Source organism: Euleptes europaea, chromosome 17 (genome assembly GCF_029931775.1).
Source record: "Euleptes europaea isolate rEulEur1 chromosome 17, rEulEur1.hap1, whole genome shotgun sequence".
Lineage (NCBI taxonomy): Eukaryota > Metazoa > Chordata > Lepidosauria > Squamata > Sphaerodactylidae > Euleptes > Euleptes europaea.
Window position 1 is genome coordinate 9,370,411 of NC_079328.1, and position 72,089 is coordinate 9,442,499.

Below are 72,089 nucleotides of genomic sequence, written 5' to 3' on the forward strand. Positions count from 1 at the left end.
AAAGGCTCCCCATTTACTGCTCAAGACCTTTGGGTCATGGGAACTTGGAAAGGAAAGGAACAGAAGCCTGTGAGAATAGGATACTTCGTGTCATATTTAGCAATAGATCAAAACAGCTGCAAAGCCATTGGGGAGGCTCCAACCATCCTCCAAGTAGCCTTCCTTCAGCTTAAGCAGCCTTCTGGCAATTTAAGTGGCTCTCCCTGCAATGGAAGTTAAATATCCAGTGGGCTGGACATTTATGGTCCCAGGGAAGAAAAATGCACATACATACACACACACTAATATCTTGGCCTATATTGAATCTATATCAGGATAAATGGTGGCAGCGTGTGAATGAAGCAGTGTTTGAACCCTCAACCTCAATAGCTCTGTGCAGCATCTGAGTGAGGGATGATTATTAAAGGGGAGTAAGCTATCCTGTCTGGTGTTGTCTCTGTTAGAGAGGGGCCCTGGTATGTGTACGGTTGCCAGCCCTGGGTGGAAAAATACCTGGAGATTTTTGGGGGTGGAGCCTGGGGAGGGCTGGGTTTGGGGAGTGGAGTGACTTCAGTAGGGTAAACTGCTATAAAGTCCACCCTCCAAAACAGCCATTTTCTCCAGGGGAACTAATTCTGTTGTCTCGAGATCAGCTGTAATTCTGGGAGATCTCCAGCCCCCCCACCCCCGGGTGGTTAGCAACCCTAGGTATGTAAGATGGTCATGGCTCTCTCTATATTTGAAAAGACAGCTGACAAACAGTGACTGCCCAACTTGCCTATAATCCTGAACCTGTGACAGAAAGTGTGGAGGGTGGTAGGGAGTGAGGGAGAAAGGGCATCAGTCACACCTTCCGTCTAGAAGGCGCTGATATGAAGGTGGTGTGGTTAAGTGTAATCCTGAGCAGATTTATACCCTTCTAAATCCCATTGAAGTAAATGAGCTTAAAAGGGTATAATTCTGTTTAGGATTACACTGGAAAACTCATAAAACCCACTGGTGGAAGTGGTTTTCTGCTTCTGTGCACACAGTCAACTCAGCTGCCAATCTGGATGGACATCAATTAGGGTTGTGCATATCGATATATCCAAACCAAAAATAAACCTGAAATTAGCTGTTTCGGCTTCGTTCAGGTTTCGGGTTTACGGAATGCCAAAACCTGGGAAGCTGCCCAAAGCTGAATAAACGATTCCTGAAAAAAGCTGAATAAATATTCGGCTTTTCGGGTTTCGGCTATTCACCTTCTGCGGAGTCTCCATTTCATGGCCCTTGTTGCATTCAAAGGCAGCTATCTCCTTTCTTCATAATCCTGCCCCCTGGCTGGTTTCCAGGGCAGCTGGAGGGAGGGAGCAGGCGCCTTGGAGTGGCCAATAGGAAGGAAGACTCACTGTAGCTTCCCATGTGGTCAATGGCAGCCATGCATTTTGCAACACTGCAAAGCCAGCTGGTGCAGTCTACCTTGATTTTTGCAATGGAGGACAACCTAGAGAGGGGGAGGGAAGAAGACCAGGAATTCTCGGTGGCCAGTAGGAACCTAGGTAAGGAAGAACTGTGTTCTTTTACCAATCACATAAGGTGTTTTTTGGCTGGAATTATTTTCAAACTTTTCTGTGCTTGGCCAAAGGCAAAGAGACTATAAAAGCAGGTCTGGTTCCCAGACCAGGCCATTCCTCACAGAGGTTTTAGAGAGTTTGGTGGCAAAGCTTGGCTTTAGCTCCTGCTTCCTGATTCTCCCTCTGCGTCCTGGTGCCTCATCCTGACCTACTGGATTACAACCTGCTGCTTGGATTGGATTCCTTCCTGCCTGCTGCCTGGAGGAGAAGACATCAAAGGGTTTGAGATATAATCATTTTCCTTTTAAACCAGTTGTTGTATTTGGGGTTTATTTTCTAAATTTTGCTAGAAGCCAGCAGCCCTTGACCTGTTTGTTGGTGTGGGGGGGGGTTTGCTAGTTTGAGGGGGTGATTTGATTATTTTGGGGGGAGGCACTGCTTCCATTTCTCCACTGTACTGTTCGAATTTTGGGGTTTTCTCTGCTTCAGATCATGCTGGCTTTCACCTGAAAGGAAGAGGGTGGTTTGATTGTTTTTTTGGGGGGGGGCACTGCTTTCATTTCTCCACTGCTTGCTTGCTGTTTCAGTTCCACTGCTTGGATTGTGGGGGTTTCTGCCTCATTGCTGACTTTCACCTGAAAGGAGGGGAGGTTTGATTGATTGTTTGGGGGGGGGGAGGACCTGCTTTGTTGTTGTTGTCATCGTTCTCATTGTTGCCTTTAGAGAGAGGGTTTTTTGTGGTAGTTTGGTGTCTTTTTGTGTTCTCTGGTTGGTGGATTTATTGAGTCTAGCACACTCTCTTGGAAGGTTTGCTGTAGTGTTCAGCCAGCCACTAGTAGCTTTAATAAGGGCCTGTTAGGAACTCATTGGGTTACATTTCCCTCAAATTTAAACCATAGCTGTAGGGCTGTAGTTTCTTACCAATTAGGTTCTGTTAGGCCTTCAAAAGAGCAAAGGATATTGATTTCCAAATACTTAAATAAATAGCTTAACAATTTATTTGTAGGCTTTCTCCTGGGCTCTCTTGAGGCCGGCTGAGGTTAGAGTTACAGTTCCACAGTTAGGGAAGCAGTTCGTTGTAGAAAAAAAAACTCCTGGTTCCTTGGGAATTCAGTGGCAGAGCGCAGTTAGATAAGATTTGATATCTCTTCCTCAGGTACTTCCCATTTGTAAAAAATTTCCTAATTCCATCTCCAGGACAGTGTGATAGGTTAAATTGGACAGGTGTAGACCAGGAACTCATCACCAGGTAGTTGTTTAAAAAACATAAAAACAAATTATTAACTCAAGGTTAGGTTAGGAAAAGATTGTGACGTTTGCAATGTTTCTCTATGGAGGAGGGGGGTGACCCCTTCTGGACCCCATAACATTGGACCCCCTGACCCAATCTTCACCAAACTTAGGGCTTCATGCAAGGAGAGGCCCTTCAAGCTATGCTGTAGATTTGGGGGCTATACCTCCAAAAACGCCCCCACAGGAGCTTTGAAAAAAATCCCCATAGACTAAAATGGGCCCGAACTTTTCAGTAAACCTGGAAATAAGCCGAATGCCGATATTTACCAGTATGTTGTTTTTATTCCCACCCAGCAACACTAAGCATTACACATGTCTGGAAGGGCATCAGGAGCTTCGTGTCGTGCTATCAGTATTTAGGTCTGCATCTTGATTAGGCATCAGTGCACTCAAGTGCATTTCTCACTGATGCTCTGCTACAGTGCAAGAGGCATCAATAGGTGAGGTGATGTGGCTCAGTGGTAGAGCGTCTGCTTGGCATGCAGAAGTTCCCAAATTCAATCCCCGGCATCTCCAGTTAAAAGGACTAAGCAAAGTAGGTGATGTGAAAGGCCTCTGCCTGAGACCCTAGAGAGCTGCTGCCGGTCTGAGTAGACAATACTGACGTTGATGGACCAAGGGGCTGATTCAGTATAAGGCACCTTCATGTGTTCAACAGGGTTCCCAATGAATTCTGAAATGAATCCATTATTTTTGATTTGTAGGCCTGTCTTTCTGCCAACAACAGAACCCAAGGCAGGTAACAAGAAATTCTCTTCTAAATTCATAGAATCACAGTTAAACAATAATAAATAATAGCTCTAATGTTAAAACAAAATCTATCAAACACAGCCAGCAAAACTATCACTAAAGACGCTCTCTTAACAGACCGATATCCAGCAAAAGCCCAGCAACATATAAGCCCTTAGATCTTCTCAAACATTAAGAGAAACCCAAAAGGCCCTAGTACATTGAATTCCTACTAAAATTTTACTGGGAGTAAGCCCCATTGAACAGAGTAGAATTCTGAGTAGACCTGCTTAGGGTTGTTCTCTCCAAGACCTTGGTTTTACAAGGCTTCCTCAGTCCTAGAAGGCTATCCCACAGAAATGGGGTAGCTACCAAAAAAGTCCATCAAGGAACAGCAGCTGATCCTACCTTAGGAGGGGAGGGGAAAAACCCAAAGATGCTTACGCATTATTGTTTTATTAGCCACACTCAATAGTCTAGACATGCCAATTGATAGTTTTGTTTTTAGTGCGGTGTGGTTGTTACAGTGCCACAGCCTAACTACATGACATGAGTTGGACTGGGGGTCCCTCAACCCAACTAGCCATTACACAGGCCATCAGGGGACTCACCTAGAAAGCACTCCATCACTTGGTGCCACTTTGCGTTCAGTGAGGGGCGAGGTGGGGTCTCATGCCATTTTCACCAGTGAAAGCCACATGGGGCCCAGTTTGCTCCTTGGCAACTTGACAGAGTCTGGGGGGTGGCAGGGCCATTAAGGGGGGCACTGCCAGCAGCCATATTGTTTCCTAGACGGGACTGACATCACTTCTGGTTTCCCCCCAGAAGTGATTTCACATCATCTGCCTGATGGCCATGTTTTTGCTTATTTTGCTGGAGGGAGGAGTTTCTCCACTCTCTTCACTGAAAGTGAGGAGGCCAATCCACGTTCATCCAAAATGCTTAAACAACTAAACAATCCCAACATACTGAAGATATTCATTTGGAAACATCGGGTAGAAAGAATGGACCTTAATTTCATCTCTCAACATTGGATCAAAGGAGCCATAAATTAACTAACAGAAGAAAATAAAACTTACTTTTTATTACTGAGAAATGTATCACTCAGTTTTTTTAAAAAAGAGTTACATCTTTGATACAACTAATTTAATACTCCAACAAATATCACAATCCAAATCTTTAATTGTTGGTTTTATATATATAGGGTTGCCAGGTCCCTCTTGGCCACTGGCGGGAGGTGTTTGGGGTGGAGCCTGAGGAGGGTGGGGTTTGGGGAGGGGAGGGACTTCAATGAAATAGAGTCCAATGGCCAAAGCGGCCATGTTCTCCAGGTGAATGGCAATAGAAATGGATTAATGAATAGTTGTGATTTTTTATATTCTAGGTAACTGGTACTACCCATAGGGAGTTCATGAAAATTAGACTATTAAGAAGTAATACCAACGGAATTTTGAAGGTACTTTTATTAAAAGACTTTTATTAAAAGACTTAATAAATATAAAAGCAATTTTGAAAAAAAGCCAAAAATATATATTTGAACTTTAGATTAATGGGCAGATGGGTGATGGTGTTATTGTTTATGATAGGTGTCAGAGGAGGAACTGAAGAAGAACTGAAACTATCGTCTTCCTGTTCTGCCTGATATCTGAAAGAAAACAAAAGGCATATTTAAGACATATATAAGATCATTACTTTGTTGAAGTACTGTATGTTACACAATACTTACCTGTTATAGGAAATAGCAGTCTTTCATTATTGTTGGTGTTTTTTCTACATGTTTTTTTACATGTGTGGATATTGTAGCAATATAGTTGTTACCTTGTATATTGGGGTTTATACTTAAACCAGACTCTGTGTGTGTTTTTGGATTGTAATTTCATTGTACACAGAAGTGCCTATATTTGCTTGAGTACCTGGAGGTTGGCAACCCTATATATACCATATTTTCCGGCGTACAAGACGACTGGGCGTATAAAACGACCCCCCCATTTTTACAGTTAAAATTTAGAGTTTGGGATTGTCCCGAGTCCACGGCCTAGGGTCGGCCCTCAGGACTGCGCCCCAACCCCGCGGCCGCCCCCAGACCTCCTGGAGTGGCCCAACCCGAGTCCGCGGCCTGGGGCCAGCCACTGGTCCTCCTGGGGCGGCTCAACCCCCGGGGACATGGACAGAGCGGAGGCGGCTCCCCAGGGAGATTCTCCAGTCCGGCTCGGAATTCAGCATCCGGCGTATAAGACGACACCCGGCGTATAAGACGACCCCTGACTTTTGAGAAGATTTTCCTGGGTTAAAAAGTAGTCTTATACGCCAGAAAATACAATATATATATATATATATATATATATATGTATACTGTTTTTAAAATTGATTTGTATTATTTTTTTAACTTGTTGACTGCATTGAGGGCCCTAATTGGGTACAAAGATGGCCAAGTATATTTTTGTGGGTATGTACCCATAATGATCAAGATGTGCACCATGAGAAAGCACCCTCTAATGCATTGACTAGTTGTGGCAACTGAAACAAAACTGATTTGACGACATCTACACCAACCTGTAGCCCTCCAAGATGTTGGAGACAGAGCTTTCAGGGTCAGTATTGGCAAATGCTAGAAGGTCACATTCCAGCATTTTGTTGCTCCAGAAAAAGATGAATAAAAGTGTGATGAAATATTATAAAAAACCCTTTGCCTGGCCAGAAGTGTCTGTAGCAAGCATCAACACAAGATTCCAGTTGTGGGTAGAACAACGTACAAAAAACGCCTGGGGATTTTTTCCGAGAACAATGCCTTGCACTCCTTTGGTACCATTATCACAGCATTGGCCACAAATATTAGACACCAGTGATCCACACTTTTCTGAGACCCTTCCCAACTCAGTGCTTGCAAGACCTTTTTCCTGTTGTATCTGAGAATTTCAAAAAAAATTCTCCTTGGTGTCCCTTGATTTGCTGTTAACAGAGGGAGGGTATGTGTGAGATGAGAGTGGGCAATTTGTCCCTTGGCACCTTGTTGATATCTTAGTATCCATCACCATAAAGTAATAAAGTTGCATTTTTCCACTTTACTGTGGTGTGAAGTTTGCAAAGTGAGAAAAAACACACAATTATTTCACAGCAGCTGCCCTCATTATTTCCCAACGGCAGCTCTCCTTGGTCTGCAAATGCTTAGGGGTTTTTTTTTTAATTGGGGGGGTGTCTTAATGGCATCTTCATTTCTTTCTTCAGGTGCCAGCTCCCCCCTCCCCCACATGTTTGTTCATATGCAGTCATGCGCTGGATGGGAAGTGGTGAGCTGCATATGGAGCCAACGGGATGGGCCATCTATAGCTTTCCAGCTGCTCTGGCACCGGCCACAAATATGTTGCTAACTGAGAACCACAGGCTCCCATTTAATTAGATCAGCGCTCACGTTTAAAACTAGGAAGTGGCTCATTGTGTTTGATTTCATTTACTCTCTTATTACAAGTGTGTTAATTTGCAGCACATGATGTGTGGCTGGAAGAACCTTAACTATAATATTTTCTGGTGAGTGCCTAGAAAACAAGGACTAAATGATAGATAACTCTGAATGGCTCGATTATATAAACATTGAGGAGTTTTTTTGGGGGGAATCCTATTAAAACAAAAGAGAAGAGCTTTATAGTGCTTCTGTTAATAAACAGAATAATAGATAGTGAAACATACAGAATCGGTTGCACCATGGCTCTGTTCTGAGATGGTTTCCCTTTCCCCATTTTATCCTTGCAAAAACACCTTGAGGTAGATTTGGCTGAAGAAGTATGACTAGCTCCCCAGCTCCCCAAGCAAGCTTCATGGTAGAGCAGAGATTTGAATCTGGGTCTTGCAGATCCACCTGGACCAACAATCATAGCCACTGCTGGCATAAGCACTAGATCACCGAGAGAGAAAAGGGAGTGGCCAAAGCAGCAAAGTGGACAGATTGATTGGTTTGAAATGTTTATATCCTGCTGTATCTCCTTAGTCAAGATGACGAACAAAGCAAGAAGTGGAAAGGACACCCACAAGATAAAAACAAGACACGGGTTAAAAACTCACAGGTGAAAACCACAGCTAAGCCTGCCAATAGGGCTGTCAATTCGGTTCGGTCCGAACTGAAAACCAACCGAATTCTCCTCGATTCGGCGCTTTTCAGTTCGGACGGATCCGAACTCCAAAATGAGAGTAATCCGGGAGCCCGAACTCTTCATGTTCGGCGTGTTCGGCGAGTAAATTCGGTGAATTCGGTGGTTCGGCGGAGACGCATGCGCAGGAGCTGATCTGGCCGCTTTCTCCCACGGCCAATGGTAGCCCAGCAGATTCTTCTCCTGGCCAACCAGAGCATTGATTTGAAGTTTTGAACTGGCCAAGAGAAAGTTTAAAACGCCTGCCGTCCATCCCTCCCTTCCCCAGTGTTTGCCATTTTGGTGGCGAGATCCAGCCAGCAGATTTGTTGCAGTTGTGAGAGATCCACCCGAGTTCATCAATCGGAACTGGTTTGAGGGTGTTTGGTGGTGTTTTTGTTGTGCGGGTGGTTGGTTTGTTTGGGGTTCCACGGTCTTGCGCGAGGGGTCTCCGTGCGGAGGTGCGAGGACCCTCTCGCCGCCGAGGCTTGCGCGCTCCCATCCCACCCCCTCCACCGTGCTTGGGTGCCACCTGAGTTGATCCAGCACACCTGCCTCTGGGTTGTCTTGGGGTCTTAGAGTTGTGCGGGTGGTCGCTTTGCTTGGGTTCCCCCCCCGGGTTGGCTTGAGAAGGGCGAGGAGGGGTCTCCGTGGGGAGGTGCGAGGACCCTCTCGCCGCCGAGGCTTGCGCGCCCCCATCCCACCCCCTCCACCGTGCTTGGTTGCCACTTGAGTTGATCCAGCACACCTGCCTCTGGGTTGTCTTGGGGTCTTAGAGTTGTGCAGGTGGTCGCTTTGCTTGGGTTCCCCCCCCCCCGGGTTGGCTTGAGAAGGGCGAGGAGGGGTCTCCGTGCGGAGGTGCAAGGACCCTCTCGCCACCGAGGCTTGCGCGCCCCCATCCCACCCCCTCCACCGTGCTTGGTTGCCACCTGAGTTGATCCAGCACACCTGCCTCTGGGTTGTCTTGGGGTCTTAGAGTTGTGCGGGTGGTCGCTTTGCTTGGGTTCCCCCCCCGGGTTGGCTTGAGAAGGGCGAGGAGGGGTCTCCGTGCGGAGGTGCGAGGACCCTCTCGCCGCCGAGGCTTGCGCGCCCCTATCCCACCCCCTCCACCGTGCTTGGTTGCCACCTGAGTTGATCCAGCACACCTGCCTCTGGGTTGTCTTGGGGTCTTAGAGTTGTGCGGGTGGTCGCTTTGCTTGGGTTCCCCCCCCCCGGGTTGGCTTGAGAAGGGCGAGAAGGGGTATCCATGCAGAGGTGCGAGGACCCTCTCGCCGCCGAGGCTTGCGCGCCCCCATCCCACCCCCTCCACCGTGCTTGGGTGCCACTTGAGTTGATCCAGCACACCTGCCTCTGGGTTTTGCCAAGGGGAAAGATGAGTGCCAGGCATCCAGGAAACAGGGGCCCTGGGGGGAAAGCACTGCAGAAGACCAGAGGGGTGGAGGGGAGGGGGAGGGGGAGGGCTTAGGCTCACCCCCGCCCTGTGCGGAGATCAGCTTCGGTGGCACCCTCCAGGGTGCAGCGGCGGATCGACTTTTCAGAGGGTGCCTCCGCAGCTGCCACTCCTGCACAGGTGAAGACAGGTGATGCTGGCACTGGAAGAGGGACTGCTGCTGCTGTCCAGACCGTACCTCCTCCTGTTCCTTCTATTGCTGACGTGGAGGAGCCTGTCACGCAGCAGCGGGAGGAGGAGGAGGGGGGGCTATCTGGGGAGGAATTGGGGATTGAATGCTTTGATACCGATGCATTGAAGTATCTCACCCCCACTCCAAGAAGAGTGGTGGAGGAGTTTGCACGGTCAATGGACAGCCCGACGACTTTGCCTGCTTCTCCAACTCCCAGCAGCAGTTTGGGAACTAGGGAATGTGAGGAGAGGGTGGAGGAGTCGCAAGAGGAAGAGTTTGTGTTGGTGCTGGAGCCATCTCAAACCCTTCCCCCACCGTCCCCTCCCCGCAAGGTCCCTAGACACCACGAGTCTGCCCCGAGCACCTCCAGGCAGGTAGCTCCTGAGGCAACCTCCGCGGACAAGCCGCATGGGAGCCACTTCACATCCTCGGCCTGGAAGCATTTCCAGGTGGCAGAGGATGATCCCCGCATGGCCGAGTGCCAGCTCTGCAGGGCGCGGGTGAGTCGAGGGAAAGATCTCAAGCATCTCTCGACCACCGCACTCCGGAACCATCTCCGGAAGCACCACAACGCGGTGCTGCTCCAGGAGGAGAGACAGGCTGGTACTTCGCTGGCAAAGGGGCCCGCGGCCAGTGCACCGCCATCGTCTGGTGCTCTCCCAGTCGCGCCCCGTGCTGCGACGCCCGTAGAAAAGAGCTGCCAAACCACTCTTTCAGAGATGTTTGGTGTGGGGGATGGCGTCTGTAGGATGCCGAGAGGTGGGGTCAGAGCAGCCACGAAAAAGGGCACTCGTCTGCTCGGCAAAATGATTGCCGTGGACTATATGCCCTATCGTGTTGTAGAGAAGGTTGGCTTCCGGAGACTGATCCAATTCTTTGCGCCCTGGTACAAGTTACCTTCTCGCAATACGATGGCAACATCCATTGTGCCATCGTTGTACGAGGGCGCAAAGGCGCATGTGAGGGCGCAGCTGTCGCGCGCTGCTGGCGGGACTGTGCACTTCACATCCGACATTTGGACAAGTCTGAATGCGGAATCTTTCATCTCCCTCACCGCGCATTGGTGGCAACCCAAGGACCTCGTGGGTGGGGTGGGCAGCGTTAGGCAGGGAGACTGGCGCCGGGCCGGCTATTGCAAGGCCATGCTACACGCGGAGGAGTTCGCGGAGGCGCACACGGCGGCCAACATCGTCGCCGTCCTGAAGCCACACATACAGAATTGGTTAGGCAGGGAACTCACCATGGGATTCATGGTGACGGATGGCGGCGCCAACATCAGGGCGGCGGCAGGGCAATTGGGCGTTGAGGCACGGATCTACTGTGCGGCCCACCTTCTCCACCTCGTGGTGAAAGATGCCCTGGGCCTCGGATCCCAACCGGAATCCAAGCAGGATGAGCCGACTCGTGACTTCCGGAAGCTCATGGTGAAATGCCGGCAGCTTGCGAGTCACTTCTCGCGCAGTCCGAAGGACAACTACGCACTGCGTGAGATGCAGGTCCGAGAAGGCGTGCCCGAGCACCGTGTGAAGGGTGACGTCGACACGCGCTGGAACTCCACTCACGCCATGCTCGAGCGTTTGGTGGAGCAGAAGAGGGCCCTCAGAGCACTGTTTCTCGAATCAGATTCTGTGGGGTCTGATCGGCAGCTCAACCAACGTGAGTGGCAGACTATCGCTCAGACTGTGGAAGTGCTTGAGCCCTTCAAGCATTGCACAGAGATGCTCTCGTCTGACATGGCGACGCTGGCTCTGTTCACCCCCATGGCCCACAGGCTCCATGCGAGGATGAGCGCCTTTCTGCAGCAGTACCAGGAACTGCTGGTGGAGATGATATGACAACCTTGCCCGGCCTAGTGAAGAGGCTTCTGGACTGTGTGTCCAACCGTCTTCTTCCTGTCACCCAGGAGCCGGTCTACATGTTGGCGAGCATGTGCGACTCGCGCATCAAGGGCAGCATTGCCGAGCGTTCCAGCGAGCTTCTGCGCTGGAGAGACGAGCTCTCCGAGCGTGTTGAGCGATTGCGGGCCCAAAGGGGGATTGCCACTGAGGAGGAGAAGGGGGACGACTCCATTGTTGCCCATCCCCCGCCTTCATCATCTCGTGCCGTCCCCCTGCAGGCCACCACCTCGATGGCGATGGAGATGGACGTCATCGGGTGGGCAGTTGGCCCCTCCGAGGCATTGTCTAGGCGCAGGAGACAGGACACGGGAGAAGCGATGGTGAGGGAGTACCTTTCAGAGCCCTACGAGTCGCAGATGACGTGTACGCTGAGCTACTGGGCCGCGAAACAGTCAGTCTGGCCGGACCTCGCTCTCGTGGCCCAGAGGCTCCTATCCTGCCCTCCAACAAGCGTCCAGAGTGAGCGCCTATTTTCACATTTGGGTGAAGTTCTTCGCCCACAACGCGCAAGCCTGGCACCCTGGCACGCTGAGCAGTTGGCATTCCTAAAGGTCAACCTGCCCTTGTTTGGCTTCCCCGACCTGGACACTGAGGAAGCATGAGGTGAGCACAAGCGTGTTGTCACCGCATGTCCTCGTGGACTGTGTCGGTGGGATTTGGGTGAAGCGCTCTTTCCCGATTAAAAAATGGACAGGATAGAGCATCAGTTCCCCTCTCCAGACTTATTTGACCCCTGACTACCCTAAATGAGGTCTAAATCTAGAGTTATGACTCAAACTCAATAAGCTCTCTCACCTGTCTAATCACCTTCTCTGTATGTTTTTTTGCATCCCTGAGGAGCTCTGGTGTTTCTTTCTGCTGGGTGCCATCCTGGAGGCTTCTACTCCACCCAAGCTTCAGGCACAGAAAGGTGAGACTTTATCAGAGTCATGGCCTCCCCCGCCTGATTTCTCCCCCAACAGTCATGTGTCAGGTCAGGAATTCTCTCCACACTTTCGAACAACACGGAGCATAAGGGGGACCCCTTCACGCGCAATGCTCATGACTAGCCATTTTACTTTTTGGGAGTGGGCTGTGGGGGGAAGAACGTCTGTGTAAGAATTAGGCCTGCAGCCACTTCCGGTCTGCTCCCCACCACTGGTCCTGATTCAAGTCCAGAAGCTTTCATCACGCATCGTACCCGATCTGATTTTGCAGGAGGAGAAAAACCTCTCATTACTGAAGGACTAACTTCTGCAGACTTGGGGCTGTTTGGCAGTCAGTTTCCCTTCTTCATGTGCCCTTTTTTTTTTCCTTCACAGGTCAGATTGTCCTTTCTGGCATGAGCCATCCAGGAAGCCTCCACCGTCACTGAGCGCCATCTAATTGAAGTGTGGGCCTGATCTTTTGCGTGAGCTTCCACGCCTCTCATGACCCATTAGTTCCAAAGGAACACATTTCCTGTTTTCCCCCCAGCTCCAAAGGCCCCACAGCATGGTGTGGGCCGTACCCATCAACGTTCAGCATGCTTCTGTGGGTTGGGGGGTGGGTCCCTTAACAGGAAGGCCAGTGATGACACCGTTGGCACGCACACTGAAAAGCTCCTCTGTCTGCACGCTGCTTGTTGATGTGTTGCGCCGGAGAGGGCTGCCCTGGACACAGGCGCAATAAAACCCCTCCCCCCCATTGCTCTGAGGCCTTCCCTTAACGGTTTAAACGTGGGTGTTTGTTGGGCCCCCTGGTCTGATCAACATCTCATGGTGGACTAGTCAATTTTAGCTCTCAATCTTGAAAACCCCACATTGGATTACTGTTATAAATAGAACGCTTTGTACAGCTGCCCGAGCAAAGAGGCTAAACTTTGAGGCTTCTCACCTTTTTTTAAAAAAAGGGACACATTGGGGAAATGTCTGTAACCTAATCTGTCTTAATCAGTAAATGTGTTTAATGCAAAAGATAAAAATTTTCTTTATTAAAACTCAACAATTTAAAAAACCTCATGATAACAGCAGTGTAACCCAAACATGTAGAAAGATAAAAACAATTTTTAACTTTGTGTTCTCCTCAGGTTCCCCGTGGTTCTGGTTAGCGCCGCTCCTCCTCCAGGTGCAACACGCGTTGCTCTAGGTTTTCCACTGCAGAGGGGGGGGGAGAGACAGTAGTGTCGACATGTCAGGTCACAACTTTACTATGTTGAAAGGGGGGGAAGCAATGCCAGTCTCAATCCTTCCGTGGGCAACGCGTTGGCTGACCTGAGCTGCCACCAAAATCCCAGCGCTCCTCAGGTCAAAGCTCGCCATGTAGCTTAAAATTTTCTTGGAAATAGAAACCTTTGAAAGCGTACAGGATCAACTGTTGAGCTATGCTTCTGTTGCAGGTCACGTGCGGGTGAGGGGGGGGATTTGAGATTTGGAGAAGAGAACACAGATAGTGGTAGCCTGGCCTCATCTAAGTGGGTTAAGCAATGTGGGCTTCAATTGTGGTCCCTCTTAATCTAGAAAGATAGATCAAATCACTGAAAGGACTCACCGGAGGCACGCAGTTCTCCCACCACCTCCCAGAGTTCGCAATCTGTCCCATGGCCATGGTCTCTGTAAGAGGAAAAACTTGTTCAGTGAGATTATTCACAGGGGGCAGCCGCGTTAGTCTTCTGGTGGCAGTCAAAAAGGGGAATAGTCCAGTAGCACCTTAAAGCCTTACAGAAATAAGTGATGGGAGGGCATGAGCTTTGGTGAGCCACGGCTCACCGTCTTATCAGAAGAAGTGAGCAGTGGCTCACGAGAGCGCATACCCTCCCATCACTTTTTTTGTAAGGCTCTAAGGTGCTACTGTACTCTTGGCCTTGTAAATGGATCAATACTTTCAATTGACATAAAGACCAGATTATGACATTGCGACATGTAGAAGCGGCCATTCGTGGGGGAAGCATGCTGTGTGGGCAGACGCTCATAGGCTCGCTGTGTCTCCGCTAACTGCAGGGCAGGACACAGTCCGAGACACACACTGTGTATTTAAAGCCGCGGGAGGGTCGGAGGGAGATGGAAAGGTGCACAGAAAGTGGGCCTTTAAGGTATGTGAAATGATGGCAAACGGGGGGATGGCAACATTTCCTATAACGGTTCTACCCAGCGTAACCTCCATACTCACCGCTCGTGGAGCCACTGATGAATGCCCTGGCGCCTCGCCATGGCCATTCGGTTTTCCGCCTCTGTGGGGAGACGGAGAGAGAGAAGGAGCATGGTTACTATAACGCAAGGCCACCCAGAAATTGCACTCAGTGCCACTCTTTGACTTCCTCTCTGGATGTGTGAGTTGGCGTTGTGCTGCTGCCCGCCTTGACGAGTTGTAATGGTGGCTTGCAACCCCTGTTAATTTATCCAATTCCAGACTTAGGCTCAAACTGTTTAGTAATGTGGCATTATCATTGGAAAGTTCAGCAGGTTGGTTAGTCTTATCCTGCCGATTCCTTTGATCTTGATTCAATCATTATGATGCGCTCTAGAAGCATGCCGGTTCATTAAATCGTCGCTCCAAGCAGGGAACATTTTGGGCAGAGACAATCAACACTTCACAACACTGGGGGAGCAGTGGTAAGGGGAGGGAATTTAAGTGGCCGTCCCAATTGAGACCCCACCCACCCTTCAAAATGCCAAACTTTCCATTAAGGGTATGATTTCTGCATCCCGGGTCAGGAGATCAACACTCTACGATGATGGGCAAATGCTCATGATATGAGAAGGGGCATTAAATGCGAGAGATCCCAAGTTGAGGGAGACATTGTACCCCGCCTTGTGCACTAAAATTGGCCAGGAATGTGATGCCGCCTGAATAAAAATTAATAACTCTTTCATATGCTTCCCTGTGGTGTCCTCATACCGGGTCCATGATACAAAGCACTGTTTTGACACATTCACCTTCTTCGGTTCATACCATGCACTCACTTGGAGAGTGCAAACATTTCAGAAGGGAGAAACCAAATCTTTCTAGGTTCTCAGGAAGACCAGAGCTCATCTGACACAATAATCAACGATTCGACATGCATGCAGCACAAAAACCAGTAAGTGGTAACTTTCAGAAAATTATTCCACAAGGCTTGGATGAAGCTGGGAGGAGAAGCTTGGACCTTCTCTGTCCATGATGCGGGGGCAAAAATAAAACCAATTAATTCCTTGCATCATTGGCCAGCTACCACGATGGGAAGAATATAAAATTGTCCTCCCTTCACGGCGCTTCTTGAGTGCCTGTGAATCTGATGCTTAGGAATGCAAGGAGGTAGGAACATGATAGAATCTCCTGTGCAGAGTTGAGGTTGGGATGAGAAGGTGACACAGGGATGGCAAGTGGGCAGGAGGTGTGAGGGCGCAGGATCTGGTTTGAAGAGTGCTTGGGTTATCCATCTTCAAGGCGGTAGCTGGAGATATCACATTGGATCTCCAGCACACTTTGAAAACAACAACTGTGAAAGGTCTTCTCAATGGCACCTTAACCCAAGGAATGCCCATCCACCCCAAACCCCACCCTCCTCATGCTCCACCCCTAATTCTCCAGGGAAACCCTCACCTGCACATGGCAACCCTAACCGTGGTTTTGCAAAGGTGACTGAGGTTCACCAGAATGCAGAGAAGGGGAAGTTAGAGTTGGGAATTCCACAAAAGAAAGTGCCCTGAAAGGGAGAATGAAGGAGGGCGAGGTCATTCAATTGCATTCCATAAGCACCTTGAACTTGAAGACCAACCAGATTTGCAGAGTGTCATGTCTTAAGATCCCCTTGGTCTGAGTGTGGGAGCTTGGACTCTTGTAAGCTTACACCCCGGGATATGTCAAAGGGCTTTCAAATGCAAATCCAAAACTGAGAAGGGAGAGTGACTCAACCTGGAACTACAAGGTCACCTGAAGTTGGAATAAAAGCCTGAGGCAGGACCAGATGTTCCCATTTAACTGTGTAAATGTGCGTTGATGGTCCCTAATGTGTCATTAGTCCAACAAAACAAGCCCATTACTTCAAATCAAAAGATCTAGTTAAAGCGATTGACTCACCCACACGAACGTCCATCTCCGCGTGGGACGCATCGTGAACCTCCACCAGCCGGTCGTAGTGGGGTGGTCTTTTCCCCCCCCCTCCATCTCGTATCTCAGGAGGGAGTTGTAGAGGAGGTTGAACTTTCTAAAACAGGCGGCCGCGCTCCTCCGCGCGTATCCCGAGAGAGAGAGAAGTCGCGCCACCCTCGTAAAGAAGGGGCGTTGGGGGAGGTCGCTGATGGTCACCTTAAAGGCCAGCCCACGTCTGACAATGATCCTCAGCATCTCCTCGACCTCAACGCCCCTCCACTGCAGGGCGCGTCTTGCTCTCGCCGCCATGTTCTTGCACGAGGACCAGTGCTGGGGCGGAGCTACGCGTGGCGTGTTGGGGTGGGGATGGGGAATGATGGGAGTTGCCGGGAGGGAGATTTGAAAGTCTAAAGCACACTGAGAAAACACTTCCTCAGAGGGGGAGGGGGAGAGGGAGGTGGGGGAGCAAAGCTTTCTGTTCTCCCCTTCTTCCTTTCCCAAAACCGTTTCTCAGAGATTGGGGCGCTGGGGTTAGTGACTGACAGCTGGCCTGGCTGAGCTTCAGTTTCACCCCGCCACAAGGACAATTGTTTACGGTCTAACATTATTCTGCTACTGCCACTCCTTGGGGAGGTGTAGGGTACTTCTGCCTCTCCAGTCGCCACAGACAGAACTGTCACGAACACCGGTCTGGACCAGAGGGTTTGGCACATGTCAATTTCATGGCCGGGGCGGGAGCGCTCGGTCTCTGACCGCGGCCTGCGATTTGACAGCTGTCAAACAAGGTTGCTTTCACTTAAGCGGATGGTACCTGGTTTTCTGATTTAAAAAGAAGGTTGGGCTTTGAGTCGGATGTCCGTCTTTTGCGGGGGGGGCATCACCTTACAGTGATGTTTCCGAAGCCCCCACCACCACTTGGGGCGGGCAGCTTCTTCACTCAGTTACTAGGCTGCCCGTAACGTGGACAGCGAGCTGGAGCGCAGCGCTTGCAGCCTGTGATCCATCTTCTCCATCAAACGGCTTAGGCAACCACGGACCTCATTCTGAAAGGCAGGGGAAGTCGCGTTTAATGGTCATGAATCCAGCGTTACTTTCGCCCCCGACCCCCTCCAATCTTTGCAACCGGGGCTTGCCAAAAGCCGCTGGGCGGCGGCCAAAACTCAAAGTGGAAGATATAGACGGGAGAAAACACACAGAAAAAAGGAAGGGGGGCCAATGTATTTCCCTTCCTTAAACCACTTTTAGTCGTGCGATGCTTATCTTTCGCGCCTCACCCCGTATGTGAATTGCGTGTGTGGGCTCTCTGAGTCCAATGTGTTGCATTGCATCATTTGTTCTAACTTGAAAATGCAGCCGAGTCACGGACGGTCTATTCTATGCTTTGCGATGGGCAATGGGAGGGGGGTTCCCGGTTCCATATCTCGCCTCCCTGGGAACCCATCGTTACCAAAATTGGCGGTCCTTTCATTTAGGGTCAAAATAAGCAATGATGAAAGTTTTGGACGTCCCGCTCAAAATATGCCCCTCCCCCCGCTGCCGCCGCTTGAGAGACTCATTGTTTGGACTTTAACTGGCAATATTCGGCCGAATTTTTTTCCGAACTTTGAATTCCCGCCGAATTGAACGGATCCGAAGTGGGGGAGTTCGGACTTCGGCACGTACCGAACCCACAAGGGCCAAATTCGGCCGAATCCGAACTGTACCGATTTTTTTTTTTTTGACAGCCCTACCTGCCAAACCAGTTTGCCTTCCACCAAATGCCCTCTGAAAAAGAATTGTCTTGCAGGCCTTCTTAAATGCAGCACATGAAGGCATATTCCATACCCTCCGGGTGCAGGCCACACATTCTCTGTTGTAGCCTGACAAGCCAGCAGGGGGGAAAGGAATCATGCCAGTTCACAACATCACTTCCAGTGCAAAACCAGCTGTGATGTCGGTCGCCACATCAGTGCAGCATCCTGGGATTCGCCCAAAACAATAGCATTGCCCCAACACAATGACATCACTTCTGGTTTTGTGACCATTGCGTGTCAGCACAACACTGAAGAAATTGTCCCTGGCAATCCTACTCCACATCCACTCAGGACGCACCACAGAAAAAACCTGTAACTGGACTGTTGTCATATGGATAATCCTAGGAGAGGAAAGCATCAGAAGATGTTCCTGCATCAGAGCTCAGTGCAGCGGGTACTTGCATCAGCCAAAGCTTTGTGTACAATTCTCTGGTGCTTACAGAGAGAGCAGGATGAGCCAAAGAGTATCATTGCAATTACTCTCATTATCATTATATCTGTGGTGCCTGAGGATCGAGGGATGGATTTAATGCTCTACCTATACATGATAAGGGAATAAAAGAGAACTACATGGAGAAGGGGAGGCAGCATGGTGTAATGGCTAAGAGCTGCGAACTGTAATCTGGAGAACCAGGTTCAATTTCCCCCTCCTCCACATGAAGCCTGCTGGGGGACCACAGGCCACTCACAGTTCTCTCAGAACTCTCTCAGCCCATGCGGAGGCAGGCGATGGCAACTACCTCCGAATGCCTCTTGCCTTGAAACCCCCACCAGGGGTCACCATAAGTCAGCTGTGACTTGACAGTGCGCACATATGTGGAGAAAGTGGCTAGGACTTTCTTCTTCCTGTTCCCATAATGTTCAGACCTTGGGGATCACACCAATGAATCTGATGGGCAGTAGATTGAGGACAGACAACCGAAGGTACTTCTTCATATAATGCATAACTATTTTATAGATGTCATTGCCATAGGATGTCATAATGGCCACTGAATAGGAGGCTGTAAAAGAGGAACTAGACAAATTCATAGAAAAGAGGTCCATCCGTGGATATTCTCTCTAGTATCAGAGGAGCATGCCTATCATATTAGGTGCTGTGAAACACAGGCAGGATGCTGCTGCAGTCGTCTTGTTCGTTGGCTTCCTAGAGGCACCTGGTTGGCCACTGTGTGAACAGACTGCTGGACTTGATGGGCCTGGGTGTGATCCAGCAGGGCTTTTCTGATGTTCTTATATTTGTCATAAGAACTAAATGAAACCTCCATGTTCTGAAGCAGGATGTCACTGTTTCTCCATAATAATCGGGACTCCAGGTTTTGAAGCGCTGTGGTCTGATTTCAGTTTCACCAGCGTGACAGACTTGTAGCCATGGCATTCTTCACAACTGCGGGGCTTTCTGAGCAACGGGTAACAGATCAGAAACCCAGTGTCTCATAAAATTACAATTCCTGAGCCTTGGATATGGCGCTAGTCAAAGGCAAACTTCTACAAAGTGACAAGAAGCCTCATTATTTGTGTTTTAAAATTCCACTTGTTATGCACAGTGGGTGATAAATTCCAAGCCAAGCAGATGTTCTAATTTTTAAAACCATTAAGTTGTGCGTCTGGTACACAACAGGGAGGAGCTGTCTAGGAGGCCCATAAGGCAGTTCTTGAGATGTGAATCTGACCCAGATGTACACGAGAGGAAATGTTTCATATCTCCTCTCTTAGAGGATATTTTATGAACCTGGTGAATAGCAATTTATATAAATATACATGTAGAACATAAACACACACAATACATATGGAGAGAATAAATAATGGTTAACTGTGAATTAAATGCATTAAATGAGTTTGTTAACATTATAATAAACTACAAGAACAACAGCCTGAGTAGACTGAGTTGCCACCGGACATGTTATATACTGTGGGAGTCTTTCTGATCACGGTGTCTGTCTTTCAGTCTTGTTGCTGATTAGTGGGATGGTGAAAGGGCACAACCATGCTTTCTGCCCATCTGCCATTCACCAATGCACAAGGTGCAATCATCTGAGTGCTCACTTATTTATTTTTTATTTACTTTATTTATATCCCACCTTTCTCCCCAATGAGGACCCAAAGTGGCTTACATAGTTCTCCTCCATTTTTATCCTCACAACAATCCTGTGAGGTAGCTTGAAAGTGAACACCATGGAACTCTGTAGGCCTTACTTCCAAGGTAGGGTTGTGCATATTGATATAACCAAACCGATAATAAACCCGAAATTAGCTGTTTCAGCAATATTCAGTTTTGGGTTGACCAAATCCCAAAACCTGGGAATCTCCCCAAAGCCGAATAGGCAATTCCCGAATAATTATTCGGCTTTTTCGGGTTTGGCTATTTGCCTTTGCTCAGATGCATGGCTCTGTACTTTCTCCCATTTTTCTTTTTTTTCTTTTTTTCTTCTTTTTTGACTGGTTTTGTTAGGACCCCATAGTTGGGGCACTTAGGAGGTAGGGGTAATTGGAGTCAACTTGGTCTGACCAACCAGGCTGATCTGCACTTTAAAGACATGGCTCACTGAAAAATGCCATAGTCAGTTTCTACAGCTGCTGACCACCAGGCTTCTGAAGAAGACTCCTCACTTGCGCGGATGAGCAATCTCCTTCACAAGAGCTGCCTTGGTCATGACTTTGGCTGGCTCTGATATCACCACCACCACCCTGAAAACCTGCTCTCAAACTGAAGGTCGCTCCGAGTAGAGGTTTCGTTTCCCTGCACTGTGATCATCTCTTAAAATCAGATTTTTGATGACTATAATAAAGGACTGTTCATTTGCCACCAAAAGAAATGTTTTCTGTGCCTTATTTTTCTTGCATTTAATCCTTTTCCCTGAGTTTGGAAGCTAATTTGCATGGACATCATGCTATGCGCCCCAGATACAAAGGGAGCCCCCACACTTTGAGGCGCAACACTGAACTTCTGAACCTGAAAAACGATGGACAGCTCTGCTTGCAAATGCCTGGAGGATGGGGGTGACCCCTTTGCTGGCCCATAAAATTGGACCCCCATCCCAAAGTTCACCAAATTTCGGTGACCATCTAAGGAAAGTCCCTTGCAGCCACGCTGCAAATTTGGTGACTCTACCTCCAAAAATGCCCCCACAGGAGCTTTGGGGAAAAAATCTCCATAGACTATAATGGGCCTGAATTTTTTTCAGTAAACCTGAAAATAAGCCAAATGTTCAGCTTATTTTGGGTTTACTGGAAAAAAATCAGGCCCAATAAACCCAAACCTGAAATTTACCGATTTTTTTTTTTTTTTTTTGGCACGACCCTATTTCAAGGCCACCCAGTAAAATCTGTTTCTAAGGCCTGGACCATATATTGCGGCTGACACCAAAAACACCTTCGTACATCCTCCAGGTAATATTTAGCGAAGCAAAACAAAAGACAGGCCCACATTTTCTCCGCACTGCAAACAACGCCTGATCTAGTGGGGTAAGTGTAGAGAAAACTGTCAACATAACAAAATCCCGCCTCACACACTTTCTTTGACTTGAGGGTTACCCCAGTGGAAATCTAGAAAGGCGCGGCTAGCCAAAATGCCACAGAAAGCATGTAACCTCTGCTGCGGAAAAGGGGACGTAGTTGCCCTTCAATCTAGACACCAAATGTCATTTTCCTGTTCCGGAGGGCTACAGCTCCTATCCAGCTTGCAGCACATCATGCCGATCCAGATCTCAAACCACTTCCGAGGCTGACAGTCAAAAAACATTATCTTCCAAGTAGCAAATCAAATCAAATTGTAAGAGTTTGCTAAAGGGTGTTGTAATCAAAGCTCTCCTGCAGCTTTCTGATATCTCACAGAGGCCATAGCTTGCCTTTAAGGACAGTGCCATAAAGTTTCCTTCAATCAAACGTTCTCAGATCGCTCAGCCAACTAATACAAGGTCCCAAAGCCTGACCTGCTGTGCATTAGAGATTATTTTTAATGACTTTCCAATTCCATCCCCACTTGCAGACGTAAGGGGGCAAGAAGGCTCAAAAAGTCGGCAGCTCTGCTCAGCCGCCCCAGGAGGGCATCCCTGAGCTCTTGATGAAATGTTTGCTGCACTTTTTTTAAAATCATGGACACCATTACAGGATTTCCAACAGTTGGGCTGCGATGCCAAAGACATGTATCAAAAATACATAGAATGAGTTGCAAAATATTCATATAAAGAAGGAACACTCTGATATATTACAAGATTGCGGTTGCATCCTAATAGCTTAGAATCTTAGAATCATAGAATTGGGAGGTACCACCAAGGTCAGCTAGTCCATCCCCTTGCACAATGCAGGAAATTCACACCTACCTCCCCCCCCCAGTGACCCCCTACTCCATGCCCAGAAGATGGCCAAAAAAAAACACCTCCAGGATCCCTGGCCAATCTGGCCTGGAGGAAAATTGCTTCCTGACCCCAAAGTGGTGATCCCTGTGCATGTAAGAAGGGGCCACAAGAGCCAAACACTGGCACAACCCTTCCTGCCCTCCCTCTTATGATCTGCCTAAGTTCACAGAATCAGCATTGCTGACAGATGGCCATCCAGCCTCTGCTTAAAAACTTCCAAAGAAGGAGAGCCCACCTCCTCCCGAGGAAGCCTGGTCCACTGAGGACTCTCATTTTGAGGCTTCCCACACTGTCCAGCTTCCTAGGCTGGCCCTCCATCTTGCTGATGGACGTGGGCAGGTTTCCATAAGTTTCTGCAAGAGGAAGGAGGTTGCTCCACTTTGCTCCTTCTTAGGGTTGCAAGCTCCAGGTTGGGAAATGCCTTGAGATTTTGGGGGGAGCCCTACGGAGGGCAAGGTTTGGAGAGGGGAGGGACTACAATGGGGTATAATGCCACAGAGTCCAATTGCCGAAGTGGACATTTTCTCCAGGGGAACTGACCTCTGTCGGCTGGAGATCAGTTGTAATAGTTGGAGATCTCCAGCCACCACCTGGAGGTTGGCAACCCTATTGCTGGGTGGCTCCTTCTCCCCCCTCCAACTGCCCCCACTCTTGCCTCATTGGCTGTTGCAGGGGCTTGGCTAGGGTAGGCTGCCTGCTCTCAGTCCCCACCTCTGCTTTCCCTTGGCTCTTCCAAGACAGGCCTCTTGGCCTGGGGGGGCTGGTGGGCTTGCTTGCCCTTTGCACGGGCCTCTCTGGCCCTGCCCTGGCTTCCACCTTTACTATGGAGGCTGCTGTCTTCCCTGGCTCCAGTGTCAGGCCCTGTCCAGTTCCTCTGCCTGCACCTGAAATCATGGAGCCAGGGAAGAGCCCTGGATAACAGCTCTCTGTCAGCTGGAGCGGGGCCCTTGGGATATGCCTCTCTCGTGATGACTGTGGCAGTGGGGTGTCTGACCCCAAGTCCAGCTTCATCTCCCACCATTCATTTAATTCCCCATTAGTTGTTTCCACAACCGTCCCTTTTGACTTCTCACAATGCTGAGAAAGGAGGAGGAGGAGAAAAGCAAAGGAGGAAATGGAGGAAGGAGAAGTCAGCACTGTTGCCTTTAAAATGATGTACCTATGCTTCGTTTAAACTTTGGGGTAGCTTGTGAGCTTAAGGGCCATAAATTTGGACACGGTAACTTTGATGGCTGCTGTCCAATATACCCAGTCCAGGCTCTGCATTCAGGCTAATCAATGCAAAGGTGTTAAGGTGACAGACAACCACCTGACAGCTACTTGTTAAGTTTGCAAAAACGATTTGCCAAAATAGTTTTGTATTACTAAATAAAATTGAATTGTATGACTCCCTTTAAATGAAAGAATGGAAATACCTGTGGTTTGATATATTAGGGTGCTAATCCTTCTCTCTGTGTGTAAAGTGCCGTCAAGTCGCAGCCAACTTATGGCGACCCCTTTTGGGGTTTTCATGGCAAGAGACTAACAGAGGTGGTTTGCCAGTGCCTTCCTCTGCACAGCAACCCAGGCATTTCTTGGTGGTCTCCCATCCAAATACTAACCAGGGCTGACCCTGCTTAGCTTCTGAGATCTGACAAGATCAGGCTAGCCTGGGCCATCCAGGTCAGGGCCTAATCATTCTAGCAACTTAGAAATGTAATAATTATGATGTTAGTGACTCCACTGTACAACTCTGACTCTACTAATTAGGCACCATTGCCCCACAAGATCCTTCACTCTATTAGAATAGATGGACACTCTACCATCCAATGTGGATAGGGTTGCCAACTCTGTACTGGGAAAGTCCTAGATATTTGGAGATGGAGCCTGGGGAGGGCAGAATTGGGGGGGGGGAGGGACCTCAGCCCCCTGACCTGGATGGCCCAGGCTAGCCTGATCTCGTCAGATCTCAGAAGCTAAGCAGGGTCAGCCCTGGTTAGTACTTGGATGGGGGACCACCAAGGAATATCAGGGTTGCTGTGCAGAGGAAGGCCCTGGCAAACCACCTCTGTTAGTCTCTTGCCATGAAAACCCCAAAAGGGGTCGCCATAAGTTGGCTGCGATTTGACAGCACTTTACACACACACACAGGGACCTCAGCAGGGTATAATGTCATAAAGTCCACCCTCTTTCTCCAAGGGAACTGATCTCTGTGGTCTGGAGATCAGTTGGAATTCTAAGAGATGTCCGGGCTCCACCTGACTGAAAATCCTCTCTGCAGGTACTTTCATTCATTGACCGGTCAGAGGCATTTTCCTGGCCACCTACTGCGATTTACCCTGAGCTTTTGGGACAATTCATAGTAATGGGAGTCCAACCTGTTGTAATAAATTCAGATAGAAGCTGGGGCCCCCACATTCATTTTGAAAAGGATGTGTCTAACTTTGGTTTTATGTGGGGCAGAATGACCATAATATGGCATCGATATTATAAAAAGAAAAAAAACGTACTTGTAATTAAAACCAGTTAAAGGAAAAACACCTCAGCCTTGCTTCTAAGAACATAAGAACAGCACTTCTGGATCAGTCCAGTGGTACATCTAGTCCAGCATGCTGTCTCACACGGAGGCCAACCAGTTCCTCTGGAGGTCCCACAACAGGCACAGAGGCCTTCCCCTGATGTTGCCTCCTGGCACTGTAGGGTTGCCAGGTTCCTCTTCACCACCAGTGGGAGGTTTTTGGTATGGAGCCTGAGGAGGACAGGGTTTGGGGAGGGAAGGGACTTCAATGCCATAGAGTCCAATTGCCAAAGCGGCCATTTTCTCCAGGGGAGCTGATCTCTATCAGTTGGAGATCAGTTGTAACAGCTGGAGATCTCCAGCTAGTACCTGGAGGCTGGCAACCCTATGGCACTGGGATTCAGAGGTTACTACATCTGAACTTGGAGGTTCCCTTCAGTCACTATGGCCAAAAACGCATGGTCCCCTAACCCACTTTATTCCCCATTTCAGCCAGGATCAAATTGACCTGGGCTAGGGGGGGAACTGTATGCATTACCTTGAAAAGCAGGGATGAAACTGTGCCAGTCGATCCATGTAAACAAAGTGCGGGAGACATGAAGTTCCTGTTTAGTTTGGCACACACCCCATGCCCCCGGTGATTGGTCATTTCAAATTGACCAATGAGGGCCTTCCCTGCCCTGGGAAACGACCAATCATCGGGGGCGAGGTTGTTGCAAGTGCAATGCCCAGATATAAGGGCTGGTTTAGAACACTATGTATTCATACGCACACACATGGAAGCTTTGGGAAGTTGGCATCCGGGAGCCATGAACCAACAAATGTTGCTCTCTGTGCTTGGTACGGCCTTTCACCAGTAGAGAGCTCTGAATTACCTTCATGCTTAGGAATGTGTTTTCTAGTTACTAAGATCACAAGACCTAGAACTGGCTTAGAGACAGCCTTCGGCCAAGATCTATAGGTTATGCTAATTAGAGTGAAGTAGACACCTAATGTGCATTGGTGCTTTTGTGTATCAATCTGCTTGTCAGCAGCCATGGGCCTGCCCCATGCGAATGCATAAATGATACTGACTTTCCTTTGTTTCTCGGGTGAGTAACTCTGCATCTTATTTGTGGGTTATTTCACCCCTAGGTCTGTGTTTAGCTAAATAAAGAACTGTTGCTCTTTTTAACCTCCTCCTAGTTGTCTTCATTGAACTCTATAAGACAACCAGGGCACTTCACAAGCTAAACAGGAACTGTGCACGTCTCCCGCACTTTCTGTTTACATGGATGGATTTGCACACAGTTTCGTCCCTGCTTTTCAAGGTAATGCGTACAGTTTCCTCCCAGACCAGGTCAATTTGATCCTGGCTGAAACAGGGAATAAAGTAGGTTAAGGGACCATGCATTTTTGGCCTATGGCTATCAGCCACTGATAGACCTCTCCTCCGTGAATCTGTCTACTCCCCTTTTAAAGCTGTCTTTTCCAGTGGCCATCACTACATCCTCTGGCAGCGAATTCCACATTTTAATAGGGTTGTCAGGTCCCTCTTCGCCACCAGTGGGAGATTTTTGGGGCAGAGCCTAAGGAGGGCAGGGTTTGGGGAGGGACTTCAATGCCATAGAGTCCAATTGCCAGGTGAACTGATCTCTGTCTGCTTGAGATCAGTTGTAATAGCAAGAGATCTCCAACTACTACCTGGAAGTTGGCAACCCTACATTTTAATCATTCACCATGTAAAGAAGTATTTCCTTTTGTCTGTCCTGAATCTACTGCCCATCAGCTTTATTGGATGCCCTCAAGTTCTAGTAGTTCGGGAGAGGGAGAAAAAGTTTTCTTGGTCAACTTTTCCCACACCATGCGTAATTTTTTTAATTCGTATTATGTCATCCCTTAGTTGCCTCTTTTCTAAACCGAAAAACCCCAGACATCAGCCTTTCTTCATAGGGAAGGTGCTCCAATCCCCTAATCGTTTTGCTTGCCCTCTTCTGGTTCCCCCTCCCTGAAGCTCTGCAATATTCTTTTTGAGATATGGTGGTCACAACTGCACATAGTATTCATAAGGAGGCTGCACCAAAGGTCTATACAGGGTAGGGATATCAGTTTTAATTCCAGAAATCCAGGTCCCACCTGTAGGCTGGAAGTGGTGGTGAAGAAACTGGGTTTTAATTGTAGGGATGGTTCATAATTTTTGATCTATATTTATTAAATTCAACAATGATTTCTCTTTGAAGGAAAGATAGAGCAATGGATCATTAATTTTAATTACTCTTAAAGTCTCCAGAACACTCCTTCTAAATCCCTAAGAGATAAAATTGGATTTTGCTACCCAGAGATGCTGAAAGACTTTCTCCTTAAATAGCAAATTATTTTGAGGGAATATAAATGTTGTAATTTTATTTTCTCAAGTAGATGTTTAGAAATCCAAAAGCAAACATGCAGCAGAGTACTAATATTAATAATAGATTAGGTCATAAATGATGTTAAATTTGAAAAGGCAGCTTTAGCCAAGTCCGCATAATAGCTTTCCTAGAAAAGGATTCTTATTCTAATGCAGAGTGAAGTGACTCTTCTTCTCTATCTGAACAAAGGCAGAACGCATTGTTAAAGAAAAGCATGGTTTTAATAAAAGGGAACGCACAAGACAAAAATAAAGAGATATATCTCTGTGTTTTTAGACTCTGGAACTTATGCAAAATGGCATGGCCAATTGGTCCTGACATTATGATTTATTTCTTGTACAGCATTTTCTAATTCCCACAAGGCGATAAGACTGCCCTATGCAAAACTATCACACATAAATAAGCTTGCATATCTGCTCATTTCCTTATTCATCACTTTGCTCCTGAGCTGTAGCCACGTCTTTTAACACATATATAAAATAAATACATTTATGAAGACAATGAGTAATTGACAGTGCTAGATCCTTAGCTGTTGTCCATATATTGCAAAGTCTTATAAAGGGCTGTTTAAGTACTTAGTGCAGTGTAGCTGCTGAACTACTTCAACAAAGCACCTTATATTATTAAACAAGTGAAAAGAATGCCCCTGCTCTTGTTAGTAACAGATATGCACTGGAAATAAGGTTGCCAACCTCCAGGTGGTGGCTGGAGATCTCACGCTAATAGAACCAATCTCCAGGCAACCGAGATCAGTACACATTGAGAAAATGGCTGCTTTGGAAGGTGGAGTCTATGTAGGGTTGCCAACCTCCAGGTAGTAGCTGGAGATCTCCCACTATTAAAACTGATCTCCAGCCGACAGAGATCAGTTCAGTTGGAGAAAATGGTCGCTTTGGCAATTGGACTCTATGCAATTGAAGTCCCTCCATTCCCCAAACCCTGCCTTCCTCAGGCTCCACCCCAAAAATCTCCAGGTATTTCCCAATCTGGAGCTGGAAACCCTAACTCTATGGCATTATACCCCACTGAAGTCCCTCACCTCCCCAAACACCACCCTCCTCAGGATACAAAATCTCCAGGCATTTCCCAACCCGGAGCTGGCAACCCTAGCTGGAAAGTAGTAAAAGAGAAAGCACCTTCTTCCCTTCCTTGCAATTCCTTGCTTTTTTTTTCTCCACTTGATCAGGCCCCCAACATTACACAGCAGCAAACTCAGGTTTGCCACTGATTATACACATTTACAAGACCTAAAGAAATCATGGCTAACAGCTCTCTGATGAGTACCCTTGTATAAAACTCATTCACAAACACTAAGGCTGTCAATTCGGTTCATCCCGAACCGAAAAACAGCCGAATTTTCCCTGATTCAGCAGTTTTTCGGTTCAGATTGAACCAAACTCAAAAAAGGCGGGAAAATGGGGAGCCAAATTCAGTGAGTCTGGGGTGTTCATGAATAAATTCGGCAAATTCGGGCCCTTTAAACAGATCTGCGCCTTCCAGCTGGAAGGTGCAGATCTGTTTAAAGAGCCCCCCGTGCGCCTTCATGGAAGCCCTGTGAAGGCGCGCGGGGGGCTCTTTAAAGACCCCCGCCCCTTCCCAACTCTTTGAAGTGGTGGGCGCTGCCTGGGCAGGCAGCGCCCAGCACTTCAAAGACCAGGCCGAATTTTCCCCCGAACTCCGGATCTCGCGCCGAATTTCGCTGATCTGAAGCGGGGGAGTTCGGACTTCGGCACGTCCTGAATTTAAAAGGGCCAAATTTTGCCGAAGCTGAACTTTACTGAATTTTTTTTTCAACAGCCCTAACAAACACACACTGGCCGCATTCGCACTTTACACAGCTGGGTGTGCATATAAAACAGGCACATGTTTTGTAAAAATCTGAAGGGACTGGGAAGACTCTCAGCTCTAAGCTGCCTTTTGATCAGTGACCGCAGGCTGTAGAAGAACCTCTCTTCACTGCTGGAAGAAAAGGCATCTTGGATGCAGATCCTGCCCCCTAACCAAGATCACCACAGTCCCCTTGTCATCACTGAAGCCCCATACCACTGCCAGAGTCTCCAAAGGCTGCTACCAATCTGGTTTGGTGTCCCTCTAGGCCACTTTAGATTTTGCAGAGCCACCATTGTCCTTAGGGTTGCCAGGTCCTTCTTCGCCACCAGGTTTTTGGGGCAGAGCCTGAGGAGGGCAGGGTTTGGGGAGGGGAGGGACTTCAATGCCATAGAGTCCAGTTGCCAAAGCAGCCATTTTGTCCAGGTGAACTGATCTCTATCGGCTGGAGATCAGTTGTAATAATCTCCAGCTATTACCTGGAGGTTTGGCAAACTAAGGTTAGCCTGCTGTAAGTTAATTAGTGAAAAAAGACAGCAGTATAGTGCATATAACAACAGTGGTATTTATATCTTAACCACTCAAAATAAATGAATGCAACAAATTATATACAGTGTATAAGACAAGGTGGTTTGCCATCATCTTCCTCTGCATGGTGATCCCTGGTATTCCTTGGTGATCTCCCATCCAAGTACTAACCAAGGCCAGCCCTGCTTTAGCTTCTGTGATCTGATGAGATCAGGCTAGCCTGGGCCATCCAGGTCAGGGTGCATTTGGTTATAAGAGCTTGTTAGTAGCTATTTAGTAAATATTATATTTAAAACAACACACACAAAATGCAGTACAGCTAACAGATTTTTGCGCATGCACATCCTTACACCACCTGATTGAGTTCTGCTACCCTCCCATCCTTACTGCATAACTGTTCCACTCATCAGGCAATTGTTTAAATAGACAATTAAATGAGTCACACATCATGTAAACCAGCTATAAATAAATTCTGTTTTAATAAGATCCTACCCTTCAATGGTCATTTATGTAGTCCCGAGTGAAGCTAATTGCTGTCAATTGATTTGAACTGCCAGCATTTTTGCTCATGTGCTGTTTTTCTAAAACCGACATAAACCTGTTCGACGGGCATTTGTGGCTGTTCAACATGAACCAAACTGGCTGACATCTGATCAACACCTTCGAACCAGCAAGTTCAATTGCCAAGCATATTCATGGCAAAATTCACAGCACCCCTAGGATTGACCTGTATCCTACCACTCCACTCGGCCTAGCTTGAAGCATTTCCCTAACCAATAGGAGCCTTCCTGTGACAGAAGACTGGTAAGTAGGGTTGCCTGCCTACAAGTGGTTATGGAAATAAACAGCACTTATGGCATATACTGAATCATAATCAATTTTTAGTTAACCATTGCTTAAATATTTTTTGTCAGACTGTAACAAGCATGTAACATTTGAATGTAATCCTTTCTGATACAGCTCATAAGAACATCAAGATACACTTTAACTATATAAATTTTCAAAGTGCCGGATTGGCTCAAAGTTCTCAAAATTTCAAAGTTCTCCAAGTGTGTGAAGATTCTTCCACGGATGCCAAAAAATAGGTTTCCAAAAGGTAGTCCTATTTCGCAAGGCTTTTTCAATTTCGGCAGTCCCGCGAAGTTAAACTTGAGCCATTTGGAACATTTGTTCTAAAATACATAGTTTTAAGTAAACAATCACCCAGTTCATAAGTCAAAATAGCATAAATAATTCAATCATTATACATAGCAGAAGGGAAAGTTATACATACCAAAAACCGATGGCATGTAGCCTCATTTTGCAAGTGGATGGCAATGCTACGTCATCTGCCAAGCGCTCTCTCCCTGCTGCATTTAAGGTCGCACTAACCTAATAGTTGACACCTGTCAACTATTGAGTCCATTTGAATTGTCCAGTTTTCTGTAAGTTTCCTTTAATAGTATGGCTCTCTATTCCACCAATGATGACAGGTGTCAACTATTAGGAAGGTGGACTCTGTGGCATTATATGCCACTGAAGTCCCTCCCTTCCAGCAGCGCCCCCTCCTCATGCTCCACCCCCAAAATTTCCAGGTATTTCCCAACCCGGATCTGGCAACCCTAGCAGCAGATTCCATGCCATTGTTTTGAATTTGACTTGGAAGTCAATCTTGGGAGCCTTTATGGGCTGGATTGAAATGTCTTAAAATGTTGTTTCAGCTCTGAAATTAATGGCTGTGAAATAACAATTACAGTGTATTACTTCAATCCATTTATTTAAAACATTCATCCATCTGCATTTCTCCCAGAGAACATGGTGTTATGAATCTGTCCAAGACTGTTGGGTCATCAGATTATTGCAAGTAAAGTTAGATGTTATGAATTCAGGCAAGCAAATTCATTTTTAGAGTGATTGCTTGTGGGTTTAACTATTATTTCTCTAGTAGCAGAGAAACACTCATTTTTGCACAAATGCTACTTCCAATTGTAATCATACGCAAACCATGTAGCAATTGTTATATATAGTCAAATAAACCACTGAGAGCCAGAGTGGCTTAGTAAAGTGTCGGACCAGGATATGGGAGTTCCAGGTTGCAATCCCTACTCTGCTGTAAAGCTTGCAGAGTGACCTTGGGCCAATCAGTTTCTTTCAGCCTAACCTACCTCATAGGGCTGTTGTAAAGATGAAATGGAGGAAGGGAGGATGATTATGTTGCCCTGAGATCCTTGGGAAAAGGACGGAAACAATGTACTTAATAAGAGCCCAAGTTGCAGCTGAAACAAAATGCAAAGATGAAAATGTTGATTTTAAGATAAAACTGGCATGTGGAAAAGACACCCCATTAAACTGTCCTCATTCTTCTGCAGTGAAGAAACAGAGGGCAGGTAAGTTGTAAACTGGGGAATAACCAGGCAGGGTAGGTTGTGTTGGCAGAATGCTAAGTATGCAGAGAAGCATCAGACTCACTGATAAAAGATAAAGTTGCTCTTTATTGAGGGAACTAAGTTTTAGAATAGGAAAGCTGAGAGACAGAGTCTTCTAGCTGTCTTTCTAGCTAAGGGGGGGGGGAGAGAGAGAGAGAGAGAGGGTAGAATGACTTCCAAGAAGAAGGAGGAAATTGTCCCTGAGAGTATCAGTCTGAAGACAGTGAAGAGGTGTGAAAAGGGTGGAAAAGGTCTCTAGCTGTACAGCCCTAACTAGCTGACCATTTGCCTGCCCCCCTGCTGGGTCTTCTTAGTTCCTTTGCACGCTTGTCATTGCAAGTCTTCCAACAGGTTGCACCTGCCAAAAACAGACTCCTGATTATCACACATGCGCACTCCCTCAAATCCAAGGTGGCTTACGGACACGAAGAGAATAGCTGAAGTCTTTTCCCCACACAGATGACATTCTCTGAAAAGAAGCACAGAAACCTGTCAAAGAAAAATCCTCACTAAATAAAGCTGTCAGTCATTTTTGTTGGACAAAACATACGACCCAAAGGATTACATCAGTAAAACTCTAGTAAACTAGTAGGATAATACAACTGGTGCCCCCATTTTCTCACCACCGGTCAGGGCCACCAGCAACGTGCTTTTCTCCCTCCCGTCGTGCCTACATCTGTTGTCAGCTTTTTCTCATTTTAATGGCTACAGACTAGGATTGCCATGAAAAAGCTGGAGGTATTCCTGGCTGCCTTTGATGCTGTTAGGAAGCACAACAGACAGACATCTTTTTATCATATTAATGCTCTCCATTTCCAGATTATTTCTCAAGACTACCTGTGGTTCTGGCCTGTTCACTGGTTCTACATTCCTTAGAATGGGTCTGTGTGTGAATGGTGTGTGTCAAAGGCTCAAATCCCTTTCCTTTCCTGGCTAGCAAAGAAAGAGAGATGGCTAATGGATCTGTATGGACAACGGCACATAACAGCTCAGTAAAAAGTGAAACCTTCCTCCAGGAGATTTCCTCCAATTTACATGGCCCTTCCTCCCACAGAAAAGCCTGGAGGAAAGTACCTTAGGCTTCAAAAATTGCCAAGTGGAATGGTAAGGTACATGCTAATATTTAGTTACTATGAGATCTAAAACTTAAGAAATGCTATTAAAATATGCTCCTTTAATTGTGACTTTTGCTGTGAATCACTACCATAAACAACAACGGAAATATCTGCCCTCTCATCTGCTACCAAAAACCTAAAAGTATTTTATTTTCTGTTTAGTTCATAGCCATATTCCACTGAAGCAAAATTACACACAGCTAGAAGAAATTTGCTAGTTAACGTTTGGACAAGCAATTTTAATAAAGTGAAATAAATGTTTCAGAAGATAAATTTGCTTTTTTCTTGATTGCACTAAGTGGTATCAAAGTCTGCTATAAAATAACAGGCATGACAATAAATATTCCTTTGATTCTAACATGCCTTTGATGGAAGACAGTTTCAGAGGGTATAGCCATGTTGGTCTGCAGTAGAGCCGTTAGATTCAAGTCCAGGAGCACCTTAGAAACCAGCACGATTTTTGGGGTATGAGCTTTTGAGAGTTGGATACTGTAGAGGAAGAAAAATTAACAATTTGCTGTAGCAATACATTGCATTTGGTTCAGAAAGTCTGACTTCTTGCTGGAAGAAAATTAAATGCATGTTTGTTGATCATATTTTCCTTTTAAACCATTCTCATGTTTTCTTTGTGCAACGTAAGGTAAGTCCTGTTGGGTGCAATGTAGCTTGAGCATCCATAGCTGGGTTGGGGATTGCTGTCTTTAATACGTTATTCATAAGGGCATCATCCACCCCCTGGAAAGCCCAGTTGCTGCTATAACTGGGAGCTGCACAAGAGTGCTCTTGTGGAGCGCCCATTCACTTCAAAGGCAGATTCTCGCACAGCTCCCATTCATTTCAATGGGCTTATGCAGAAGAAATTTGTGGCACAGGGTGCCCAGTTGTCTGTTTAATTCTCACTCTCCTTTTTCTTGAGGGGAAACGTGTGTGTGAGATGCTTGGTTTTGAATGTAATGCAGTACAAATGTTGAATGAATATATTTCATCAGATGTATTGCTCTTAAGCTCACTTGTTCTAGAAAGGCATTACAAACAGTTCTGCATTGTTTAGTCAGGGATGATATACATATTGCTGCTGTCAGAACAATATGGAATATTCACTCATGCTCATCTGATGCCAGGAAAACAAGCCCATGTCCCTGAAAAACTTGATCATTCCCCACATTTTAATCTTATTTGCCACCAAACCCGTATTGTCTCCCTTAAATTATCTTTGAAGTACCACTTCTGCAAGGTCAGTAGAAATGAACTACAGGGCTCTTCATCCTTCATGGTAGACCAAAAGATATGAACACACAAAGTAACTTCAAGTTTTACCCCTGAGCTGAAAGTTAATCTAAATTCAAGAACAAAAGTATTCATATTTGTCCTTGTATGTCAAGGATTACTACTATTGAAAGTGTTTTTCCATTATCTGTGTGCCACTTTCTGAGCTTCTTAATCTCTTTCTTTCTCTCGCTCAATGGCTGCCTCTTGCTTTCTTTCCCACTGCAGATGTAGTCTTTCCCCCTTTCTCTGCCTGCCTGTGTGTGTGTTTCTCTCTCCCTCGCTGTCTCCAAAGTTAAAAGGACCAGGGCTCAGGCCGACCACCTGGGCATAGCAATGGAGTTTACACGCCGGGCTGGCTCCAAGCCAGCCGCCAGCTGTGACATTGTATACCAGCATCTTACTTAATTCCCTGCACTCGGATTGTACCAGTTCTGTTTACAACCACCTCTTGTCCCCGCTGCGCCCAATCTCAATTGTCCACCAACGTCCCTTGTTTAATACTGTTTTGCAAATTATTAAGCACTGGAAGTCCATTAATCGCAGTTCACGCCCTGCGCAAAGCCCACACAACGAAGGCAGAGGGCGGCCAAAGCAGGGTCTGCTCAGATCCCTGAAAGAGCTTGGACGGTGGTCCATTCAGATCCCTAACGAGATCATTAATGCTAACTAAATACAAACCTGACCCCACAACCCCCTGGGAAATTATGTGGGACCAGTGCAAGACATTAATATGTATCCAGCCCCCTGAATCCCTCGATAGGCTGGAAGCTAAACCTGTGATCAAAAGAGGCCTAATCACTGCGCTGATTGTAGTAAAACCAAGCCGGACACAGAGTTGTCTGAATCCTCAATAGCTACGCTAGCGCCACCCCCACAGCCTCCACCACCCCCCTTTTCCAGGCTTCTGCAATGGCCAGCGACTTGCAAAGAGGTCTGGCTTTTCAGTTTATTTGACATGCTGTGTCTCCTTCCCGGGACCACCTGGGAGGCTAATTTTAACAGGACACTAGATCAGCACTCCCACTTCGTGCTCTGCTCTCCCACACAGCCCAAACGCAGCCACATTCCTCAATTCACCACCCTTCTGAAACAGTTCAAATTAAACACACACACACACACAAAGTGACATAGATTACGGAATAATGGATTAGCTTAGTTTAGTCTTTGTGGTGACACCTGGGATAAAGGGAAAGAAGAAGCCAGACAACAATTTAGTCCCAGCTTTCTGCAGGATAAATTTGACACCTTTAATAATTGTCCATTCAGTCAGAGCAGTCTTATAACCTGTCCATAGATTAAACATCACCGATTTTGCACGAGGCAGCATTACAAATGAGACTTCCTTGCTCATTTGAAGAAGCATAAACAGTCTCAGGAATGCAAATCGGTCTGCTACTTTTCACTATTGGCCTTTGACAACAGCCTTTCATTGTGGAAAACGGGCAGAACTCAGAAGCGTTGTGAATAAAATAACCTTATCAACTGCCACTTTTCTAATTGCTTCAAGATAGGGTTGCTTTCTCAGGGTTAGAAATTTTTTGGAGATTGGGGTAGAGCCTGGAGATGGTGGAGTTTGGGTGAGGGAGGGAGCTCAGTAGAGCGTAATGCCATGGAGTCCATCCTCCAATGCTGCCATTTTCTCCAGGTGAACTGATCCTGTAGACCAGAGATCTGAACACTTGCTTTAGTGTCGGGGAAAGCCTCACACATGCACACACAGATACGAGCACACCACCGCTGCTGGAACATGGATCACAAGGACTCATCCAGACAGGCAAATGTCTCCTTTGATAGCTCATGGATCAGTGATTTACCACTTGGTAACTTGCCCCTGAATGTGTGAACAGCCTTCACTGAAAGGCACCTTATCAGAGGTGATAAAAACAAATGTCCCCATAGCATTTGACTTTGGATGGCATGCATGCGTGAGACAGGCATGTTCACTGTTCAATGACTGTAACATCTAGTTATAATCTTGATGTTGTTCTACCTTCACCTCTTTTGGTAGGAAGATACTTATGTATCCCCTATGCTCAGCGTGTTTGTCCTTGCAGTTTAAACAGCCAAACATATGCTGTTGTACCGTTTATTTTATAAGGACATTTGTGCAATTTATATCACCCCATTCCTATCCAGTTTTCCAGGCAAACCTGACAAATTTTATGTGTCTTCCAATGGAACCAATCTTAAGGTAGCTAAATTCTGTGCTTTGGCCTGTTTAACAACATTTGATTAAATCTTTCTGTTAACTATGCATGTCCGAGGCTATGCATTTTTTACTCTATGTATGTATCTTCATTTATGTGTGGTTGATTCTGTTGATTGCATTTTGTCGGCTGATCTAGGATTGCAATAAAATTAATTGAACTGAAAAAATTGCACCTGTGAATAGGTATTGGTATTTAAGGGTTCACATACGTATAAATGCACAGACATACATATTTGCCCTGATCCACACATTGCTTGTACGTGCAGGAGCATCAGTATGCAGATGGGACTCCCCATTTTGCAAGAGCTTCTCATTTGCTGTAAGAAGGGATGGTTCTGTCCATACAAAAGATGAGCATGTGGGGCTGTTCCCCTAATTAAAATGAAGAAGGAAAACCATGTGCACATGAGTTCCTTATGTGGGTGTCTGAGCTCTGGACGAGGATTGTTTTGTCTCTGTGCAGTTGTCTGCACAGACATGAAACTATTTTGAAATCTACAATTCAGAGTTCACATTTGAACAATCCTATCCTCTTAAAACATGTTTTAGAGATTCACTTTTCATTGGTAATTTCCTTGCCTTGTTCTAAAGAGGCCAGAGTCAAGTAGGCTGCTAGGTAAAAACACAAAAAAAAGTGGGGGTGAGTTAACTGCCTGCACAAAGGAGAACAGATGCTGGTTTAGCCATTGGTCAGTAAAAGCTGGCACGTGGCACCTATTGCAACTCAGGGGAAAGACACACAAAATATTTCTATATAACTGAAAAGTATTTCGCCCTGAAAAACATGAACCAATTTCTTTGACATAAACCAGACATGGTATTTGTGCCCTAATATTCAGAACTATATTCATGTCTATATAGAAAACCCAACAAAACATAGGATTTAACCTCTTCACTTCCCCAGTGGTTGAACACAAATGTCCTTCATCTTCCAAGTTTCTGTTTGCAACAGTGTTGCTCTGATGCATTTCAGCAAGTACTTAGTGTGTTTTCTCTTGTGCTCACCTCTCACTCACCTATACTTTAAGCACAGAGTGTAACACAATCCACTACAACTAAAGACTCGGCTGAGAGTCAGATTAAAATTATCCCTGTCCGCCCTGACCTCTTTTCTCTGCAGGTGAGGGTGTCCCCCTTCACAAGCTAAATGAAGCAGAAATGATGAAGTGTTTGTTTTCCCTGACTTTTCCTCAGCCTGTCAGTAAATTTACAGGCACGAATATGGAGTGTTAATTTAATGTTCCTACTGAGCATCTCATTGTCAACAAAGGCTTCAAACCCTAGCAGAGAAAAGGGTTAGCTCATGCAGAAAATGACCCTTATGGCTTGATTGCCTCGTGGTCCAGACTAACAGCGAGCAGAGGGCTTTGACTGCCGGCGTCATGCATTTAAGGAGAGTAAATGAAAGCTCTCTACCTGAGCTCAAATAAAGAGGCACCTGTAATGCTCACTTTATTGATTATCTTTGTGGGTAATCTATGCAAACGGAAAGGAAAAACGAGCCTGCCTTTTCACAGTGGTTTCTAATTTGACTTTCACCCGAAATGTAGACCCTTCATTATCCAAAAGGTAAACAAAATCAGCCGGGTCTCAACACATTTAAAAAGAAAGGGCAGCCTGGCTTTTTTCACCTGGTGGTTGCAACTTGTCAACCTCTGTTGCCAAGATGTGCAGGAAATCCTGCTGGAAGGAATTAAAATGTTTTCTGAAAATGATGGATAAAGAGACCTTTATTTGCTTTTCTGAATGGCAGAATGAAACATCACACAATGAGGTGGGGCACTGATGGGACCAAAGATAATCTTTCAGACTAGGCAGGTAATTTGAATGATGCCCCAGTAAAGCAAATGTGAGTTTGTTACAGAGAGAACATGTGAAAGGCACAGACAGGGCAATCCGAAGCAGAATTGCACCCTTCAAAGCCAATCAACTTCAGTGTCTGAAGATCTGAAGAAGTGAGCTGTGGCTCACGACAGCTCAAACCCTGCCAGAAATTTTGTTAGTCTTGAAGGTGCTACTGGACTCTTGCTCTTTTCTGCTGCTATTGACAGACTAACACCCATCAAGATCTGAAGATGCTCAATAAACTATTCACATAAGAATTTCACTCCACAAAGGATTTTTAAAAGCCTGCCTCTGAATCAGAAGGGCAATACCTCCTTGCCTAGAAAACAGCCTCACTGCTTGTGCTTGGATTAAATAGCTGCATGTGAGGCAAAACAGTATTTCATAAAACACGTTAGCCAACTGCTTCGCTTTAAAGCTGGCCTTGCAAAGAACAAATGCTGGACAATTCCCCAGTGGGCATGGGGAGAACAGTGGCTTCCTCCTCCCCCCCTTTATGGGGGAAACAAGCCAGTGCCCCCAGCCTCCAGACATCCGCAGCTCCAGAGTTGCCAGCTCCAGGTTGGGAAATACCTGGAGATATTGGGGGTGGAGCCTGAAGAGGTTGGGGCTTGGAGAGGGGAGGGACTTCAATGCCATAGAGTCCAATTGCCAAAGCAGCCATTTTCTCCAGGAGATTAGTTGTAATAGCGGGAGATCTCCAGCCACCACCTGGAGGTTGGAAACTCTATGCAGCTGGTAAGCAGGACTCCTTTAGGCCTTACATTCATTCTTTCATGGGCTGTAGAATCATCTATGAAATCATCTGTGTATTTTTTTTGTACCAGAGAATTCATCAAGACCATTTAGACTGAGTTAATAATTTTAGTGTTCAGTAGCGCTGGAAACCATTACCAAAACAATGAATGGAACTGCCAGGCTGCCTGTTTCCCCTTCTAACCCTTCTGGCTGAAGGAAGCCAGTGAAAACTCTTGAGATGCAGGGGTGTCCTTGGCATCCGTCACACCCTTTCCTGCCTCGTTGGGGACTTGCAGAGCCTCAGAACTGGAGAAGGGGGGTAGTTTGCAGCACCTGATTCCTGCTCCTCTCTGAGGCCAGCTGCCTCCTTAGGGTTGCCAGCTCCAGGATGGGAAATTCCTGGAGATTTTGGGGGCGGAGCCTGGGGAGGGCAGGGTTAGGGGAGGGACCTCATCGGGGTATAATGCCATAGAGTCCACCCTCCAAAGCAGCCATTTTCTCCAGGAGAACTTGATTGCCTGGAGATCAGTAGAAGGCGGGTCCATATGCTCATGCTCTTTGCCAAGCTAGGTATACCACAGAAGCTCTTGGCTCATCAGGGTCACAGCTCCATCTATGAACAAGTATGTGTCACCCACAAACAGATGGTCTGGTTGAACAGACCAGACAGAGAGCCAGAATGGTGTAGTGGTTAAGAGCAGTGGTTTGGAGCGGTGGACTCTGATCTGGAGGACAGGGTTTGATTCCCCACTCCTCCACATGAGCTGCAGATGCTAATCTGGTGAACCGGGTTGGTTTGCCTGTTGGAAATTGGGCTCTCCCTAATGGTGTCACTTGCCTCCACACTCAAAGCAGGGGGGGGGACTGACCAGATAGATAAATAGATGGGAGGTTGTTAGCAGTTGCACCTCTCCCCTCATTTCCTGCCCTTTGATGTTTAGAGCTATAGTGTCAGGGACAATATCCTCTTCTCCCTCTCTTCCCTTTCACCCTTCTTCGATGCAAGTTGCATAGAGCTGGGCTCTTCGTGAGCTCAGGCCTTCCCACTCCAAAGATGGAGTGGAAGGCAGGTAACTTCTTTTATATCTAAGGAATTAGCTAGATAGATTAGGATAGGGGACCCTGTATGTCCTTTCCTATCCAAAGTGTATTTCCACAATAAATGTCTTTAGTTTGAATAGAGCAAAACGACTGCTCTCTCTTTATTTTCACACACGCACGCATGAGTCAGCTCCTGCTGTTTGCTAAGCTTAAGGCACTTATATTAGGACTATGCAACTACACACATTCCAACAGGTTATGGGCCCAGACCAGACCAGAGTAGTAGTACAACAGATTATTGAAAGCCCAGAATTCTAGAAGAGAACTGGGTGATCGATCCTGAACCTTTCCGAAAGAGATTTGCTGCTGAGAGATTTTCCTGACCTCGAAGGGTTACAGATTCGTGTTCCGGCAGTCTCAACGAAAGACCGGTGGATTCGATCATTCCCTTACGAGTGGAGGAGGAAGATCGGCTGTTTAAAGAACAAAGGTGAGCTCAAAAAGCCCCGAGGGGGGGGGTGCTCGAATTGCTTTTGTGTGTGTGTGTGTAATGCAGCCTACTACGATGGCTCGCCAGAAAGATGACCACCGCAGAATTGAGCTTTTGAATGATGATAATTATAATGCTTTGAAAAAGAGAATAGAAGTGGCGATGAAGTTGGAAGGTTTAACAAAATACTTCAAGAAAATCCTCCGACCCCGCCCAGCAACGATTGGCTCCGGGGGGATGGAAAAGCACAGGACCTTATCCTGACTAATGTAACTGACTCTGTTCTTTGTGAATTGTGTGATGCACCGACAGCTAAAGAAATGATGAAAATCATTGATGGGATGTTTACCAAGAGGGGTTGGCCCTACTTCTTAGCCTTGAGAAGAAAATTGGACTCTTTAAAGTACAGAGATGGACAGAATATTAGAGAGCATACTTACCAACTTAAAGAGTTGCTTGCACAAATTGAGATGGCAGGAATGCCGGTTACTGAAACAGAGAAGTTATGTACCTTGTTTATGAGCTTGCCAGAATGGTGCATTCCACTTGTTGGGCAACTAGAACTTAAGCCTGATTTAACTTTTAAAGAAGCATGTCATGAAGTTACTATGGAAATTGTGAGAAAGGGAATGTGGAATGACCAGCCTTTGTCAGAAGAAGTTGCTTACAAACTGACAGCGAGGGACCGCCATGTTGCACAAAGGCCCCCTTCTCCCAAATTTCGGAACAAAGACTTGAGTCACGAGGGATGAATGGAGGGGCTGAGCAGAGTGGGAAATGGTCAATTTGAAAGGAGTCATTTTGGTGCGCGAGCAAGGAGCCCCTCCCCCCAGATGGGATCAAGAAATTCAACAGTTGTTTGTTTTGGCTGTTCCGAAAAAGGCCACAAGGTGTCAGAATGTCCTAACAAGCGTGATTCAGGGCCAGATGGCCACCGCAAGGATAAGGATTTTTATGAACAAAAATATGATGAGAAGCCCAGACATTTCAACTACTCAATTGGGGGAGGACCCTCTGAAAGCTCATGTTTTATCCTTGATTGTGGTTCAACTGTGCACATCTCTAACTGAAGAGATTTCTTTACCACATTAGAATATGTTTTCCCATGAGAGGTCATTACGGGAAATGAAGCAAGGGTCATTGCAAGGCAAAGAGGGGATGGTTTTTTTATTTGTCAGCTGCAAGATGGTGAGATGTATGAATTTCCATTGAAAAATGTCTTATATATACCTGATTTTTCACATAATGTAGTTTCTTGGAGTAAGCTTGCTGAAGAAGGTTATAAATCTCATGCAAAAGGAAGTAAATGTACAATTTCATTGAATGGGAAACCTTGTATGATTACTGAACAATGCAATGGGTTACCGATTGTTCAAGAGGAACAAGATGCATTTTCAGACAAAAGCCAAGAAGATGAATTGCATGAAGTGTGTAATGATATTCCCCGAGATGAAGTTAATTTGGGAAAATGCTGTGGGGAAACAGAGTGCTCAACATTGTGGCATCGGTGCCTTGGCCATGCCAATCTTCAAACGATCAAGGAGATGGCAAAGGGAAATCTAACCCAAGATTTTGTTTTTACATACTGTGATTCTGAAATTAACTAAATTAATTAAATTATATTGCCTTAGGTCCAAAGCTGTAAACAGACCTTTTCCAAAGAATAGTGAGAAGAAGACCACAGCTCCACTTCAGCTCATTCGTAGTGCCTTATGTGGCACCTTGCCACCAACACTGGGTAATTTCAAATATTTTCTTACCCTTATTGATGACTATCGTTATGTTGTTGTGTATTTGTTTTCTGAGAAATCTCAGGTCTTTGACAAGCTGAGAGAGTATGCAGCCATTGTGCAGAACAAGTATAGATGGAAGATACAGGTTCTTCGGTCGGATTCAGGTGGGGAGTATATCTCTAAGACAATGCAACAGTTCCTGAAGGACGAAGGCATTCAGCATCAAACGACAGTGCCGTATAATCCATCTCAGAACGGTGTAGCAGAGAGATGCAACCGGACGCTAGTTGAAATGGTAAGGTGCATGCTTAAAGGCGCATATTTTCCACACAGCTACTGGGGAGAGGCTGTCATGGCAGCAGCATACACCAGAAATAGATTGCCCACAAAGGCAACAGGGAGAACTCCTTACGAACTATGGCACGGACATAAGCCAAGTGTGCAGCATCTGCGTGTTTTTGGCAGCAAGGCCTATGCCCATGTTCCAAAAGAGAAACGCAGTAAACTAGATGACACTGCACATGAGGGAATTTTTGTTGACTATTCAGCTAAAAGCAAGGGTTACAGAATAATAAACCCAACCACTAAAAGAATTTCTGTTAGTAGAGCAGTTTACTTTGATGAGAGCCAAGCGCCGCCAGCTTCAGAGGGGGCAAAGGCTGAAGTAAACAGCGAACTCAAATACCCTGGTGACATCTGCCCCAAAGAGGAAGAAGCAGAGGAGCCTGAGGAGCCTGTGGTGAAACCAGAAGAGGAAGAGGCCACAGATCTCCATCCAGAGGGGGCTGCTGAACCAGAGGTGCCTGATGAACAGGAGGAGAACACGGAGCCTGCAATGAGGAGATCTGAACGCACAAACAGAGGTGTGCCACTGCTGAGATTCTCCTACATCGCAAGAACAGCGGAAGAATTCAAACCAACTTGATAGAGTGGGTCAAGTTACACCGAGAGGGGATGTTGGAAATTGGGCTCTCCCTAACGGGGTCACTTGCCTCCACACTCAAAGGGGTGTGGAACTGACCAGATAGTCAGATAGATAGATGGGAGGTTGTTAGCAGTTGCATCTCTCCCCTCATTTCCTGCCCTTTGATGTTTAGAGCTATAGTGTCAGGGACAATATCCTCTTCTCCCTCTCTTCCCTTTCACCCTTCTTCAATGCAAGTCGCATAGAGCTGGGCTCTTTGTGAGCTCAGGCCTTCCCACTCCAAAGATGGAGTGGAAGGCAGGTAACTTCTTTTATATCTAAGGAATTAGCTAGATAGATTAGGATAGGGGACCCTGTATGTTCTTTCCTATCCAAAGTGTATTTCCACAATAAATGTCTTTAGTTTGAATAGAGCAAAACGACTGCTGTCTCTTTATTTTCACACACGCACGCATGAGTCAGCTCCCGCTGTTTGCTAAGCTTAAGGCACTCTGCTAAATATTAGGAATATGCAACTACGCACATTCCAACATTCCCCACTCCTACACATAAGGCCATCAGGGTGATCTTGGGCTAGTCATGCTCTCTCAGCCCCACCTACCTCACAGGGTGTCTGTTGTGGGGAGGGGAAGGTAAGGTGATTGTAAGCCAGATCTTCTTCTTCATACTCTGAAGGCCATGCTATGTAAATGTGCAGCACAACAACCCTCCCAGTTGGATACCTACTTGCATTCTCGATAATTTGCAGTCCGGGAGTTACCTCAAGGTAACCACAGCAGGCTCCCAGGAGAGAGTTTGGGGAGGAAAGAGTCTTCAATGCCATAGAGTCTACCTTCCAAAGCTGCCGTTTTCTCCAGGTGAACTGATCTCTGTCGCCTGGAGATCATTTGTAATAGCAGGAGATTTCCAGCCACCACCTGGAGGTTGGCCACCCTACCCTCTATGAGGCCAGCTACCTTCTGCCTAGCCTGCTTCTAAGCCCCTATGAGGTCAGTGCAGCCAGGCCGCACACATTCTCAGCCAGTTCTCCTGAAGTGTTGCAAGAACTAGCAGTCTTGTGAAACTTCAGGGGGATCATAGCTGCAGCTGCAGACTCCCCCCTGCCCCATTGCCCTGGCCAGTCTAAACCACTGAGACACATCTGAGACACAGAATTGGCTGGGGGGGGGGCTGGAGGGGCTGGAACTGGAGATGGTTCATCCATGCGACGGAATATTTCAGGATGGAAACTAAAGTGAGGAGCAAACCTGTTTTTCAGTAAGCTGTCTCAAAAAAAAAAAAATTTCCGTTCCCTACTGGTGCCCTTCACGGATGAAGTTATAAAATTCTCGTTCTTCATATCTTGTGCACCATCCTTAGAGGAACAACCCACTTCATATGGTTGCTGTGAATATAAAATAGAGGAAAGGAGAATGATGATGCCAGTTATTTTGGGTACCTATTGGGAAGAAAGGCAGGGTATAAATGAATTAAATGACTAAGATACAGCGCATTAAAGCGAAACATGACATCAAAAGTGGTTTGGGAAAACAGAAAACATACTGGAGAAGACACAGAAGGAAAATGGATTAGACCATTAATGTGAGAAAGATATAACCCCTCCCCCACACACACACACACATACCTTGGCAGGAAAACCGGAGGGAAAGCCTGTTTTAACATGGTCTAACTGTGATTAATAAACCAACTTCAGACCCTGGTTTAATGGACCCTCACCAACCATAGTTAGTGGGGTTGCCAGTGTTCAGTCACCTGAACTATAGTTAATTTCATTAAACCGTGGTTATGTGCAATGCCTCAACCCCAGTATCTATTTTTAAAGGAATACACAAAGCAATGTATATAAATGTATATAAAAAGCAATGTATATCCTCCCCACCAATTGCTGCCTGACAGTCAGGGAATGGAGCCTGACATTTAAAAGGACTTGACCAACTAGGCAGTGGTGACTATTGGCAACCAAAGCCATGGCAAGGAAGGGTAAGATCCTGGAGGCTCCTTGGGCCTCCAGGATGGTGTTTGATACACATGGGCTGGGAAGAGACTGCGAAGGCTGTCAAGTCAAACAGGAAGTATCCTTTCCCCTCAATTCCAACCGTATTATAGATGGTATATCACCCCCAACATGATCTCTCACATTCAACAAGTGAATAAAAAAGAGGAGGCATGTTGAAAATGTCAAGAAACAGATGGCTCCTTCTTTCATCATGTATGGTGGACGTGCCCCAAACTACAAGTGTATTGGGAAAAGATCCGTGGTGAGATACAGACAATGTTTAATTTAAAACTCAGCCTGGATCCAAAAATTTTTCTACTTAGTATAGTACCATCAGATTTACCAGAAAAATATAAAGACTTGCTTAAATATGCCACAACGGCTGCAAGAGTTGTTCTTGCAAGGAGATGGAAACAAGCAGCTCTACCAGAAATAGATGAATGGAAAGAAAAGATGCTGGAATATGCAAATATGGCTAAGATGACTTACTTTGTGAATTTAGACGACACACAAAATGTTGAGCAATTTAATGAGAAATGATTACCATGGTATACTTATACATCTTCAAATATTTAACTCTTAACATAATCTTTCTCCTTTTCATGTCAGTAAAAGTTACTTATGTGTATACATACTTTAAAGATGACTATTTTTAGAGAAATTGACCACGGTCTATCTTAAATATTAGTAATATTACCAGCTGCTTATTATGCATAAAAATATACATGACTACTTTTTATCGAGTAAAAATAGAATAGAAATTAACATTTTGAATCAGTAGTAATAACTGCAATAAGTACAACATAATCTAGGTATTAAGTATAATCTATGTGTGTATATCAATGACTGAGACAATGTCATTTATTGCAAACGGATGCAAACTTTTCCCCTTCCCTTCTTTCCTTTCTGTATTCCCTAAAAAATAATAAAAAATTTAAAGTCAGACAGAAAGTAGCCTTTCCCCTCAATTCCAACCGTTCACCCTAAGCCTCCACTCCCTCCTCTGGAGATCCTGAGAAGAAGGACATAACCCTGACACCTCCAGTCCAACTTAAAACCCAACTACCCCGGGGCCACAGTCTAGCACCATTGGGCTTCATTGAAAAGAACGGAGTTCAGCATGGCTGACTATCTGCTCCATTGTAACCTTAACAGTTAATGTTCTGTTCCCTAGCAGAGCAAATTGTATCCTGTACTTAACCACCACCCCGCTTTCCTTTTATTTATGAAGCGACACTGTTGTTTTCTCTTCAGAATGATCATGCACACATTAAAAACTGGCTTGCATTCAGAAATCTATGCTGCAATTGACAAACGTTACACACACACAAAATTCTCCTGCCTTTGGTAACAATTTGCCAGTTATATTGTCACTGAACAGTATTCATTTTGAAAGCAGCGATTCATTCTCTACAATCCTTTCTTAACACAATTTTCAGCCAGCAATTTAGATGATAGGAAAATTACAACCTTTGTGCACTATATTTTGCAATATAAATGTTGTTGCAATTAAGCCAATGAGGAAAAACCCCACAAAACACAAAGTGCTTTCCCCCCCCTCCTTTATCATTTCCTTAAATTTCATTGGGCCATAATATGGAGGGGGGCAGAATTTATATTGGCAGAATATGCTTGCAGTAGCAAGAAGTCAGAATCAACTGAAAAACATAGTTGGCAAGCTAGCAATTTGGGAATTTTAAAATAAAGCAAATACGCTATTTTGCAAGGTATACATGAATCAACACATTATCTGAATTTTAAAATATGACTTAAATGGCTGCAGAGACAAGGAATTCTGGCATGAAAAGGAAACTGCTCTGTGCAGTCCCTCAGCCTCACTTCCAAATTATTTTGTGCCACTTATTTATGCCACTGGACTTTCCATTTACATCCACTGATGACCCTTCACACAGAAAAGACTCTTAATCACCGTGCATTGCACATTTGCTTATGTCTTGCTCAAATTTCTTGTATAAACATGATCTTTCTGTATTGCCACCATAAAAGAATTCTCTATAGCTGAATATATGTTAATTTATGGCTAGGAACCATGAAAGTTACCAGACTAGATTAACTGTTTTATTTTTAATTTTTATTTGCATTATTTATAGTCCGCCTTTTGCACTTGGACTAAGGTGGATTACACAGAGTGAGTAAATACAATTAATGGATGGGACATTCAATAAACAATGCAATAGGATTAGGGTTGTAAACCCAATCAGAAGTCTAAAAACAGAACTGAAGAAAAGCTTCAGTGTTAACATGACACACTGTGTATGTTAAGTGCCATCAAGTTGCTTCCGACCCTATGAATCAATGTCCTCCAAAATGTCCTCTAGTTAACAGCCTTGCTCAGGTCTTGCAAACTGAGGGCTGTGGCTTCCTTTATACAGTCATTCTACCTCATGTTCCATCTCTTTTCCTGCTGCCTTCAACTTTTGTCTCATTGTCTTTTCCAGTGAATCTTATCATCTCACAATGTGACCAAAGTATGATAGACTCAGTGTAGTCATTTTAGCTTCTAGCAACAGTTCAGGCATGATTTGATCTAGAACCCACCGATTTGCCTTTTTGGCGGTTCACGGTATCCATAAAAGTCTCCTCCAACACCATCTTTCAAAGGAATCTACTTTCTTCCTGCCAGCTTTTATCATTGTCCAACTTTCACACCCATACATAGTAACAGGGAATACTCTGACATGAATTAACTTGATCTTGGTTGCCAGTGACACATCCTTACGCTTAAGAATCTTTTCTAGTTTCTTCATGGATGTCCTTCCTTGTCTCAATCTCCTTCTCATTTCTTGGTTGCAGTCTTCCTTTTGATTGATGATGGAGCCAAAGAATAGAAAGTCTTGAACAATTTCAATTTCCTCATTGTCCAACTTCAAGTTGAGTAATTCTCCAGTAGTCATTATCTTTGTCTTCTTGATGTTCAGCTGTAGTCCTGTTTTGGCACTTTCTCCTTTAACTTTCAGCAGTAGTCGTTTCAAGTCACTGCTGTTTTCTGCCAGTAAGGTGGTATCATTGGCATATCTAAAATTGTTGATGTTCCTCCCCCCCCCAATATTCACTCCAGCTTCATCTAAATCTAATCCAGCTAAATGATGCAAAATTCCATAGTAGGATCCTAATTTCAGCAATCTATACCCAGTAGTATAGACTACAGTCCCTGATTATTTTGATCAAGTAACTTTGTGAATCATTTAGTACAGTGGAACTCCATTGCCTATGTAGAAAAGCCCTCTTGAATAGTTCAGTTTTGTATAGTTTGCAGAAAGCCAGGAGAGTGGGAGCCTTCCTGACCTCCTGAAGCAGCTTAATGAAAGGCCGCAGAAGGAATATGTTCTTCCTTATATGAGTACACTATTCAGGCAACCTTAGGAAACTTGGAAACTGGAAAGTGGGTCCCATTCACACAGTTATGTGTCTATAGTACATTAATCTCCCTGATCATATATTGTAACATATTTATAAAAATGTTTATCACGTATTTGGCATTTATCCATCTACTTCCCTTTAAGCTGTCTTTCTGTATATGTTTGAAGCATTTTCATATTCCACCTTTGAATCCATCCAATATAGCAGTTGCTTATCTCTCTCTTTCTCATTCTCTGTGTGCATGCCCTGTTTTACAGGTGAGGGCATACTATAGATTTGTATGGATGTATTATAATTGTTTCTCTATTATTTCCTATTGTATTCTTTATACTTTGTAACTCCCTGCATAGATCCTCCAGGGGCTACACCAGCATAAGGAGGACGTAATTGCAATAGCACATAGTTCAGAAAAGTCCTTGCAGAATGGATAAATACAAAGAGGAGTCTGAAGAGATCCAGTGCTCTAACAGAAACAATCGTAGCATCTTTTTGAGGTTCGGGGGGAAATTAGATTACCTGGCATTCTTGAAAGAGAAAAAAACAGGTGCCCTGTTGCCCTGTAATTCTTAGCAATAACAACACACATAAGAAAAAAGGTTTTTTTTTTAATGGTAGTTCTTCAGTCTGCATAGAGAACTGTTGTGCAAACCCTCACATCTATGAGGCAACAATATTTTTTAAGGCTTTAAGAAGACTTTAAGAGGGGAATGGACATGTTCAAGGAGGATAGGGCAATCCTTGGCTACTGTCAAAATGGATACTAGTCATGATTATGGTTGCCAGCTTCAGGTTGGGAAATACCTGGAGATTTTGGGGGTGGAGTCTGAAGAGGACAGGGTTTGGAGAGGGGAGGGACTTCAATGCCATAGAGTCCAATTGCCAAAGTGGCCATTTTCTCCAGGGGAACTGATTTCTATCGGTGGGAGAGCAATTGTAATAGGGGGAGATCTCCAGCCACCACCTGGAGGTTCAGGAGAACAAAAATCAGCACACTATATCAATGCAATACAAATCTTATATTAAAAGTGCAGGTGAAAGTGAATACTTAGCTATAAACAAACAACACATATATACAATATATACAAAGTACAAATTGCCAATGGTTTAGATAGGATAGGTTCTTCTATTGCGGTAAGTATTCTGTAATTGTTCCTTATGATATAATCTTATGATTTTTTTTCTTTCTTTTTCAGTAGTATTGCAAAGAAGAGAAGAGTGGCACAGTCCACATTCAGAACAGCTGAGAAGGAAACATAAGGACGTGTTGTCTAGATCATCATCCACGTTTTGCCAACGCTTCTTCAGCATATAATTTCTATGTACATAATTTATTAAATATTAATTATTATTTATTAATTAAAAATTACAAAAAGCAAGAACTATCTACATACACAATGTGAAAAAGGCAAAACCATCTATGTACACATATTGAAAGACATGCCATCAACTTACCAAAATGGTCACAATAAATATGGACGTTAAGGGATCATGTAAAAACTATCATCTACAAAAAACAAGAAAGATCAAGTTCAGTATTCAATCCAGTGGGGGAGAGAGTCTGGAAGAGATATATAAATTTACATTCCATTTGTAATAATATTTTTTGAATATTTTGTTGATCAAAGGAACGTCCCCGGTACTGCCAGAGAACACAAAAAAGCATATCATCCTCTGAAAGATTCTTTTCAATTAAATGTGCCGTTAAGGCAAGGTGTCAAACATTTTAACCAGATCTTCTAGATTCTGCACACCCATATGTGCACACAGACATGCACACACACAATCTATCAATTGTTTATCCATCAAGTAGCCAGCGTGGCATAGTGGTTAAGAGCAGTGGACTCTAATCTGGAGAACCGTGTTTGATTCCCCACTCCTCCACATGAACGGCAGACTCTAATCCGGTGAACTGGGTTTGATTCCCCACTCCTCCACATTGAAGGCTGATGGGTGACCTTGGGCTAATCACAGTTCTCTCCAAACTCTCTCAGCCCCACCTACCTCACAAGGTGTCCGTTGTGGGGAGGCAGAGAAAAGTGAGGTATAATAACGAACTCTTCTTCTAGTCCATGATAACTTTAAGGCATGTTGTGCTGACAATTGCTATGAAGAGTATTGGTGCCTTCCTTTTAAGGTTGCCAACCTCCAAATAGGGCCCTGGACATCTACTGGAATTACAACTGGTCTCCAGTTGTACAGAGATCAGTTTCACTGGAGAAAATGGCTGCTTTGGAGGGTTGGCTCTATGGCATTATACCCTGCTAAGGTCTCTCCCCTTCCCAAAGCCCACTTTCCCCAGGATCCATCCCCAAATCTCCAAAAATTTCCCAACTCAGAGCTGGCATACCTGCTTCCTTCACAGATTCACCCCATTCTCAGTCCATTGAAGTAAATGGGTTTAGATTGGAAGGGTGTAACTCTGCTTCTCATGGTACAGTAAATTACCTTCCAGCATGTACGCTATGAGCCAGAAGTAAATTTGCAGGTTCCCCACTTTGCCATGTAATCTGGAAGAGGCATAATTTATTCACTCCGTATACTGAGAGCATTTAAACAATAGAAGTGCTGGTTCCATCGTTTTTGAGGGCTGCTGCTCCATCTTTGTTCACACCTGAATTGTGGCAATTTTTATGACAAAAGTCACTTCACGGTTCACTGTGGATGGACAAAGCACTCTTAAAGCTTCCCAGAACTACTTGTGCTTTATTTTTCTTCCTTGCCTCTTTATTTTAAAATGTCTTCTGTTACTTTAATGACTTAGTTCCTGTTCATTCTTCCAGTTATAGCATTTTAAAAATGACCCTCAGTTTTTTTAGTTCTGCCATTTGGGGGGGGGGGATTAATTACCATTCCCCTCAAAGTAATTGCTCATTATTATTTTTTAATCTTTCATATCACAACAAATGATTACATTTGTTATTTTTTTTAAATGGCAGTTGTTTATGCTCCCTTCTCTAGGGAACAAGGAATGGCTAATTTAAAGCCAATCCAGGAATGTTGCAGCCACTGAGTAAAAAGGAAGCAACTAATTAAAGTAGTAGAAACCACAGAGCAGGATTTACTTTAAAATAAAGGAGCAAAAATAAACTATGAATTAAAGGCAGTGGCAGGGAATAGAACCTTTGCTGAACAGGACTTACTTCTGAGTAAACATATAGGAACAGCTTGCCCATTAGGACAGCTATTGCCTGAATTTTATGGAGAATATAGAAGGTATTAACTGCTGCCTTGAACCACCATTTTAATTCTGCTTCCAGCCAATCGCAGAAATGCAGGTGCCCCAGCAGCACATAAAAGCTCTGAAGTGCAATCCAAAGGACACTTTCCGGGCGTTAAAATTTTATTGAATAGACCTAAGTGGGATTCTAAGTAAGCCGGCTTAGTATGGCGTTCCTGGCATGGAAACATACACTTGTTGATTCCATCCGTTTGATTCTATGAGGTTTTTTTTTTAAATTATACAAGAAATTACTCAATGAAATTAGATTTTTTTTTTGGTGCCGTCAAGTCACAGCTGATTTATGGCAACTTGAATCTAGAAACCCTATTAATTCAGTGCCTTCTAAGAATGCACTTGAAGGCTAAATGTTCTTAACAAAAGGGAAAGGGGGAAAATGTAGGTTTTAAAAACTTTACCAAGTGAAATCAGCCAAGCTATACAGTTGTGGCAACACTCAGTGCTTAGACAAATTAAGCTGGAAAATAAAGTCTATCATAAGATGTTTTCCAAAGTACCCTGAATGGCAAAATAAATAAATAAATAAATGTTATGAATATTGAAAGCACGTTGGGAGAAGGTTGCTATTAAGATTGAGTTCCCATTTTCTTTACATCTGATGTATCCCAATATCTCTTATCAATGGAAACAGGATCGCCAACCTCCTGGTGGGGCTTGAAATTCTCCCAGAATCACAACTGATTTCCAGATTACAGAGATCAGTTCCTCTGGTGAAAAAAGCTACCTTGGAGGGCGGACTCGATGGCATTATACCCACTGAGGTCACTCCCCTCCCCAAACCCTGCCCTCCCTAGGCTCCATCCCAAATGTGCAGGAATTTCCCAACCTGCAGATGGCAACCCAATGCTTAGGGTTGTGTCAGATAGAGCTTCTAACAGCTCCGTCCCCAAACAAGATGGTTTCCCTGCAAACAAGATGGAGTTCTCCGTGCACTCCTCCCCCCCCCTCCGGCCAGAGATTTACAATTGTATTGGGACCCGCCCGTGTAAGTCTCCGATCTGATATCGGGTCCCGAGCACAAAGCCGAGAGACCGGCCATCTCCTCCACTTATTGCTCACAATTGTTTCTATTTCAATTTTACTTAAGTCGTTACCGGCAGGAAACCACTACATTGTCTCTTTGTTCTTGTAACCCTATTGTATCAGCTCTATATATGTATCCATACTCCCCCAGCCATGTATTCCAGCCTTGCTCGTCTCCTTACTGAAATCACTGACTTTCGGAATAAATCCTTGAACTGCTGCTCTGTCTGGATTGGAGTTTTATTGCCTGAAAAGCCGTGCATTTGCTGAAGCCTGACAGGTTGCCAACCTCCAAGTACTACCTGGAGATCTCCTGCTATTACAACTGATCTCCAGCCAATAGAGATCAGTTCACCTGGAGAAAACGGCTGCTTTGGCAATTGGACTCTATGGCATTGAAGTCCCTCCCCTCCCCACAACCCACCCTCCTCAGGCTCCACCCCAAAAACCTCCCGCAAGTGGCAAAGAGGGACCTGGCAACCCTACCAATACTGGAGCTATAAGACCAGAAGCCCAAGGGCCTAGTGCCTTCCTTACTTCAACTTTCTCTCTCCCACAAAAGCTTCACTGTTGTCTCAAAAGAGATTCTGAACAAATCCCGGACTGACAGGGTTGCCAACTCCAGGTTGGGAAACTCTTGGGGACTGGAGGTGGAGCCTGGGGAGGTCTGAGTTTGGGGAGGGGAGGATGCTCAGCAGGGAAGTCTGCCTTCTAAAGCTGCCATTTCTCATCTAGGGGACTGATCTCTGTGGTCTGAAGATCAGTTATAATTCTTGAAGAACTCCAGCCCCACCTTGAGGTAGGCAACTAGAGGCTTGAGCAAAGGGTGTGGTAAAGATATGCTTGCTATGATCCTTCCCTTTTTTGTGGTAGTTAACAGGAGGAGACACAAAGCAAATCATAGAATAATTAAGGCAAACTAAGTTGCTTTTCTATTTACAAACTATACCCTACTGCACAAAGAAACCAAATAAACATACAAATTGTAAAACTAACAATCCAAATATGATATTCCATTACTCAGCAACTACCACAACAAGTTGACAAAAGCAGCCAGTCAGCTCTATGGAAACTTCCTATATACAGCCATGTTTTAATTAAATGAATTTCCCTAGCTACTATTATTCTTACTTACTTTAATGATATTCACATGGCCAATTCGGCCCTGAACAATGTCACACTGAGATCCCTAGTTACTATGGAGAAGAAGAGTTGTTTTTTATACCCTGATTTTATCTACCTTTACGGAGTCTCAAAGCAGCTTACAATCGCCTTCCCCCTCCCCCCCAACAACAGGCACCTTGTGTGGTAGGTGGGGCTGAGAGAGTTCTGAGAGAACTGTGACTAGCCCAAGGTCACCCAGCAGGCTTCATGTGGAGGAGTGGGGAATCAAACCCGGTTCAAAACTCCATCCCCTCAGGCACTGCCCTCAAAATTGCCCGGCATTTGCCAAAGCAGTGTTGAGAATAGGAATACTACTTTATGCTCCTCAACACTGCCTTGGCAAATGCAGGGCAATTTTGAGAGCAGTGCCTGGGAGATGGAGTTTGGGGAGGATGTGAATGCCACTGTGTGACACTCTAGGTTACCTCCTCTAGTCTCTACAGTCTTTATAATAGTGACTAGGGAAATTCCTAGAGCGTCACTATGTGGAGGCCATTTTTTCTCCTGATCCTCAATTCCTCAAAGGCAGGAAACTGGGGCTGGGGACAAGTAATTCGCTGCCCCAGGTGGGTAAATGGGTGGCATAGGACAAAGATGTTGTGATGTGGACTTCCTTGGGTGTGAATTTTGAAGAGATGGTGCAACTAATGATAAGTCCCTACATAGAATCATCTCTCAAAAAACAAGCACAAGGAAGAGAAAAAATAAACCAATTTCTTCACTGAACATAGCTAGGGTTGTGCAAAAACGGGAGGTTGTACGCATGCGCTAACTCAAGACGGACGCTGTGCTTCGAGCTCTCCTTTGAACTAAAGAATTTATAGCTCATAAAGAATGTAAATAAGGTAGTTCTAGCATACAAAACGAGATAAGTGGGGAGGAAAACAAAGAGAACCAGAAGCGATAAAAAGCTTGAAATTTCAACACCGGTAAGACCGCTTTATTTATAGCCTGACTGGGGGAACGCCTTGGGGCCGCAAAAAGCCTACTCACTCTCCCCTAATTAGCTTCTAAGAATGGCAAAGAATATCAAGGAATTATCAGAACAAATATCTGCTCTTCACAACACAGTGTTAACATTTCAAAATAAAATGATCGAAGAAATTAAGGCTATTAAGGATGATATTGCTAAAGTAGGAACAGAATTAGTAGTAATTAAGCAAATAGCTACTTCTGCAAAAGAACTGGCGACAGAAAATGAACAGAAAATTGGTCAATTAAACCGGCAAATCACAGAACTCTCTGACCGCAACAGAAGGGCTAATTTAATTATGGCAGGGAATTCTGAAGAAGTTTTAGCCAAAAATTTAGCGGGAACTCTTAAGGAATGGCTGGCTGATAATGGTGTCAAGCTTCAATCAGACAAAATAGAATGTGCACATCGCTTGCAAAAAAGAGGGAAGGATGGAGCACCCCGTGATGTTATAATCAAATTCACGAGAGAAAAGCTTCAACAACAAGTATTTAAATGACTGAAAAAGAAGAAGGACCTGAGCTTCAGAGGAAGAAGAGTGTGGGTGAGACAAGACTTTTGTCAAGAAACTCTCAAGAAAAAGAATTTAATGCGGCCCTATGCCCAAAAATTACATGCAAATAATGTAAAATTTACATGGGGCTATCCGTCCTCAATAATTATTTTCCAAGATGGAAAGAGGCTTATGGCACGAAACACCTCAGAAGCGATAGAACTTCTAAAACAGCTGGGAATTGATACAGAAGATATGAGAGGGCAAGAAATGGAAGAAGAAGAAGAATCTGAAGAGGACCCTGAGGAAGGAGGATCAGGAAGAGCTGAAAAACGCCCTAGGACAGAACCACGCAATGAAACTACCTAAAAGGGAAGTATACAAATATTAATTGAGCTAATGTGTATTATGCAAGAGAGTCAGGAGAGGGAGGAGATGTGTGCACTCTAAGAAGTGGAGAGAGGGGATGCCTTTTTATCCCCAGTTGGCTTCTCTACCACAGGGTGGGAAGGGAAAGGGAAGGGGGGGGTCAGCAAACTATATAAAATATTCTCAGCCACGGAGCCTTAAGACTCAAAGTAATAAGGAATATGGATAGGGTAATAAGATTACTTACACTGAATGTCAATGGGTTAACTTCAGATCTTAAGAGATATAGGATATCTAAACTCGCAAGAGACCAAAAGATCGCTGTAATATATCTCCAGGAAACACATAAGAAAAAAAATGATAAGAAGCCGCTTTTAAAAGATACAGCCTGGGAGTCAATAGCAGAAGCTAGAAGTAATTCTAAGACAAAAGGGGTAGCAGTCTTGATTCACAAGAAATATAAAGCTGTGGAAGTAGAAAAAATAGTAGATAGGGACGGTAGATACTTATTAGTTAAATTTAAGACTTCCGGTTCCGGTCGAACTGAGAGCAGCATTGTGACTGAGCAGCATCCGCTCCGTGGAGCATATTTTTTACTTTCTTTTTAGCCCTAAGCCTTTGCTTAGACTATTATTTTATTGTTTTATTGCTTTAGTGCCTACTTGGGCACTATAAATCGTTTGCTTTTTCTCTCCCACACCCCTGCAGGCTCGACAAGTTCGTTGTTGTTGAGCTCATTACCCAGGCACTAGGCGACACCTATGTAGCCAGTGGGGTGGGGGGGCCGAGCTGAGAACAGCCTGCGACTCTGCAGATTTGTTTCAGTTCCTCTGCTCCTGTTTAGCTTTCACTTTGCCTTGTTCTGGCATTTATTTGGTGCCTGGCTGCCTGCATTTTGGGGGATTTGATTTGTCCTTCCGGAAAAAAAAATTCTTGCCTCTGCCAGACGCTGAGGCAAAGAGCTGTGTGACGCTCACGAAATCCGTGGGGTGGGGTTGGATATAAGCGAGGGGAAAACCCTGAATTAGAACTCTATCGTAGAAACTCACTCTTTACCCGACATCTCCTCAGGGGGATGAAAGGTGAGGGGAAAGGGTTCTTGCCAATATTGATTACACTATTCTGAGAAAGCAGGATTTTATTGGCTTTGCCTTCCTCTTATTTTAGCTGTCTCTCCCCCCACTTTTCTTGCCCCTTATTATCTTTGCTTATTTACCCCTTACACTTAAGCCTTTCTAGGCTCCTACTTTTAAATAAGTGCTATTTTAAACAAGGCTTTTATCTTATTTTATCTTATTTTATTTTATTTTGTCTTGTTTTAAGCAGCCACATCCTTATTTTAAATCAGCTATATTTAGCTATTTCCAGTAATTCTTAATTACTCCTGTTATTTCTATCACTATCCTTATCCCTACATCTAAAGCTTTTAACTTCTCTTAATATTATTCTAGCCATTTAAATAGCTTTGTTTTATTTAAAAATAAATACCATACCCTTGTTTTAAACCAGCTATAACTAGTTATCTCTAGTAATTTCTAATTTCCCTTGCCTTTTCTATTTCTATCCCTTTTACCTCTTCTTAGAAATGTAAATAGATTTATATATATCTGATATTTATATCCACATCAGGCATACAATTAAACTATAGCCCTATTAAACTATTTATTTATTCATTTATCTATTTGTACTCTTGAGCTTTGGTTTTACTGTTTTATTGTGCTCTATATATTCTTATATTTCTACATTTTACTATGGACTTTGGTCTTACTGTTCTATCACTGTAAATTTTGAAACTTGAGTCCTATATATACATATATATATATATTTATCCTATTTTAACTTTACTTATTTGTTTTTTCTTTAGTAGTATAAATCTCATCATTAATTTTATTAGTAATATTGGCACCCCTCATGTCCTCTAAAATGAGTCGAAAAAGAGGTTTCCCCTCTGATTCTGATACTGAAAATCTCCCTTTTAGTAAGCAAAGCAAGATGGATTATTTTTTTATACCTATTATACCTATTAGTTAAATTTAAATTGGAAGGTAAATGGTATACAATAGTAAATATTTACACCCCAAATAAAGGACAATTTTTTTAAAAAACCAAACAATTTTCAGAAGGGGAAATTATTATAGCAGGAGATCTTAATATCAATATTACAAAAGATAAAACAATAAATTTGAGAGAATGGGGTCTGAAAGAAGCGCATGAACTTATGGGCTTTCAACCCAAACCCACTCACATATCTAGTAGACATAAAACGGCATCAAGCATAGATTACATAATCTTAGGAAAGAACAGCAATATGAATATAAAAGGAATTATAACTCACTCAATTTTGATATCTGACCATGCCCCAATAAGTATTGAAATAGCGATAAACCAAGAACAAAAAAAAAGTCACTGGAGGTACAATAATCTAATACTGGTTAAGGAAGAGGATAGACAATATATGAAAGAGCAGATAAAGCTGTATTTTGAGGAAAACAGAGGATCGGTCACTACTAATACCTTATGGGATGCGGCAAAGGCAGTGATAAGGGGATATTGCATAAAAAAAGAAAGAATTATAAAAAGAGAGTGGTATTCAAAAAGACAACTTAAAATTCAGGAGTTGGTAAGATTACAGAATAAACAAACAAACAGATATAACCCTAATATACAGAGACAAATTACGGAACTTAAAAAACAGATAGAGGCTTTAGACCTGGCAACAATATGGAAAAGGGATGTTATGGTGAGGAATGAATACCAAAGAAATAGCATAAACTCAGCAAAAAGACTGGCTAATTATTTCAAAAAATAGAAAGGAAAAACAAAGAGTCAAAAGAATAAAAGTAACTAACCAATCATCACAAAACCCTAAAGTAATTATGGAGGTGTTTGAGTCCTTTTATAAAAATTTATATAAGAAAGGGACACAGTAGGTTTTGAAGAAAACATTAACTTAATATTGAAGGAGACAGAGATAGTTAAATTGGAAGAGGATATCACACTGCAAGAGATAAGAGATGTAATCAAAGACTTTAAAAAGGCAAATCACCAGGTCTTGATGGGTTTACAAGTGAATTCTACATGGAAATGGCAGAAATCCTAGCTCCAGAACTTCAGGAGGTGTTTAATGAAGTCTTGAAGGGCAAGAAAGCTCCAGACTCATGGAGACAAGCAGAAATAATAGTGATTTTAAAACCACAGAAAGACCCAGAAGAGGTAGGTTCATACAGACCTATAAGTCTTCTCAACCAAGACTATAAGATATTCGCAAAAATATTGGCAAATAGACTTAAGAGGTATTGTTGAAGGCTTTCACGGTCAGAGTTCATTGGTTCTTGTAGGTTGTCCGGGCTGTGTGACCGTGGTCTTGGTATTTTCTTTCCTGGCATTTCGCCAGCAGCTGTGGCAGGCATCTTCAGAGGAGTAACACTGAAGGACAGTGTCTGACACTGTCCTTCAGTGTTACTCCTCTGAAGATGCCTGCCACAGCTGCTGGCGAACGTCAGGAAAGAAAATACCAAGACCACGGTCACACAGCCCGGATAACCTACAAGAACCAGACTAAAGAGGGTCATCTCAAATATAATAAAAGAGGACCAGTATGGATTTGTAAAAGACAGGAATTTAGCACACCCTATCAGAAATATAATTAATGTCCTGCAACATGGCCAACAAAAAAAATTGGCCCTCTTAAAACTAGATGCATTCAAAGCCTTTGACATTCTGTCTCAAGAATACCTGTGGAAGATTTTGAGCAAAAACGGAATAGGGAATCATTATCTAAATGCAATACAGGAGTTATATAGGGATGGAACAGCTGTGGTTAAGGTTAACAATGATCACTCGAAAGTCTTTCAGATCCAGAGAGGTGTTCGTCAGGGATGCCCACTTTCGCCACTCCTATTTATCATAGCGATAGAACAACTAGCAGAAAGGATAAGAAATAGCGCAAGGATAGAAGGCTATAAGACTAAGGAAGAAGAAATGAAAATTAATTTATGATGATATCATAACCATGATATCATGGTTATTATGACAAACCCTAAAGAAGGAATAAAAGAAATAAAGATTATATTAGAAGACTTTGAAAGGTGTTCAGGATTAAGAGTCAATATGGCTAAATCAGAACTTATATATGTCAATGTGAATAGGGACGAAAAAACATAGATTAATAAAATTACAAATATAGGATTGGGAGCTAAAAAATTTAAATACTTAGGTATAATATTACAAAAGAATATTAATAGAATAGCAGAGGTCAATTATAATAATGTATGGAGAAAGATAGAGAAGGATATGAAAAGATGGAGAAATAAAACTTTAGGAATCTCCTCTAAAATTAGAAGTACTAAAATGTTCTGGGTGCCTAAGTTAACGTATTTATTTCAGACAATACCACTAGGAATTAGTACAAAAAAAATAGAACATTGGAATAAAATGATAAGAGGGTGGATATTCGATAGCAAAAAATGTAGAATTCAAAAAAGGTTGGTATATAGCAGTGATGGCGAACCTTTTAGAGACCGAGTGCCCAAACTGCAACCAAAAACCCACTTATTTATCGCCGAGTGCCAATGCGGCAATTTAACCTGAATACCACCCCCAGAGGGGGCCCAGAGGGAGAGGCTAGGGTTGCCAAGTTCCTCTTCGCCATGAGTGGGAGGTTTTTGGGGTGGCACCTGAGGAGGGCGGGGTTTGGGGAAGGACTTCAGTGCCAGAGAGTCCAATTGCCAAAGTGGCAATATTTTCCAGGGGAACTGATCTCTATTGGTTGGAGATCACCTGTAATAGCAGATCTCCAGCTAGTACCTGGAGATTGGCAACTAGTTCCTTAGTGTTTTCTCTCTACATATCAAGACAAATGGAAAGGTGTTTGGAGGATAGCTTGTGGGCACTTCAAAGGTGGAATAGGACTACACGCCCCTCCGCCCGCACAGACCCAGAGGGTGCCGGAGAAGCCGCTGGAGGGAAAGAAGGAAGGAAGGAAGGAAAGAAGGGAAGGGAGGGGGAAAGGGAAGGAAGGGAGGGAGAGAAAGAAAGAAAAAGAGAGAGAAAGGGAGAAAGAAATGGAGCAAGGGAGAGAAAGAAAAGGACAGAGGGAGACAGAAAAAGAAAGAGGCCATTTATGCATGGGAGGTTTTGCCTTGGATTTGCCACTCGGTGGGGCTCGGCGGCAGGCTTGTGAGAGGCGAGCAGGGTGGGGCAGAGGGCGCCTCCTTCGCACCCACCGACCAGCCATGCCCCTCCGCCCGCACAGGCCCAGAGGGCGCCGGAGAAGCCGCCGGCCATGCCGAGTGTGAGCGCTCGGCTTCTGTTCCCAGCTCTCCCACCCGCCTGGCTGGCCGCGCACGCTCCAGCGGCGGCAATGGCGGCAGCTTCTGTGGGAGAGTCCGGGGGCCACAGCCAATGATGTCGGAGGTTCCCCACCCCTGGGCTACAGTCTCCCCCATCCGGGGTGGGGCAGAGCCGGAAAGGCCAGCGGCTTGGAGGAACAGTGCGTGCCGGCAGAAAGGGCTACGCGTGCCGGAAGTGGCACCCGTGCCATAGGTTCGCCAACACGGGTATATAGCCTTAGATCAGAACTGGGTTGGGGAGCCCCGGATTTGAATAGCTACAACGCCGCATTTCAATTAAAGTCATTATTAGAGATAGGAGAAGAAAGTGACCAGAAATGGGTTAGATTTGAAAATAAAATTAACAATGACATAGGAAGATTTGGCATTTTCTCAAAAGTCTTCAGTAAAGATTTAAAATTAACTATAGGACCCAGACGCACAGCATTAGAGGTATGGAATAAATGGCAACCTTTATGGCTAGGAAGGACTTCAAGATGGGCCCCGCTAGAGACTATACACACTGAAATGAGAGAAAGTAAATGGTGGGAAACCCTAAGGTCAAAAGGATATTATAGATTGGGAGATATGTACAGAGGAGGAACCCTAAAACCTTTACAGGAGATAGTAGAAGAGGTAGGCAAACAACATTGGCCAAAAACAACAGACCTATATAGAAGGGTTAAAATGTTTAATGAAAAAGGGGAAATATGGTCAGAGGAACCAATGGAAGAAATATATAAAGAAATGCAAAAATCAAAACAAGGATTGGCAGGAAAAATCTACAGGAAAATGTTATCAAATAAAGACAAGACAATATCATATTTACAAAAAACTTGGTGTAAGGAAGGTCAGATATCAGAAAACACAGCAGGTAAAATTATGAAAGGTCTAGAGGAAATTAAAGTGATTAAATTCAATGAATTGGAACATAATTTTTTTACAAAATGGTACAAAACACCAGCACAATTAGCGAATATGTTCCCAGGACTAAGCCCCATGTGTTGGCACTGTAGACAATCTAAGGGATGGTTCTCCCACATGTGGTGGGAATGCCCAGAGGTTAGGGACTTTTGGACACAAATACTAAAAATTATAAGGAGAACATATAAAGTATCCTTAACCATAGATTTTAAACTAATGTTAATGAGCACAACAGGGAACTCAGGGGTAAACAAGAGGGATCAGGCCATATTCAAGGCTATGTTATTAGCAAGCAAAGCAGTAATAGCTCTGGGTTGGAAGGATAAAAGTAAATGGACTATAGAAATCTGGCACAACTATCTTTGAATTTATACAGTCGGATATCGTCGAGATGATACGCCAGAAGACTTCATGGGAAGACAAGAACAGGGAAATCATGAGTATATGGAAGACCTACTTAGAGTGGAGATCAACGGAAGGAAGAAAAGACATTCGGTGGAAGATCCAGACTTTGTGCCCGTGGCTGGGATCAAGAGACTAAAAATTATAAGGAGGCAGCGTGGGGCTAGGGAGGGGGATGGGAGGGACGGAAGGGAATGAGAAAAGTATGGTACACAAACAATCTATGTAGAATAAGAAATATATACTTGAAACTTGTATAAAAAGAAGCAATAAAAAAGGGTTGGGTTGTGCAAAAACGGCCCCCGAGGACATTTTCAGTGGCCCCCGGGAGCTCCAGGGCCCTGCCATTGAAACGCGGCCCAGCATGGCCCTCCCTGAAACTGTTCCGGAAGCCGCAGCATGCAGGAACGCTGCGGCACCCTTTAAACCTCCTCTCACCATCTGTCAGCTGTTGGGTGGCTAGAGGGAGGGAGGGAGGGAAGAGGAAGAAGCCAGCTGTGTGCGTGTGGGTGGGCGAGGCAGGAAGCCTTCAGCCCTGCTGGGCCCCATGTGTGTGCATGTGGGGGGGAGGCGGTGTGTTGGCGCTCTTCCCTGCTGCCACCCTCTAAGGCCTCCACCAGCGGCAACAGCACCGAGCCCAGCCCAGGGGACGACAGCGGCCTGGAGCTGGACTTTTGGGAGCCACCTGAGGGGGACGAGGAGGAGGACGTCAGCGAGGAGGAGCTGCTGCTGGAGCCTGGAGGAGCCAGCCTCACTGCTGCTGGCCTCGCCGCCGCCGTCTCCCAGGCTGGACTCAGTGCTGCTGCCGCTGGTGGAGGCCTTCAAGGGGGGCAGCAGGGAAGAGAGCAAACACATCACCTTTCCCTCCGCGTGCGTGCGCGTCGGCAGGGCTGAAGGCTTCCTGCCTTGCCCGCACGCACCTGGCTGACTTCTTCCTCTTCCCCCCTCCCTCTGGCCGCCCAACAGCTGACAGGTTTTCATCCTTTCTTCCCTAGTTCCTTCGTTCTCTTTCCTTTCCCACTTCCTTCCTTTCTTCCTCTTTCCTTCTCTCTCTGTCCCTCCCCCCACTCTTTCTTTCTTCCTTCCTTCCATCCTTCCTTACTTCCTCCCTTTCATCCTTTCTTCCCCAGTTCCTTCCTTCTCTTTCCTTTCCCCCTTCCTTCCTCTTTCTTTCTCTTCTTTCTCTTTCTCTCTCTCTCTCTTTCTCTCTTTCTCTCTTTCTTTCTTTCTCCGTCTCTCCCCCCTCTCTTGCTTTCTTCATTTCTTCCTTCCTTTCCTTCTTTCCCCCCTCCCCTTCCTTCCTCTCCTAGGGTTGCCAACCTCCAGGTGGTGGCTGGAGACCTGGCAACCCTAGCATCTCCCCCCCCCCCGCCGGGAGATCTACGCCTGGTATGGCCCCTGAATAATGTTATAAATATGCAAATGGCCCTTGGCAGGAAAAAGGTTCCCCATCCCTGGGCTAGCGCCTCAAAGTCTGGGGGCTCCCTTTGTATCTAGGGTGCATAGCATGATGTTCATGCAAATTAGCTTTCAAACTAAGGAAAGCAGCTTAAATGCAAGAAAAATAAGACACGCAAAACATTTCTTTTGGTGGCAAATGACATCCTGTGAACAGTCCTTTATTATGGTCATCAAAAATCTAATTTCAAGAGATGGTCATGGTGAGGGGAAACAAAGCCTTCAATTTGAGAACAGGTTTTCGGGGGGGGGGTGATATCTAATCGGCTGAAGTCATGACCAAGGCAGCTCTTGTGAAGGAGGTTGCTCATCCACACAGGTGAGGAGTCTTCTTCAAAAGCCCAATAAGTAATTGTAGAAGCTGGTGATTTTTAGTTGGGGGGTATATCCTTCTGGATAGGACTGGGTGAGCCCCGTCTTTTAAAGCGCAGATCTGATGATCATACCAAGTTGACTCCGATTACATGACCCGACCTCAAAAGGGCCCCAACTATGGAGCCATAACTAAACCAGTAAAAAAAAAAATCACAGAGCAGTCCCTCTGAGCAAAGGTGAATAGCCGAACCCGAGACTTTTTCAGGAATCACCTATTCGGCTTCAGGGAGACCCCCAGGTTTTGGCGTTCGGTAAACCCGAAGCCTGAAAATTACCAAGACAGCTAATGTCAGGTTTATTTTCATTTCGGGTTTATCAATATGCACAACCCTAAACATAGCATACCCTGATTTTACTGTAATTCTTTAATTACCATTCCTATTAAATTTAAGAAGTGATACTTTGAAGGATCATCAAGAGAAGATAAATTGTAAAGTATAGAAACAATAAAGATGTGTAGCCACTGATGGATGCACCAGAGAAGACACAAACAATGGAGCTTCCTTCTGAACCAATTCCAGAGCTTCTGCTCTGGGCTTTTGCCAGCCATGATGGCACCATGAGGAAAACAAATTTTAAATGCCCTGACAAGGAATCTTGAGAAAGAAGAGATAGTAGCTGACATAATTCTTAGTCCTTTGCAAGCTCTGTAGAAAGCCACAGAAAAAGCTCTTGTGCACAAATTAAATATTGAGAGCAAAACATATGGCCATTTGTTACAGAACATCTGTAGCTGGGCTTTAAAGGCTGAGACTGAGCACTGGATCTTGGATGTGTATGATCATATTGCCATTTTTTTAAATCCAGCCAAGGGAAGCATGAGGTCTTTCTCCCTAATTCTATTGAACAAGTTTTTGTCTGGGCAGAGTGTGTAGAAAATAATCTGGATGTTGTGTTAGCAAAAATGCTCTCCTTCAGTTCATGAGTAAGGCAAATGGAGGGGGATAGATTCACAAATTGGAAAGAATGAATCTAGAATGTTAATATGTGACATTTCAGAAATATAGCTACAATCTTGGGCTGAAATTTTGGGAAAATTTTGGGAAACAAGATTTCCTGGTGATAAGCGTTTGAGAGTCAAAGTACCCTTTATCAGATATCTCTGACTCTTGAAACTTTATACCCTGGAAATCGGGTTGGTCATTAAAGTGCTACTGGTCTGCTCTTCTACGGCAGACCAACATGGCTACCCACCTGAAACTATCTGCTTAGGTTGGTGCTATTAGCCACCAAATAAAATTCCTGTTCCCTTGCAGGGCATTATATAGGCTATTCTCAAAAACAAGTTACAAAATAAAATTGAAATGCTAAAACCAGCAATACAATTATGATTTAAGTAATAAACATTAAAACAATAATGCAATTATAGTTTAAAGGAAAACTACAGGATCACAATCAGTGATATAAACAGAAGAAGAAGAAGAGTTGGTTTTTATACCCCAATTTTCTCTACCTTTAAGGAGACTCAAACCAGTTTACAACTGCCTTCCCTTCCTCTCCCCACAACAGGCACCTTGTGAGGTAGGTGGGACTGAGAGAGTTTGGAGAGAACTGTGACTAGCCCAAGGCCACCCAGCAGGCTTCATGTGTAGGAGTGGGGAATCAAACCTGGCACACCAGATTGGAGTCTGCCGCTCATGTGGAGGAGTGGGGAATCAAACCCAGTTCTCCAGATTAGAGTCCACCGCTCTGAATCACTAAACCACGCCCTTGACCACTACACTGCTCTTAACCACTACACCAGAGACAAAGACAAGATCAGTTGCCATATATCTCTAAATCTCAAAAGCTTGAAGAAACATTGCCATGGCTTTCTTAAAAGCAATGAGATCTCAGCTAAGAAGATGCCCTCTCATTTATCCAAAGCCAATGCAACGAACAGCTTCAAAAGCAATCAGCAACAACTCATTGGATTTAGCTAGGGCTGCCAACCTCCAGCTGGAGCCTGGAGTTCTTCTGGAATTACACCTGATCTCCAGACTACAGAGACCCATTCCCCTGGAGGAAACGGCAGCTTCAGAGGATGAATTCCATGGCATCACAGCCTACTGAGCACCCCAAAAGTTCCACCTTTCCCAGGTTCCACCCCAAATCTTCAGGAATATCCCAACCTGGAGCTGGCAATCCCAGCAGCCGAGTCCCCCACAGCAGCCTTCCTAGCATCTATAGGGGAGGCCGGCACACTGGTACGACCCAGGGCTGTAAGCAGTCTCTGAGATCACTCACGTGAAAAAGCACATGAGGCCTGTAGCTATGATGCACTCCGAATTAGAGTTCCCTACAAACTTATGGGCTCTGGCACTTTAAAGATAACTCTGAAACTTGGAAACAGGGCCCCTAAATTGGATCTCTAAACATTACATTCATATCCGAGCATTTTACATCAGAAACTGCTGACTTCAGTAACATTTGAAAATAATCTGCTTAAACACATCCTGTCAAGGGATGCTCACTTAGTGTAATCACAGGACTACGCAGTTATTTCCAGACTCTGACAAGAGATGTTATTTTATTAGCAGCTGGCAGTTTCAAATACTGTGAGATGAGAAATATATTTCTGGGAAGCTTACAAAGCAAAATTAAGTCATTCTCTTCCTTTTTCTTCTTCCAGCCTACTGGATTTGGGTTTTTCTGGCATTTAGAGAGGAATTGAAGGCTGTTTCAGGACTCCTTGGGTCTGCCTGATCTTACAAGGAGCCCTAAACGGCATCTGGTACTAAGGATTATTTTCAAATGCTATCGCAGGCACCTGTAACTTGGGAGATCTTAGGGCATACTGCATTTGGAGAGAAAAGGAGGGACAGGAGTGTTGCGAATACCAGTCAGACACCTGAAAGAGAAGCGCATTCACCCTTGCTGAAGTGAACTGACAGAGCATTCACACGCAGCTCAGGGAGCGATCATGGCTACAGCACCCCCCTGTTCTTGAGAAGGACTCTCCCTCTTATTCAACAGCTAGTGAGGAGAAGGCAAGACAGCTTCCACAGCAGATGTGAGAGCAAGCATTAATGTATTACTCCACAGCTCTAAGTCTAAAATAGTTTCCCCCCAAAGGTTTTCCCATGTAAAACTGACCTGTTGTCAGTAACTGAAAATGTAGCTGTGAGAACTATTGCCAAGACCCTTTTAACAACACAGCTGCATGGGTTTTCCATCCATTAGAGATGACCTCGCTGCCAGCCCTTGCAATGTCTGGGTCTTCCCATTCCTCTGTTAACCCGACTCTTCCATCTTCCCCGTGCAAAACCCGGGCGAGATCACCATGCATAAGGCAGAGTGCAGGGCACGCAAGCTAGGTTTCTATTACAGCCAATCACAAAGCAGCATGTCCAGAGGTGGAGATTGAAATACTTCCTGCTTCCTCAGAGCTCTTTCTGAGCAGAAGAAAATCTTTTTAAAACGGAGGCTTGGGTTTCTCTGTCCCCCCGCCCCTTCCTTTCAGGTTGCTCCATTTTTTATGTTGTTGTTCTTAAAATGCTTTTTTATGTGGCAATTGGGTTGGGGGGGATTTTCTCTCAGAGTAAGTAATACAAATAAGTCAATTACAAAGCAGCATTTAAAGGGGCGGGACTTGATTTGAGCTTGGAGACTGCTGGTGCATAGATGCCCAACAGGGAAGTGTGGGTCCAGCCAGCAACGAACCTCAGGTAAAACTCCCATGCATAAATGACCTAAGTTGGATGGGAGACCTCCAAGGAACTCCAGGGTCATGACGTCAAAGCAGGCAGGCAATGGCAAACCACCTCCAAACGTCTCTTAACTTGAAAACCTTATGGGGTCACCATGAACCAGCTGTGACTTGATGGCAAAAAAATAAAAATAATTCAGCAGTCTAGCACTCCAGCCAGCACAATGGCTATCAGCTGCTGGGGCATTCTCTGGCAAGACTGTGAGATAGAAGCCATGCTGGGCATTCTTCTGGAGGCAAGTCAGGGTGCTTGTGTGATCGGTAGCTAGGGTTGCCAACCTCCAGGTAGTAACTGGAGATCTCCTGCTATTACAACTGATCTCCATCTGATAAAGATCACTTCACCTGGAGAAAATGGCCGCTTTGGCCATTGGACTCTATGGCATTGAAGTCCCTCCCCAAACCCCGCCCTCCTCAGGCTCCGCCCCAAAAGCCTCCTGCTGTTGGCGAAGAGGGACCTGGCAACCCTATCTGTAGTACCCACTTGGAAAACCTGTCCCTGTATCGTAATTAATTGCTTCCCTTTTCTTATTTATTCCCACAGATCATGGACAGTTTTCCAAGCTAGGATATCTGCACTGCATTGGTGCAGTAGATGGGACCCACATTCAGATTTGAGGACCCATTGGCAGAGGAGGACAAAACCCCTCAAAATATTGCTCCATGCTGCTTCAGGGGACAGTGGACCATACCAGCTGATTTATTGATGCAGAGATTGGATGGAACAGTCGCAGTCACGATGCGTTTGTTTTCCACTACTCAGGGCTACACATTGCAATGGATGCCAGCGTGTTTGTTCCAGGAAACCCCACTGTTACCATGGGTGGTGTGCAAGTTCCGGCACTGGTTGTAGCTGATGCTGCATACCACATCAGATGCTGGCCATATGGATGATATTGGGACAGACAGAAGATAATTTTTTGACTGTACACTGGTCAGGGTGAGTAACGTTGCTGAATGTTCCTTAGGGAAGCTGAAGGCATGGTGGAGATGCCTGCAAACTAGACTTGAGGTTGCAGAAAAGAACGTTATGAGCATAGTTACTGACTGTGTCATCCTCCACAACATATGTGAGGAGAAGGGACACGATCTTCACATCCTCTTCTGTGGTCTGCCAATTCTTCAATGTGCTCCTTTTTGCATTGCCCCATCTCTGTGTCATACTCCCTTTTTCGTGCAACCAGATGTTCCTCATGCTTTCTGCCAGACTGTGCCATCATGTGCCCTGCAACACTACAATGCAGTGAACGTATCCTCTTGGTCCAAGCATTGGCTAGTTGAGTGGAGGGGAAAAGCTGAGCAACTTCAACCTCAGCCAGCATGAGAGCCAGTGTGGTATAGTTGTTAGGAATGGCGGAGACTAATCTGGAGAATCGGGTTGGTTTCCCCACTCCTACACATGAAGCCAGCTGGGTGACCTTGGGATTTTTCTGTTCTTCTAAGTATGAATTGTCACATTTGTTTATTAAATTGCAATACTTATTTAAATTAAATGGATGAATTGATTGATGAATTAGCTAAATGGGAGATGGTTACTCAATGAATGCTTCAGTTGGTTGTCAAGCTTCATAGTAATGCATAGCCTGTGCTTGCAGGAAATGTGCAAAGATTCAGAAATCTATCTTCAACATTCAATTTATAAGCATGCAGTTTGGGGTTTCATATATCAACATTTTAAAATAACATCTAACATTATTATTAAACCATATCTGATATATAACTTGATGTCAAGAAAGCCATGTTGGCATTCCCACTTACGAATGTCAGTTCCCCTGAAACGTATAGCCACATACTACAGGCCAGGCATATTTCTTCCCCCTGTTTGGATTCTGCAAGATGTTATACATGACAACTTCAAACGTTTCCACCGAACAAAAGCTTAATTTAGTGGCTGTCCTGGTTGCCGTTTGTGACGGACAAAGGGTAAAGCTCAGAGAAAAGGAGTGGGCGGAGTCAAGGAGCTCACTCTCGCAGTTCTGAGGGGAAAGAAAGTGATTCTGAGATTGGTAACCTGCGAGAGAAGAACTGTGTTTGACTCTGAGAACCTAAGGGTTCAGTATCGCCTATGCTGGTGGAGAACAAATCCTGTGGAGTGACAGGAGGAGACAGGGAAGAAAAGAGCCATTTCTCAAGTCACTAAGGGGGTATAAGCATTGAAGGAGCTGTTCCAATTACAGGATTTTTTAAAGATATAACTGCTCAGAGGTGGGATTTATCTTAGTGAGAACGGGAAGAGAGATTTAGGGAAATCTCCATACTTCTGTGTTTCTCTGGGGAATAGAGATTGAGTGGTCTCTCCCTTCCCTGATAGCTAGGCGGCAGAGTTTGTGTGACAATTATAAGGAGTTCTGGGGAACAGAACTGAGAATGTGAGCTAAAAACTTAAGGAATGTAACTTGTGTAACATCTAAGCCAAATACAAACTAAGCTTTCTCTGAAGTGAATCTTGTAAAATATGTATATATATATCTAGTTTTATGCTTTCCCTTCAATACAGTTTCCCCTCAAAATCCATCTTTTGAATACTGGTTAATAAATTTCTCTGTTAACTTTAAGAAGCCTCTGGTGACATATTTTATTCTGAGGTAAAAGACGTTAAGGGGACTAAGGAGGAAAAATAAAACTCCAAACAAATATTGGAGACAGGCAGTCTCTCTCCCTCAACATAGAGATCTGAAAGGGATCCCCTCACATATATTGGTGACGGTGGGATCCTCACACCGTTCCTTGAGAGATTATTAGTTTATTTCAAAAACATATTTTAAAGAACCTGTTTCACAGCAGAGAATAATCACAAAGTTCCAAATTCAACAAAATCCTCACAGATATTGAAAAATAAAGAAGAGTAAGAGCCAACCCTTGTTAGTGAAAACTATTAGTACAGGTTCAATGACAAAGTCTGAAGGAAATAAGCCACTATACAAGAAGTGATTGTTCAGCTGTTCATGTGAATAGAGCTATTGATTCAAATAACAAAAGACTCCTGTCTAAACATCAGCATTTTCAGACTGGGGAAATCGATTTTCTTAAAACTGTCTCTTGAACATCATTCAGTAAGGGATTTAATATAGCTTTTCAAAAACCTCATTTTTCATTTTGCATACTGTCACCTGCCTCTGGCTTTTAAAGTAATATGTACTATGAGAAAGTGGCATTTCCCTCTTCTTCTGTATGGACATAACACATGTTAAGGGTTCTTTCAAAAGAAAGAAAAATTGCCACATGTGGTGTAAATGCCCCTTGCTCAAAAGGTAATGATTTAATAATTCAGTATTTAGCAAGAAGTATTTTATTATGAAAAATAACAATTGAAAATGAAAGACTACATATAAGACTACAGTGTATGATTAAGAGGGCCCCAGCCGATAATAATGAATGATTAGCAAGTATAAATTTATATCGGGGCGGGGGGAAGGCTAATGTGGGGAAAAATTCATTTTGCATTGGCAAGAGGGAAGATGAAAGGGAGAAACTCGGCAAAATCCAGCCTGATAAACACTTTTAAGTCCCATTGATTTCAGCAGAGGAAGAGAATATGCATTTTACATCACTCCCAGAGAACTCAATTTCCATTCTTATGCCATTTCTTATTGCATTGGTATGTGAAGTATAAAGTAATAAATTATCCTTAGTAATCAGCCCTGTATTAATAAATGTTTAAGTGTCACAGAGTGCTGTTAATACAACTGGAATACATGATAAAATGTAGATTAAAGAGTCAAACTCTAGGAGAAAAAATAGATCTGAATGATAAAATTCCTAACTTTTATGTAGGGCACTGTATTGAAATTGACATTAAATATAACCACACAGGCAGCTGAAGAATGCCCATGCCAAAGACAGAGGCTACTTCAATCGCAGGAAGGTTCCTTAGGCAGGAGGAAGGCTACAAACT